The sequence below is a fragment of the Magallana gigas genome, chromosome 5, assembly GCF_963853765.1.
Source record: "Magallana gigas chromosome 5, xbMagGiga1.1, whole genome shotgun sequence".
In the NCBI taxonomy this organism is placed as follows: domain Eukaryota; kingdom Metazoa; phylum Mollusca; class Bivalvia; order Ostreida; family Ostreidae; genus Magallana; species Magallana gigas.
Window position 1 is genome coordinate 54,996,355 of NC_088857.1, and position 58,080 is coordinate 55,054,434.

Genomic DNA, 58,080 nt, shown 5'->3' on the forward strand with positions numbered 1-58,080 from the left:
ATGTTCCTGTTATGTACTTATAAAGACAAAAGTATAGATGTGGATATATGCTTAAAGGTTTGATGATATGTTGGGAGTTTGTATGTCCCTATTTTATTTATTTTTACGTATTAATGCTCACTGTCACTTATTTTGTGTGATACCGTGTTTCATCAAGTATTGGGACCGCTGGTAGTAAATTGATATTCAGTTATCTAAATTTTTGGCTTCTCTAATCATATCTAGGATTAATCCTACTCTTATATGTATTATTCATATTTGAATACAGACCAAAAGTTTATCAATTCAACATTGATCAGATCCAAATCAGAATCATTAATTACAAATGTTATTTTAACTCGGCTTAAAATAAAGAACATGTATTATAAAAAAAAAACCTAAAAGACCAAATGTCTTACTTTTATTATACCAATCACAAGACATTTTGGTAATAAAAGAACACAACACGGACACAAGAAAATGTATGAATAAATGTTTGAAAATATATATATATATATAGATATATATATATATATATATATATATATATATATATATATATATATATATATATATATATATATATATACACAAACTATAAAAATGTTAGCTACCATTGTAGGAAAATTACTTAACCCGTGTAAGCGGTTCATTTGATGACATAGATATCAACCTTGTCAATTTCTGTATGAATTGCAATAATTTTTTAATTGATTTATTACTATAAAAAAAAGAAGAGTTTAAATACCCAGTGGAAGTAAGTTTAAGGATAAATAGTTAACAACTTAAAGCTATAGCAGACGTCACCCTTTGAAACTGACATGACTTTGTAAAAATACTATAGATGAGATTTTGTATACTGCGCTGTGTGAAAAAATGCCCCAATAATGAACTACACATATACTATTTCAAAACTCAACTTCAATTCTATTGGCTGTTTACCAAGACAATTTTGATAGGGGTACGGGTGTTTAAAACTTCAACCAATCGCCGTTATCCGATATAAGGAAGTTGTAATATCCCCAAAAAAAACCTTCTTATAGTAGTAAATATCAATTATAATTTCTTATTATGCAATAATTTTATCATTTAAAAAACATTTATTAGTTTGTGAAACGCACTGGTCCCCGTAAATTAATTGTTTACCTTCCGAATACCCCAAAACCAGGTAAGTTTACCAATCAACGAGCTGAATGTTCTACTTTACATAAATGTAAACTGCCTTATGAATGAATACCAGAAGATCAGATGGGGTCATATTTTTCCCATTTAAATCTATTGAATAATATACATTTACCTCACTTTACTCTCAAAAGTTAAATGTATACCAATGGTGCCTCGGTTATTAAAAAACGGGAGACTTTAACTATGAGTGTTTAAAATAAACTATTAACGTCACAAAAGTCAGGGTATTCCCGGCTAATAACGAGGATGTTTAGGTGAGAGGCGAACAACCTCACTGACGACCCAGATCCTCAACTCACGGATATTTCCTCATTGGAAACACTGGATTCTCGGACATAGAAAGCAATGATCAGGTACATACTATCCCACACTACGGGTTGTTCTGTACTTTACTTTCACTTTCTCTTTAAATCGGGTATCCGTCGGAACACGAATTGGGTTTTGATTAGTTATCTTTTGATGTTGAGTTATTAAGCGAGATTCGCTTGCTCTTTGTCTGCTGCATAAACTCGAGCGATGTTTGACGTTGATATTTTGAATATAATTTAGTATTCGCTCATTGTTACTGTATTATAACTATGTAACTGGCTTTATCGGTATGAAACATAGCATGTACAATTATTTCCCCAATCAAACGGCTTTGTAGATACAACTCACGTGTATGGGTTGTTTCTTCATGTTACTAAATAGAATCTTTTATTTAACCGACAGGTAAAGAATTCCATTATATATATCCGTATGCTAATGGATTAAAGTTAAATCTGAGAGTATCTTACTAAACATTGCATCAAAAATGTCGATCACATCGGAACAGTTGATTGTCGAAGGAAAAAATGTGCCCCTTCACGCCCTCAACATGTCCGTCAGATCAAAGCTTGGAACTTACCTAGACCCTGAGGGCCTTTTAATGGGAGACTACCTCAACAATTACCAGGGACTGGCCCAAGTTATCCATTTTACTTCCGAAGACATCAAAAAGTTCCAGAGTCAGAACAAACCGACTCAGGAGATGCTCTATCAATGGGGAACGAGACCAGCACTTTCTCCAACGGTCGACAATCTCATCAAACATTTGCAGACGATAGGGAGATTTGACGTCATAACAGAATGCGCCAATTTGATAAGTGAGAATCACTTTACAAATCTTGAGTAAATTATTTAACACTAGATGTTATCCCGCGATAGCGCGGAATGAACACTTTACACATTTGAATGATACAATACTTTAAAATATGTAGAGCCATATTTGTTTGTTCATTTGGTATAATTATACTGTGTCTATTTTTTTCTTAATTTCTTTTTTTAAACATATTTTTTAAAACTGAATTTAAAAACAGACAGAACTTAGAGGAGCAGGCAGGGATGAAAAATATAAACTTAAATGGATGATGTATACATGCACGTGTTTTGCAAACTTTTTATTTTTAATTACAAACCAGTGAGCCGGTATTTAGTGCGTCAGATTCCGCAATTTTGTTCTTATTTCAAATTTAACCATATTTTCTATCACTGTTCCAAATAAGATTTTCGGGCTTGTTTATAAAAAATGAAAGTAGGTTTTTAATTTATTTCTTAATAAATATTCATCATGTAAAATTCAATTATAGCTTACGGACATCATATCACACGTGCTGAAATACCAAAATTAAAAGCAGATACTCTGGTGCAGGCGTTTCGTAGTTTATTTGCCAAATGTCTTAAGGAGGCCGATTTGGGTGTTTTGCGGAAAATCTACAATAGCAAAATTCTTCATTTTTTAACTATATGTAATTTAAACAAACTCTAGTTTATCTGCGAAGTTTCAAGAAAACGACCGCCTGGTTCTCTTTAGGGGCCATCTCAAAACACAGATACTTTTACTATATCGTCATTTTCCGCAGTTCGATGCAGATTTAAAAAAAATACGTCAATAGGTTTTTTATCAAACTGTAATATGTGATTAGTAATATAATTTTCTACCTTAAATATAAAATATTAAATTTTACAGTCTGGTTTTCAGTGGGGGCCATCTTAAAATATTAAAATGGACCAATTTTTGTCCTTTATTTGGAGCATTAAAAATTTAGATTGGAATGATGGATTCATTAAAAAATGAGAACATCATTATTCTGTGTATAGATTTTGAACATCGTACGATTTTTACTTTTTCTTTTATGTTATTTCTTATAAGGCATTCTTACACAGCTTCATCTTTATCATACCGGCATAAAAGCACAATGACAACGCTCACCTACATGTAGCGTGCATTAGAAAAATCGTTTAAAATATAAAATTTTCCTCATAAATCCAATATTTTTATCCGTATTTTGTTTATTGTGTTTAATTTAATCAATGATATCGAAAAAAAAATCATGAAAATTATAAAAACACCGTATATACTACAAGAATGCGCATAAACTTGCGCAATAGTACTAAAGTCGGCCTCCATAAAGGGGAAAGAAAGTCAAACAAATATTTTATTTATATTAATAAGGTAGTTTAATTTATCACATGTTGTCATGCTGTTTTCAAAATATGCAAGTTTGAAGTAAGAGAAATCGTGTTTACTGGAGGCTGACATGATGTAGAACTGAAAAAAAAAATATTTATCTTGACGTCACACTATCTATTCCGGTTTCGTTTACATATACAATGTACAGCTGCCATATCGGCGGGAAATTTAAAATAAGCGATTGACTTTTTTATTCATTCATTGTTCCGAGGGTTCTAAATGAAAATAAATACGATTTACATTTATAGTAGATGATAATTAATTGATTTATTATACGACATATTTTCAGTTTCCTTCCTCTTTAATTTATAAGTATAAATATATATCGTTTGTATTAACTAAATCACTAGTATCAAAATCATTTTTATCTTTATTCAAGTGTGTCTATAATTGTTTGCATAAACACATATCCTGACAATGTGGTCGTTATAACTTCCAGAGAAAGATGTGGATCGGTATAAGCAATGCCACAAAGACATTACGGGCTCAAAAGATATGATTCAGGACCCAAGTGGTGAGTTGAGAAACAATGGACCTCCTGTCATTACGTTGGTTTAGATAGCGTTAATAGATTCCAATGCATAGATAGGTGTATATCTACGGAACTTATATGTCAACCTCTATAAAATGTAGGAATAGATATCTACGTCATACTGATTGATTAGAATCAATGATATCACAATTGGTATGTAACAAAAAGATAAAATCTTTAGACAAAGAAAACATGCAAATTCAAAGTATTCAACCAACCCGTTAAAAAGGGTTCTTAGGAAATCAAAATTAAAATGATATGAATCCGTGCTTTTTTTTATGTTTTGAGATGTTTACAGTTTCTCAAGGACCAAACCGACCGTCCTGTGACTATATTCCCGAGAGTAACAAGTTAGGTTTAGTCACCATTGATGACGTCAAAGAGAAAGGTAAAAGGCATTTATTTCTATATCCTGCTTGATTCGATATTTAACAATGTCCTTCCTTTTCATACCAACGAATTCTCTTTAACACTTTTACGTATTTATATACTCAGAATCGGTCTTTCTAATAAGGTAGAAACATTCCAAGTTTAAAATAGTTAAGGTTGAATTACACAGATATACAAAGCTGAAAGCCATGTAAGACATCTTGTTTGTTTATGTTCTTTTACTGCTTCCGTTTATTACGTCCTAACTTTGTTTTACTCTTAAAACAAATACAAACTTTAAACAATTAGAAAAAAGGTTGTTCGTGTTTAAGCTTTTATTTCCGAGAACATATTTATCAATATAATATTGGGCGAATTCTTATAAAGGGGCGGGGTAAATCACGCGTTACATTTTTAAGTTTAATACTGTTAAAAAAAATTGTATTGCATAATGATATGATTAATAAGCATAAACGTTTAACTGCGTACTTTAAATTTAAGATACTAACCCAAAAGTATTTCAAAAATTCAACTTACGACATGCCACTCATTTATAAAACAATATATTTTTGATGCATCAAATTAAACACATAAAGAAATTGGACAACACATGAGGTGCTTAAGCATGCGCAGATCTAGAGAGGGTTAGGGGGTCTGGGTACTCATACTCTAAGAAAAAATAAAAGATTCCTCATGAACTGTCATATTGTTAAAGGATACCACCTTGTTGTATAATCTGATACTATGTATTGATATCTGTTTAAGTAACAAGGGACAGTTTCGGATAAAATACCCGTCAATATTTTTGTAAAATTTAGAGTTGCTACTTGAAGGCTTATAAATGTTGCTAAAATTCTTGAAATGGTCTTTACTTGTTATTGTTAGTTAGAGTGATGTCTCTTGTTGACATTGATATGCAAAATGTAGGTACTCAATCTTAAGTACATGAGAATCAGAAGTTAAATGTGAAACTAGCGGCTATGACTGCTGTGTTGACTTTACACACTGATATTGCAAGTTACAGACGGGAAGTAAAAAAAAAACACGAATAGCAGGTGAATGGAACACAGTAAACTATACACCAGTAAGTTCTTGACTTGTGGTGTTGCAGCATACACACGGTACGGAATTAGATGGGGATGTCTAAGAAACTAAAAAATCATGAATAATGGGTGAAATATGAAATGATCGTAATCTCAGATAAAGATTATGTAGAAAATTATGCTCGTTCTGACAAGTAATTTTCCTCAAAAATTGGTGGTTGGCCTTGCAAGGAGTAAATTAAAGGTATTTGTGCGGAATGGGAACTGAGGGAACTCTACAGAATACAGAGTTCCAAAGACACACCTCACCAGTGAATTGTATTTTTAAAAAACTGTCCCCTGCCACCTTAATGCATGTTGCCTTTACTTCAATTTCCAGAGTTAAATTTGTCATCGTGTATTTTTGAAATAACTACGTAGATTTACTGGATTTTTAGGTGACACGCTCTATTATGACGCCTTTGTGATATACAACCCTGTGGGGAAGGACTTGGAGTTCGTGAAGGAGCTCTCGGGGAAAATGGAGGCCCCGCCTTACAATCTGAAATTCTGCATTCCCTGGAGAGACGATCTTCCGGGACCCTCTCGTTATGAAGTCTCTGCCCACATGATTGCTACACGGTATGAGACGATTATAAAGACTCTTATCAATTTATTAAAATTTGACTTGTCAATAGCATGTATGGGTTGTTCTTTCAGGTGTCGAAGAACACTGGTTATCTTGTCTCCAGACTTTTTAAAAAGTGCTGCAGCCGATTTTCAGCTCAAATTTGCCCACTGTTTGTCACCAGGTAAATTACCAGTAGAACTTCCGCCGATCTTGGAAACAATTTTAAAGAAAAAAAACGTCGTCCGCTTTTTTTAAAATTGCTTCAATTTTTCAACAGGTGCAAGGAGTAAAAAAGTGGTCCCCGTATTTTCCGCTCCGTGTAAAATGCCGGATATTCTTCGAGCATTATCTTTCGTTGATTTCACAAACCCCGGATTAAGAGACTGGAACTGGCCCCGCCTTAACGCTGTTTTACAGTGCCCCCTTAATCCCGATCCCCGGGATTATATGAGTGAGGCAGAACTGGAGGAATTAAAACTGAACGCTGGGGTGATTACAACGAGAATGTGGTACTCCACTGGTGTCCTAACAATGAACTTCCCTGAAGAATCCGAGGACAACACTCCATAGAACAGTGAAGGGTGGCTAGTTCCATTGTAACGTTATTGCATACCATGCTGATATACAACTCTATCTATTGCAATCTATTCAAACATAAACATATTCTAGTAACAATGTTTCAAATAAAAACAAATAAAAAAAATGTTTATGTTCTGGCATGATTTTATACCACTCGCAGTGTCTGCGCCATTTGCCTTAACAGGGACGTTTTCATTTAACTTTGACCTTTCTGATTAGTTAATCTGCCTTTATTTATGCAGATTTATCATAAAGGTCTTCCCGACCATATTCATCTATAGTTTTTTTTATATTAAGAACAAAGGTTGTGACTGTGCATAATATATATAAGTTTTATTATAATATCATCACTCTCACTTCTCGCATACTCATATTTTCATCCCATATTGAAATACTTATAGTAATAAAGAGTAAGGTAGTTGATTGAGATAATTATGAAACAGAATATCTTAATTAGCAGTAAAACTCCAATCCATGCAAAAAGAGAAATACTAAAGTGATGTATTATTGTACTATTGTCACATCTAAAACTGCCAGAAGATTAATACAATCATTCTATGAAGACCATGCTTTTTCGAATTCCTCAATTTCGGATTTTGAATACAAATATATTTTCAATCTTGTGTCTTTGATTTGAATAGTGTAAGAGTCCTATAAATATCGGCATCCTTATTTATTTTAAACATAAAAATATATATATTTTGTTTTGTATATACATGTAAGATTACCAAGTTTGAATTTGTGAGTTCCCCGTTAAGGGGATGAACACTAAATAGTACATTACAAACCTCAACACTAACATCGTTGTGGTATTTCTCATATTTAAGTATATTAAGTGCATTCTATTGAGGTTGTATCTTCTTGCATGTTTCAAAAACATGTTGTATAGTTTCAGAAATATTAGTGCAAAAAGTACAACAATCAGAGGAGTAATTTTAATTTTCTTAAGTTATTATTCCACAGGAATATTTCTATGGAAAAATCTTTATTGTAATCAGTTAACAGTCGACTTATTGAAAGTTCTAAAACAAATATTTTTGAAAATATCCTGTACATAAAGATCATTTGGCAAAGTATCACATAGCTCAGCATTCTATTTGTTGATAGCTGTGAGTGCACACTCATTGGAGGTTAACCTTTGTTCATGTTTTGTAACCTTTTTGTAAAAAGAATTAGACTCATATTAAAATTAAAACCAGTATTTTGATATGCACACATTACACTATTATATGACTTTGGATGAAAAATTTGCAAATGGAATCTTTCACGAAAATATATTCTTGAAAATATGTTTCCAATTTCATTCAAAAACTCTTCATTAATTTAAACCCCTTTCACATACCAATCTTTAAAAAATACAAATGTACATATGATTTTCATGTTCAGGTTGTATCGCACAGAAATATGAACAATATTTTTGGCGTTTAAAGCTGAACATCGCTCGTAAAAAGGCACCATCACACAAAAATTCTTTTTTCTAAATAATGCATTGACCAGTTATTTTGATGTAAGTACTCTCCTGGTTTGAAAAAAGTGCGTAAATCTTGATAATTTCATCGCGACCGAGTAACACGGCGAGGCAAGATGTACGTCCACACCGGTGAGACCTCTATAGCGAAATACTTTGAACTGTTAAGAGTTATATGGCTTATATAGGGGTTGTAGGGAGAGCGCTGCTGAAAGAGAAATATGGCGGACAATGCCTATTTACGAGCGGTGTTCAGCTTTAATGAGCTTTTAATAATTTTCTTAGTAATCCAAGAATTAAAAACATCTTGCCAAAAAAAAAATGATTTCTTTGAACAACCATGTCTGATGGAAAATCATCACAGAAATCGATCAGTATTTTTTTTTTTTTTTTTTTTTTTTGCAAAATCGTTACCATATTTTGATAAAAATAAAAGTCCATACATGATTTGTAGCCTTGAGTTAATTTCTTTATCCATGAGCATTTAAGAGAAATGTGAAAGATTACTTTTTTGTCGTTGTAAATGCTTGAAGTTTTAATGTGATGATTTTTTAGGAGAGTTATGTAGCTGCAGCTACCGTTCTGAAAAAAAATTAGACCTGAAGTTACAGAACTGCAGCTAGGAGTTATCTATACTACTATATTAAAATAATAGACTCGAATTCTTGGGCTTTAATACAGAAAAATCAGAAGACTACTGTCTTTTGTTATATATGTTTTAAACATCATTGGTACTTGAAGATTACCAATTTCTTTTTCATTTTTTCTCAATCAAGCTTCGCTAATTAATAATCAACGAAAATTCCTTTAAAAATACGGAAATCATCTGGATTTTTTGGATTTTACAATCCTGCGCATGTGGATTACATTCACACTTAATCAGGCTCTTTAGTTTTTGTTTCCACATATCACATTTGCATGGATAAACTCAGAAACGATTTTACAAATACGTGTAAATTTTAATTGAAAATATGTCATATATTCTGTTCATCAGAGGAAACACAGAAGATAATTCTAACTCAGTGCATTTAATAATAAAAAGTCCCGAGAGTTCCGAATGTCAACGAAGCGTTTAAAAAAAGTTGGTAATAAGTGTTGAATTCTTCAATAACATGAATTTATTTTTAGATGAAAGGTATTTACAGCCTCAAAATAGTTTGTTATGGATAATTTGACATTTGACTGTTATTTTTAATGCAGCTTCATTAATTGTCTCCAAAATCGTTTTGGTGCGATTCTACAATTTTTTGCTACATTACCAGTATATGGGAGGCATTTTAACTGTGGTAAAGGCCTGTTTATTAAAGGTGGTTAATTTATGTGGATGACTAAAACCTACACTAATATGTACTTCAACATTTGAATACGTACCAAGAGTACATGTATATATATTTACATCTACCAAGCATAATTTCCTCTATTTCTTACGGAAACTTATAGTTAATTCATAGCTCTATAGAAACAGCCAGACTGAAATCTACACGCCCTATTTATCGATTGGTCGAAATTTACAGCGGCTGAAAGTGACAGGACTGAAATTGAGATGCTTTCTTTGATAGTTCATTCGGGTTATGAAGGTAGCGATCATTGCAGGAAAAATTTACATAACCCGCTAAAACGCGGGTTATGTATTTTTCCTGCAATGTCGCTTCCTACATATCCCGGATGAATCACCAAAGAAGGCATTTTATTGTTTAAATAATCAGTACCTAAAATATACTGTTTTCTTTGGTAACTCATGTGGGTGTGAAGGTAGATATCACTGAAAAAAAAATACATAACCCGCGTAAGAGTTTAACTACATTTCAATCTTTAATGTTTCAATATGAATTACAATCGATTTATTTTATTAAAAAAATACCAAGTGATAATTAATTGAATGATAAGTGATGAGCAACTTCACGGAGAGGTCACCTTGCGATACCGACATATCAGCCAAATCGTTGTACAAATAGGCTGGGTATTTTGTATTCTGCAGTGTGTAAAAAAATTACCTTAATAATGAACAACAAATGAATTCCAATCACACAGACTTTAACTTAAAATTAACTCTCTTGGCTGTGTACCAGGACGATTTTGATAGGGGTACGGGTGTTTAAAACTTTGGCCAATCGCCAATCTCCAATACAAGGAAGTTGGCCCCTGATGTGGAGGTCTTGTGATATCCACCGCACCAACCCTTGTTTATTGTAGTATATATCAATTATATTTTCTTATAAGACAATATTTTTATAATCTTATTAAAAACAATTCATGACATTAGATTTGTGAAACGCATTGCATTTGTCTCCGTAACTATATTTTTGTCTTACGAGTACCCTAAATGAGGTACGTTTACCAAACAAAGAAGTGAATGATTCTTTTTACGTAAATGTAGACGGCCTTATGATTTCCAGAAGATCAATTTGGGTCTAGCTTAAAGCTGCTTGGTCCGATTTTATATCAAATTTTATGCACGCTTTTTAACGATGGCGATGCTTAGTATATGTATAATAATAGACCCGTCAATAAGCCAAATTTCAATGAAGAAAAATACGTACAAAATTTGCTAACAAAACAAACGACATTAAAAGGTACCGCGTTATTTCGCCTCATGTTATATTTCACCCTGACGACGAGACGGGTATGGTTGTATTACGACTTTGACATCGCTTCAAATAAAGGTCGAAATGATCAGACAAATTACAAATATACATGTGTACGTTTTGTTTGCTAATATTTCAAAAGTCTACTTTCTTTACAATCGATGCAAAGCATGCTGGTTGAATAACCCCAATCATTCGGGGGACGAAACCAAGCGGTTTCCTTTTCTAAACATTCCCGTGATGCATTTTGGTTTGTTTTTTTTCGTTTGCCCAAAGAGAAATCATTTTATTTACTTTGAATATTTCTAACTTTGAAAGGAGACTGATTCTGCTGGTGTAAATAGGAGAAAGTCCATAACTTTCTAAGATAAATGATTTGTATGGAAAAAAATTTGATACTGTAATTACATAAAAATCGGACCAAGCAGCTTTAATCCATTGAAATTATAAAATTTTAATTATTTTGCTCTGTGTCCCTTGTAAAATTATCTGGTCATTTTGGGGTATTCCCGGCAAATAACGAGGAAGTTACCAATGAGATGTGGTGATAACAGTGATCAAAATCAAAAGTAAAAAAAAATATAAATCAGGAGCAGAGCAAACACGAACCTCTGAAAAAATGACAGGTAGGATTTGGAGAAAGGATCAAAACATCAGAGACGACCCAGCTCCTTCCGTCACAGATATTTCCTATCGAAAACACTGGACTCTTGAACATAGGGAGCAATGACAAGGTACATCTATCCCACAATATATATGGGTTGTTCTGTACTTTGCTTTCACACATATTGGAATTTTGGCGAGTAATCTTTAGATGTTGAGTTATTTATGCAGGACACGCTTGCTCTCTGTCTGCCGCATAAATTACAAACGCTGTTTGATGTTGATAATTTAAATTCAATTTAGGATTCGCTCATTGTAACTGCATCAATGCTATGTAATAGTCGTTATCGCCATGAAACATGGCATGTTATTATTTACCCCTCTTAAGATGATAGTCAATTACAAGTGCATCCCTATATTTGGATTTTACTTAACGGCTTTGTAAACATAACCAGCTTGTATGGGTGTTTCTTCATGTTACTAAATGGAATCTTTTATTCAACGGACAGGTAGCGGATTTCATATGACCCTGTATAGTACTGATAAATTAAAGATAAGTCGGTGAACATCTGGTTATACATCGCAACAAAAATGTCGATCACATCGGAACAGTTGATCGCCGATGGAAAAAATGTCCCAGTTCACGCCTTAAACATGACTGTCATATCAAAACTTGGAGCTTACCTAGACCCCGAGAAGGCAGACTACGTCAAAGATTACCGGGGACTGGCTGAGGTTATCGGTTTTACCGTCGAAGACACTTTTCACTTCCAGAAACAGGGAAAACCGACTCAGGATATGCTCTATCAATGGGGAACGAGACCAGAACTTTCTCCAACGGTCGACAATCTCATAAAACATTTGCAGACGATAGGGAGATCAGATGACGTTATAACAGAATGCGGCCATTTGATAAGTAAGAATATTAATACAAGTCTTCAAATAGTTGATACAGATGTCATCTGTATTTTGTTGACGAAAAATCGAAAATAAACAAGCATTCTGAGAGTATTGCATAAGCAATACACGTCCCCTACCGGTTTGTAGAAATTTGAGAAAACAATGCACTGTTATGCAGAATATCACTCTTACCGTCTTCGACATATAAAACTGTCTAGCCGATACTTATTTTAATGGGAAGCGACTCCATTTTGTATTAAATTCTAACATCCGGTGATGCTAATACATTCGAGGTGTTTTTCCGAGCTTGCCGGAAAGGCCCGAGAAGTTGCGATTGTTCTGTACCCCGAATCAACAGACCAACCCGATAACGAACCCGGTTGTAATAATACCAAAAAAACCTGTCGATTAAATTTACAACACATTGCTTGACACTATTTTACAGAACTTATTTGTTTGTCAGAAACAATAAAAGGAATGGTCCAAGTAATGCATGATATTATTACTGACTACATACTTTCCTCGTTTATTAAATACACACCGAGCCCGATCACGAACCCGAACATTAAAAAATTGAAATATAAAAAAATAATTTTCTCGAAAATATGTCAACCAGAATATTAATACAAGTCTTCAAATAGTTGATACAGAGGTCATCTGTATTTTGTTGACGAAAAATCGAAAATAAACAAGCATTCTGAGAGTATTGCATAAGCAATACACGTCCCCTGTCGGTTTGTAGAAATTTGAGAAAACAATGCACTGTTATGCAGAATTACCCCGAATCAACAGACCAACCCGATAACGAACCCGGTTGTAATAATACCAAAATACCTGTCGATTAAATTTACAACACATTTATGACACTATTTTACAGAACTTATTTGTTTGTCAGAAACAATAAAAGGAATGGTCCAAGTTATGCACGATATTATTTCTGACTACATACTTTCCTCGTTTATTCAATACACACCGAGCCCGATAACGAACCCGAACATTAAAAATTTGGAATATAAAAAAATAATTTTCTCGAAAATATGTCAACCAGAAGCTACAAAAGTGTAAACTTGATCTGTAGTTTGACATTTTGAAGCTGTTCAGCAAATTTCAATAGCATTAAGAAAAAAGGTGTGAAAACTGAAGTGGGACAGACAGACGGACGGACTGACGGACGCAGAGGAAAGCTATAGTCCCTTCCGGTGAAAACCGGTAGGGGACTAATAATATACTAGATTACTGGTATAAATATCATCCTTATTCTATTCAAGTGTCTCTTTTACTTCCAGAAAAAGACGTGGATCAGTATAAGACATTCCAGGCTCAAAGGATGGGCAATTCTCTAACTTGACCAGCAGTTGACTATTCCAAATTTTCGGAAATAATTAATGCATTCAGACATTATATTACAACTGGTTTGTCTCAGTATGCAGTATGTTTTTGTGATTAAGTATCAGCTCTTAGCATTGACGAAAGTTTGCTATATGTACATGGAGACACAAATATGAAGTTCGAGAAGCTGAGGTACAGTCATAACAGCCACAAAATTTATCACTTTATCACTGAAGAATTCAATAAAACATTGTAATTTGCGAGTTTATATTAATAAATTACATTAAAATACCGCACTGTAGTCGATATTTTGTTATAATACATGGCCAACTTGTTTCAAGTGATCAATGACAAATCAATTTTGATTACTGGACACTTATTTATGATAATATCATAATATTATTTTTTTTTAAGGCAACTTGCAATGCCAAATCTGTTTTAACAGTCACATGGATGTAAGAGTTATGTTCTACATGTATTTTAATATAATATATGCTATAATAAGAATTGTAGGATGATTCTAATTAAATTTAGGGCCGTTGTGATAATGACCCTGTGTTGTGGCATTGATATCATGCTGTAATGACATAATAAAATGATAAATAAAAAATGAATAAAAAACTGAGTTTGTTCAAATTGACATTTTTAATAATTATTTACTTTAATGCAACAATTTAGAGCATCAAAAAAAATTATAATGCTTGAAAAAAGTGAAACCATGAACAATTCAGGTACAAAGCCTCATAGACATCATAAATTGTACACTTATGAAATCTTGCTATTGGCTATAACAACTTACTTGTATTTAAGAAAATAAAGCTGCTAATCGACATTAAATAAAAAAATAACATTCTAAGAATAATAATAACAAACACAACAAACAGATGATGACCGTAAAACAATAATTTAAATGGCCGTAATCTGTGTACAAAATTATGTTAAATGCAATCTATCTTGTTTAAAATCAACTCTTCGTGTTTTAAAGGTTTTATTTGCTTCAAGATGGGAGGGGGGTTATGAAAAGAATCCTTTTAAGCACGTTTCACTAATAATTCGTACTTTCACTTTAACCTACCACGTTCTTGAAAAAATTACGTAAGATTACGGTCATCCTATTATTTTTGTTACGCTCATCATTCTAAAGAACTTTGATGTCATACAAAAGTATTACTTTTGTTCATTTAAATGATATATGATAGCCAATAGAAAGTTTTCATTAGCCGTAGGGCCTGAACCCCTGTCCGAGGGGTCTTAAATTTCACAATTTGTGAAGAAGACTTCAGGGACATCATAACCCTGCATTTCAACTTAGAATTGTTGCCATAAATATAAAATGACCAGTGTGTCGGCATAATATATAAAACCGTTTCAAATCAATTGGTGGAACATTTTATGTATTTAGGACACAATGTGTAGATTCTGAACGATAATTTTTCTTTTCAATGAAGAATTTTGTTGTTATGATTGTATATGCTTGAAATTTTGACGTGATGGATTTTTGGAAGTTATGTAGCTGCAGGTCTGTATCTTCCAGTTTGAAAAACAATTTAAATTGGAATTTGCAGATCTGCAACTAGGAATTTTATCTTTATTCATTTTGTTATTTAATGCTTTCACTAGATTCCAGTTTTGTAAGTTACAATATGAATTACTAAGACAATAAAATGCTTTCTTTGGTGATTTATGCGGTATATGAAGGTGGCAGTATTGACGGAAATTACATAATCCGCGTGAGCAGGTTAGGTAATTATTTTCTGCAACAATTGCTACGCTCATAACCCATATGAATCATCAAAGAAAGAATTTTATTGTTAATATTCACATAAAGTAAAATTTATGTAAAATTAACAAAATTACTGTTAATCTACATGATATCGTTAGCTAAAAGTAACAGCTGTATCGCCTTCTATGAGAATTTGAGTCTGACATTATCATGATTTTTATGTGCAGTTCGATATTTTTCTAACGTTGCTGAATGTTTCGACCAATAAATAAACGGGGCATACATATGTCAGTCCTGTCAGTATTTACAAAGCTATGAACTACAATAAGTTACCGCAAGAAATAGAGGCATACTTAATGGAGGAATATAATTATAATCGATTTATTTTATAACCAAAAAAGAACAAAAATACCAAGTGGAAGTAAATTTACCTTGTCGCATCTATATTTATCAGCTTAAACTTTTTACAAATAGTCTGGTTGATTTGTATTCTGCATTGTATAAAAAAATTAATTCAATAACGAAACAACAAAGAGTTCAGAACACTCATACTTTATTTTCATTCTTAATTCTCTTGGCTGTGTACCAGGACGATTTTGATAGGGGTACGGGTGTTTAAAACTTCAACCAATCGCCGATCTCCATACAAGGAAGTTGGCCCCTGATATGGGGGTCTTTTAAAATCCACAACACCAACCGCTGCTTATAGTCACAGCTTTCTCTTACCCTTAATTACTTAAACCCATAAAATATCATCAAGTTGTATTATCATGAGGCATGTGTTACATGCATATAACATTAATAAAATTAGATTTGCATCCCGTAACTTTTTTGTGTCCTTCCGAGTACCCCAAAACCAGGTCAGATTTCCAATCAACAAATAAATGCTTATATTTTACGTAACTGTAGACTTTCTTGTGTATGAATACCTAAAGATCAAATTGGAAAACCTTTGTGTCATTAACATTTTGTTGAATTGCATAGTTTTAAATAAGTTTGATCTGAAACATCGAATTACAAATTACCCGGTCATTTTCTAGTGATACTGTCAAAAGGTAAATGTATGTCAAGTGTGTCTCGGTTATTTAAAGACGGGAGACTTTAACTATGAGGGTTTAAAATAAATTATTTACGTCACAAAAGCCATGGGTATTCCCGGCAAATAACGAGGAAGTTTAGATAAGGGGCGAACAACCTCACTGACGACCCAGATCCTCCACTCACCGATATTTCCCATCGGAAACACTGTATTCTCGGACATAGGGAGCCATGGGCAGGTACACACTATCCCACACTATGGCTTCTGTACTTTGCTTTCGCTTTCTCTTTGAATCGGGTATTTGTTGGAACATGTATAGGTTTTTTGAAAGTTTTTGTCAGATGTTGAGTTATTTGGGCTAGACACGCTTGCTCTCTTTTTGCAGCATAAACTACAATCGCTGTATGATGTTAACAGTTTGGATTTAATTTAGGATTCGCTTATTGTAACTGCATCATTACTTTGTAAAATGGTGTTATCGCTATGAAACACAACATGTACAATTATTTCCCCCACTTCAAATGATAGTCAAGTGCTTCCTTATTTTTAGATTTTAACTAACGGCTTTGTGGATACAACTCTCGTGTATGGATTGTTTCTTCGTGTTACTGAATGGAATCTTTTATTTAAATGACAGGTAATGAATTTCATAGTACCCTGTTTACTGATGGATTAAATCTGTGAATATCTGACTATACATCGCAATAAAAATGTCGATCACATCGGAACAGTTGATTGTCGAGGGAAAAAATGTCCCTCTTCACGCCCTTAACATGTCCGTCAGATCAAAACTAGGAACTTACCTAGATCCGGAGGGTTTTGTAACGGGAGACTACTCCAACGATTACCAAGGGCTGGCCGAGGTTATCGGTTTCACTTTTCAAGACATTACAAACTTCCAGAGACAGAGTAAACCGACTCAGGAGATGCTCTATCAATGGGGAACGAGACCAGAACTTTCACCAACGGTCGACAATCTCATAAAACATTTGCAGACGATAGGGAGATCAGATGACGTTATAACAGAATGCGCCCATTTGATAAGTAAGAATCACAATTCAAATCTTAAATGAATAGATTATACGTACTGTTTGCAAGTCGTTGACGAACAATATAAAACTAATACTAGATCAATAGTATCATTATCATTCTTGTTTAAGTGTCTTTTATTTGTTTGCATAAACACATGTTTTGACAATGTGATCGTTATGACTTCCAGAGAAAGATGTGGATCGGTATAAGCAATGCCACAAAGACATTACGGGCTCAAAAGATATGATTCAGGACCCAAGTGGTGAGTTGAGAAACAATGGACCTCCTGCAGTACGTTGGTTTAGATAGCGTTAATAGATTCCAAGGCATGGCATACATAGGTGTATATCTATGGAACTTGTATTTTTCCTTAGGATATATGATATAGAGTTTATATTCAAGGATACATGTATGATTAGATGTACATCCAAAGAATACATAGGATTTATTTATCAGGATATGATTCGATATAAATCCTAGAAATGGATAGGATTATATCCAAGGAGAACTTTGGCGCATTTCTAAGGAATAAATGTTTATGTCCAAGAAAACTATAGTTTTAATATTTAGATAAGTCTACATTTAAATCCAGTAATTCGATAAGTCTAGATTTATCTCCAATGATAGGATATTCTGTATACTCAAGGACAGAATGTATAATAATATAATATGTACATGTAAGGTATAGATAGAGGAATGCTCAACGTTCAGATGCTAATACACGTATAAGATACAGTGTGAATATAACTATACAATGATACAATAGATTGTAGCCAAACTAGCATAATTTAATTACAAACCTTATCTTTAATTTGACGAAAAATGTCATTTTCAAAGATTTAATTAAATTTTGAAATGAAATGAATAGTCATCAACGAAAACCTTTATAAAACGTAAAATTAGATACTTACGCCATAAGAGGGATTTATATCGTTAATATTATAACTGCTACATAACATTTGGACAAAATCTTTACGCAAAGAAAATAAATGTATACATCTAAATGAATATACAACCAAAAACGTATTAAAAAAAACAACATAGGAAATCAGGATTGAAATGATAAATTTCTAAATGTTTTGAGATGTTTACAGTTTCTCAAGGACCAAACCGACCGTCCTGTGACTATGTTCCCGAGAGTGACAAGTTAGGTCTAGTCACCATTGATGACGTCAAAGAGAAAGGTAAAAGACATTTCTTTCGATTTTTTCAGCTGAATATTAAAAGCTTCTTGGTCCAATTGGTTTTTTTTCGTACAAATTATCCTAGAAAATTTCACACTTTCACGTATTTAATATATACAGGATGGGTCTAATTTAAAACATGGAAATATTTCAAGTAAATAATTAATGTAAGGGAACTCGTTTGGTTTTGTCACTTTACTGCTTGAGTTGATTCAGTCCATTTTATTTTACCTCGATTACACATACAAACTGTAGACAATTTGAAAAAAATGTACATCTAAGTTTATTTTCTTTATTTGCAAAAACATATGCTTAATGATAATACCCGCTTCGGGACGAAATTTTGTTAGAGGCAAAATCATGCGTTACAATTTTAAGTTAAATGATGTAAAAAAAAAAAAAAACAACAAACAAATACTAGTAAGTTCTTGTATTGCATAAAAATATAATCAACAAGCCAAAACGTTTCACATTGAACGTTAAATTTTAGGTACAATCTAACCATGCAGCTTCAAACAATGATATCAACGCGAAAGTGAAAGTGATTAACGTTTTGTTGTTAGGAAAATTCAACTGACGACACGTCACTCATTTAAACAATGTTATATTATGCATAAAAACAAGCATTCTGAGAGTATTGCATAAGCAATACACGTCCCCTACCGGTTTGTATTATTCTATGAAAGCTTCCGAGCACACAACTATTTCAGAGCTATTGTAAACGAGATGTCATGCTTTAATCCGAGATAAAAGAACAGAGGAAATTAAAACTATATAGTTGATATAGAAATTAAATACAAAATAGGTAAAATAATACTCTTTGCTTCATCTCCTGTGATTTCGCCAAGTCTATTCTGTATTCGCTGGTAAAAATTTGTGAAAACAATGCACTGTTATGCACAATATCATTTCTTACCGTCTTCTGTACCCCGAATTAAACCAAACAGTTAAACAGCACAACCCGAAAACGAACCCGATTGTTATAATACAAAAAAAACCCTGCCGATTAAATTTACAACACAATGCATGTCACTATTTTAAAGAATTTATTTGTTTGTTAGAAATGATAAAAGGAATGGTACAAGTAACGCACGATACCATTACTGACTACATACTAGCCTCGTTTATTCAATACACACCGAACCCGATAACGAACCCGAACATTAAAAAATTGGAATATGAAAAATTAATTTTCTCGAAAATATGTCAATCAGACGCTACAAAAGTGTCAACTTGATCTGTAGTTTGACATTTTGAAGCTGTTCAGCAAGTTTCATATTATTCCTCAATTGCATAAAGAAAAAAAGCGTGGAAAACTGAAGTGGGACAGACAGACGGACGGACGGACAGACAGACGGACTGACGGACGCAGAGGAAAGCTATAGTTCCCTCCGGTGAAACCGGTAGGGGACTAATAAACACATAATGGGGTATTTGACAACAGACAGTGTATATTTATGTCCTCGCACTCATTCTCATAGTAAAATTAAACTTTTACTTATGAATTGTCCTTATACTACCTTGCCGTAAAGCCAAGCAACGTATGGACGGATACTAACTACTAATGTTTGCATGTGCTGAACGGGGGAGGGGGTAAATTTATTAAATTGACACAGTAAAAGGTCCAGAAAATAGGCCTCGGACCACCCCCGGAAAACTAAATTATCCTTTTGACCCCTTGAAAAATTTGCTGGATCCCCGCGTGTGTTTGTTATGTGCTTGTGACATTTATTCTACAATTATTTCGATAACAATGGGTGAACATGTGCATTTATTAATAAAACACCTTTACTGGATTTTTAGGTGACACGCTCTATTACGACGCTTTTGTGATATACAACCCTGTGGGGAAGGACTTGGAGTTCGTGAAGGAGCTCGCGGGGAAAATGGAGGCCCCGCCTTACAATCTGAAATTCTGCATCCCCTGGAGAGACGATCTGCCTGGAGGCTCTCGTTACGAAGTCTCTGCCCACATGATTGCTACACGGTATGAGATGTTTGGTTTTCTACAGACGTAATAAGTATGAAGATTAGAGAGACTCTATATGATTTCTTTCGTTTGAGGAACGAATTAGACAGAAATCAATTTCTACTCGGTATAATAATGAATTAATTATCCGGATATATAAGGTTTTCATTCGAATACCTGTTTGTGTCACCTGGTTCTGAAGAACCGGTTTATTAGCAAGGCTATATAAAGAATTGCTCAGGTGTTAAATACCAGTTTAGGACGACACGTACAGCGGAAAGTTTAAATTTTCAGATTAATCATGTGATCCAACTTTATGCCATAATTATGTATGTGTACATTTAATATGCCAAATATTAAAAAGCTGCAGCGTGTCGTTGCTAATTCCACACAATGTGTTGTTATTTACTATATAGTATCATAGTATTCAGATTTCATTTGGAAAGTACTGAATGGATTTAAAGGAGAAATATCAATTCAAAATTTTCCTAGACAATGGCGTGAATGGTTTGTTCTTTCAGGTGTCGAAGAACACTGGTTATCTTGTCTCCAGACTTTTTAAAAAGTGCTGCGGCCGATTTTCAGCTCAAATTTGCCCACTGTTTGTCACCAGGTAAAATATCTTTAGAACCTTCCATTCATCTTGGAAACAGTTTTAGAGAAAGGAAAAAATATCTTGGTTTCTTTTAATTTTTATTTTTTCGACAGGTGCAAGGAGTAAAAAAGTGGTCCCCGTATTTTCCGCTCCGTGTAAAATGCCGGATATTCTTCGAGCAGTGTCTTTCGTTGATTTCACGAACCCTGGATTAAGAGACTGGAACTGGCCCCGCCTTAACGCTGTATTACGATGCCCCCTAAATCCCGACCCTCGGGATTACATGAGTGAGGCCGAACTTGAAGAATTAAAACTAAACGCTGGGGTGATTACAACGAGAATGTGGTACTCCACTGGTGTCCTAACAATGAACTTCCCTGAAGAATCCGAGGACAACACTCCATACAACGGCTGAGGGTGGCTAGTAGTTCTCGTGAAATGTATGGAGTAATGCAACACATTAATCCCATTGTAACGTTATTGAATACCGAGTTGATATATCAACTTTGTATATTGCAACCTGATCAAACCTATTTTGTTAGGTTCTCCAAAAGACATATTATTTGTAACAATGTTTCAGAAAGAAAACATTCGTAATTAAATTACGTCATCGTGAATTAACAATTTTTCAATTTTTAACTTCTTTAAAACTATATGGCCATTTGTTACCATTATTGGAATCTCAAGGGTAGAAGGAATGTAGATTGTGTAATTTAATAATTTACCACTCGTAGGCCTCATGGGCAGGGACATATATGCATAATGACCAAATGTTCAAAAATCTCATATGGAGAAATGGTGTACATTTTACTAATTTGCATAGCGGCCATATTGTTATCACAATGGCGATTTTCATTACAATAGAATATATAGAAAGGAATGAGAAAAATCACAAATTATAAAAAAGAAGTATTTCGGAAATATTTTCTCCTCATTTGGTTCTGTCATTTACATCATCCGGGATTGGAATGTGCTTGTTTTGTTTACATTAGATATTGAGATGGCGGTTCCTTTTGAATCTGAAATATCGAAGCGGGGCGTTGTAGGAAAAAAGTGTGTTTTAGTGATGAAAGGCGTCATGAAGGGATTTTGGAATTATTTTTAAAATACTTGCCATTCATAGGTAAAGTAGTTCCTCATATATTTACAAAGTTTACATTGCAAACTAGTTGTGTCAGAAATGTTGACTCAAATTAAAAAAGTCTTGTCGGTTCCTTTTTACTTCCAATTTAGCATTTTCAAGACTTTCTCAGTAAGCCATCGGACTTGCAACTAGGCATTTATATAGTCTTTATATTGAATCATTAGGCATATTGCATATTTTTGATTAAGAATTATCGTTATAAATTGAATGAAAGTTTTCATTTTATAATTTTATTCTGTTTCAAGCTGATATTTTTAGCTGTTTATCTATTTATTTACTCATTTTAGTCGGTAAAGTCATATTTTTAGATTATCTATGGTTGGATAGAGAGGTATTCAAGGTGAATTTTAAGTGTGAATCACTGATTGTGGTGACAAAAACATAAACAGATAATCTATGCATTGCCTAAACACATGTTCTCATTCAAAAAATGAAAGTTTTGATGTAATCAAACAAATTTCATACATAAAAGGTATGTAATTTTCATTCGTAAGGGAGACAATTTGAAGACATAAATATTAATGAGAACAGTGTCACGTGGCATTTAGCTCATGAATAAAGTGTACGTGATTTCTCCATATGTTCTCTTCACCAACACATTTTGGAAAAATACTAAATGCATGGTTAATATGTCCATGAAACTACTAAACTTGTGAAATCCATGACTCCTGGGGGCCAGGGGTTCAGGACCTAGGGTGTGGCCAATTGACTAATCCACACTTTATAAAAGTTATGTTCCTTGGACGCTCTCTTTGGGGGAAACGGGTAGATTTCTCACAGTAACCTTTTAGTTTAAAGGTTTATAACTTTATCATTTAACATTAAAAATCCGTTTCCGTTCCGTATTTTGATTGCCCCAAGATTTTAAGATACCAAAAGATTTCATCACAGGACGCCCAAAAACTTGGGGAAAAGTTGGTTTTTCCCTTTTGACCTTTCGGTTGACCAGCAAAGGTAAACAACTTTTGCAAAGTGTGGATTGGACTTTGTGGCCACATATTGAAAATGTATTAAATCTTAGAAAATCTTCTTTCCTTCTACAATGTTTATTTGAGAAAAATTAAATGCCTGGTTATAATGTCCATGAAGTCTTCTACTTAAATTATGAAATTCAGAGCTCCAGGGTCGGGGTTCAGACGAAAGGGCAATGGTGGGTTCCTAATAGATCGAATAGTGAGTATATAGTCCCAACATCTTCAAAGTCTTGTCATTTACGAGGTTTTGTAGAATGGTTCATGAACACGGTTATTGGGTCGTTTAGATTTCTTTTATGAAATTCAAAATTACCGTTCATAGCTGTTTATAAAATATTTGTTGCAAATACTCAATAAGAAAAAAAACCTATGGTTTAATGACATACTGAAATATGTTCAAATAAAAATAAAATAGGTTTTATAATTTGTTGTTGCGTTTATTGTTTATATATCAAGTCTTGGTAAAGGTATCAAGAAGAGTCTGGCGTGTTATTATCCTTAAGATTTGAAAAATAGGAGGAAAAGGCTATTAAAATCTTTTTGAATAATATAATTTATAGAAAAGAAAGAAAGGCGATTTTTTGTAAGGAAAATGAAATGTAAATAAACCCTTCGGTTTTCAATCTGAAACCATACAGTCACACTCAAATTAAAGTGAATTTCCGTATTTTGTTCTGCGGGTAAAACTTGTCTATTTGAAAACGCCAATTATACCCTTTCTGTGCGTCCTGTAACCGATTCTTTCCCGTCACAAATGACTTCGTTGGCCTCAGAAAATACAGGCTGTAGCTTGATTTACGGAGATTTCAGGGTTGTTTTAGATACAACTTACATGTATGGCAAAGCAGTCTTGTGGAACACGTAAAATTAAAATTTATTTATTCAAAATTTAGGCATTGAATATTTATTTTTGGATGTCATCTGTCAAACTTCTCTTCAAGACAGAAAATTATGCATTTAGGGCTACGTATATTTTTTCCAGACAACTGTACAAGTTTGCCATTATCAATTCTAAATAATAAATATACTCAAACAGAATTGACATTTTATTTAAACTAATAGCAGTATTACATTTTGAGATGAATACACAAATAAGCCTAATAAATTTCTCAAATATTGAGAGCTCATTACACATCTAACATTAAGTAATGTCAAATGTTTAATTCCGTTAACATACAATATCAAGGTAACCGGTAAAAATTTAAAAAAAGTAGTATAAAATCTAACTTGAACACAGAAAAACAGCTAAGTATTTGCTATTTCTATAATTGGCTTATGAATTTTTCCCCAAAAGATTCCGCAGGACTACTGCCTTAAAGCCTCCCCTGAAAAGTTTGTTATCCACTTTGTATTTCTCGCACGCTCTCGCTGAGATTGGTTTCCATTTGTCAGAGGGTTGGAAGGAGGAGTAAAATCTCTACAGAAACAATATTAATGATTAGTACTCAATCATTACCTTTTTAAAATCATTTATATATATATATATATATATATATATATATATATATATATATATATATATATATATATATTATATATATATATATATATATATATATATATATATATATATATATATATATATATATATATATATAATCCTTATGATGACTTAATCACAATAATTGAACATGTGCATTAACTGAAATTGGAGCACATGACTCAATGGTCATAGGCGTTAGACTGTAACCCAAAGGTCGCTGGTTCAAACCCCAAAGTGATGTTGAGTATTGTGCACGATTTTTCTCAGTCCACCCCAATGAAATTGGATCCCGGTTTACGCTGGGAGTTTACCTACGATGGGCTGGTACCCCATCCAGGGCGAACTCTCATCCGCTTAGCGCCACAGAAACCGGGGATAAGCACCGGCCTTATGCGCCTTCATGGCTGGGAGAAGGATTTAATTTTTAACATTAAAATAATAACTATATTCATGTGATTAATTTAATTTATTCTTAATTCAGTGGATTCTGATGTTAACTATGTTGCAATTAATCAAAATGTTGTTTATTTATGTTTTGCAAAACAAATCAAATTGAATAAATGGTTGATTTTAAAAGATGTTCTTTGTTTTTCACTCCCAAGGTTGCTTTATATTAAAGCACTTTAAGAATAAATCAATCTGTTTTCATATGGCACTGTAAACTTGTATGTCTGATGGTAGCAATGCCTTTTAAGTGTTCGGCGTGACGAAAGTGTCCGATCAGATATAATTGTAACATGCCCTTTTAAAATCCTAGATTTAACAATAAGGTTTTATATGTAGTGTCAAAAATGTCCAAATGCACGATTCTAATCTGAACTTCAGTGACTTGCTGTAACCTATGAAAGGCTAACCAGCGTAGGGCATAAATCATGCATGCCAATTTATTAATATTGCTACCACTGATATAATGCGCATCAATAGTAACTTTCTGTATTACTACAGTATTTCCCCGAAAGTTTTAGCACTACATATGTATATGACAATTTGAATAAATCCCTGATATTTCTCTGGTAAAAGAGTTTTGCAAGCGATAAGGGTTTATAAACAAATTTTATGATGTGGTAGAACAGATTTATTTCTATTTATTTCATATGTATATAATTATTCGTTTTTGGATTTTTCTATTTTCGTTTAGTGTAATTTATTCTTAAACATTATTCAGTTGAAGTTTAATTTTATTGCGCGCGAATGATTCTTTAATTTCATTGGTTCATATTATTATCCAATAGATGTCTCTATTAGTATAAGTAACCGTTCAAACTAAGTAAAATTGGGCAGTATTTCATATTCAACGACGTCGGACAATCCAGTGTTTATCAGCTGCATCTTGTTGTATGATAATATCATATTTACTTATGTATTTCCTTACTGCCATGATACTAGGGCATATTATTTTAATTGCAAGGTTTATACTTTATCGTATTTTTGCAGGTAAACTTGCCATAGTAATTACGTACATACAAGATTGTATTTTGTCTAATGTATTTTTTCTTTGTTTATAGCTCGATGCTTTCACATGGCGCTGCGAGAAAACACCATCAAGCACTGACCACCGTAGGAACTTATTTTTCCAAATATGCAGCTAAGTTTCTTTTCTGAATAACGTAAAAACAACGTGTTAATATAAAAAGTCGGAGTTAATCGTTTTTACCTGGATCCACGTGTTTCCTGGGGATTTTCTCACAGCGTGTAAAGCACAGACAGGTATAGGAATAAGAGGAAGAGCTGCGACTAGCCATCCAATGGCTCTGGCATACAACGGGTATGTGTAATCACCGACCATTGGTGGACGATATGTATATATGGTGGATATAAGCAGCAACTGAAAGATAGAGAGAACAATTCTTTCATCGCAGAGCGATTGAATGATGATTGCGCCATTGCCAAGGTGCCGCTTTTACAACCATCTTAAGTGTAGCTTTTAGAAAAATTCTTATATGCAATAATTATAATACGCTATTGCTTATAAATCATACAAACAATTTTTAGTAATTTCAGCTGACATGTGAACTATATTCCTTTTAAAGGGGCATGATCACGATTTTGGTCCAAAATTATTTTTCCAATTTTAATATTTACAATGCCTTAGAAAGGCATTTTTAATAGGCAACCGAAATTTGAGTGTCATTTGTGGAGTTATAAGCAAGTTACAGAGCTTATAATTCTTCGCTACTTAAACAAAGCGTTTGTTTACATCTTGAACGTTGAAGTATAAATTTCAGTTTTAAACCTAAAATGAATGTGTTAAACGTTAGAACTGTTTATCCATGCTTAAAATAAATAAAAAGATAGACAAATAAGCTGGACATTTTTTTACTGGTATATTGAACCTATGTAAACAAAAACAGGGCAGGAGCCTTGTTTACATGACAAAGAATTGTGAACCCTTTTTTTTGCTAATAACTCTTCGAATGACTCTCAAATTTTATTTGACCATTAAAAATGCATCTCTAAAGCATTGTAAATAATAAACACATAAAAATAGAATTTGACCAAAATCGTGATCGTGCCCCGTTAAAACTAATGCATGCATAACTGCACCTTAGATGGTTGCAAAAATGCCACCTTGGCATAATATTTTGCACAGAGTTACTTTTTGGGAGTTGATTTTAATCAACTCTCCTATGCACTTACTCGGGCAAAGCGAAAGTGACAGTTCTTGAAAATAATCGATAAATTATTATGTATTCTGAAGTATTGTTTTAAAAAAAAATTATCTATTAATACCATGCAAATAATAAAATTTTAAATTGTACTAACAGTTTAGATATTTTTTAAAGTCGTATGTATTCCTACGCTAGAGTTCAATGTAGTCTCGTTCAACCAGACACTTGGCTGTCTCCGTTAATATCCGACAAAACAGAGTCTCCCTTGCTTGTCGGAGATAAACGGAGACAGCCGTGCGTTTGGTTGAACAAGATGTCACAGGGCTACAATTGAGTATAATTTAGTATTTAGTAATTCATTTATTTACTCATTCATTCATCCATACATTTCATTATTAACTCATTCATAGTTTACTCGTGTTTGACTGGTATTCGTGTTCTGTCACGTGATTGTGTTATTTTGGGTTGTGATTTACCAAATACGGTAATTACTACTGTATGTCTATATTTGGTAGTGGAAAAACAGGTTTTCATGGGTGTGTATGGTCAGTGCGCAAGTGTGAGTGATAACACTTAATTTATAATGCTTTGCACCATGATTTTAGAACATAACTCGTTTGCCAGCAGACAGAGACAGTTTTACAACTGGTCTGATTTAATAGTTTGAGATTGTCACTAGTTTCAAACTATTACTATTAAGTTTTACTGAAGGCGAATTTGGTGAGAAATACTTTCTTTAATTGTTTTTATCTTAAAATTAAAATATCTAAATATTATAAAAATGTATGCGTCAATTGTATGAGTGTTTTCATTTCAGGTCACCTTCTTATCATCATTATTATTCACGAATGCCATAATAAAGTAATGTTGGAAACTGGACCATCCTTTTATTTATTTATTTTGTACGAGGAATAACGACCCCGTGACAAATGGCGCCCAACGTATCCAACGTATCCAACGTATCCAACAACGAATATTCCAACGTAAATTCCAACTTCTGTCCCAGCATATAGGCCTTAGTTGTGGAAAACACTGGGAGTTTCATCTGGCACGTGCGTACGACAAAGTCGACTCGGGTGACCGAATTCCAAATATAAAACCGTCTTCCGGAAAACAGAAATACCGGTATATATATTCATGTGAGCGCTCAACTATTTGATTTTGTGTGAAATACATCACTGTGTTTCCTGTTATTTCTACTTCATGTATTGAATATTCTGGCCAGGCCATTGGAATTCCGGAAGATAGCGACCGTATATACAGGATCCGTGCGGGATTGACTGTTATCGGGTCAAAATCTAGGACGGCGAGGAAAGTCGAACACTCAGTTTCGCTTGAGTGACTTCAGTGAACTTATTGTGACCGACTGCGAGTGATATAATTTTACACTGAATATATTTTATGTGTTTATTCTCATTTCTATCATTGTACTGTTTATCATTTCTTTCATTTCTCATGTTGCTATTGTACCAGTCATCATTTCATGTGTGATAGAGCTTGCGTGTTTAGTTAGTGAGTTTGAGTAACCTCGCGTAAACTAAATAACTTTTACTTAAATTTCAGGGCCATTGACAGCTGACAGATCCAGACGAAGACAATCAGATTTGTTACTAACCCTTTACTGCACTTACTTGAGCATATAAAGCACTAATTGTTTACAGAATGTGAGAATCTTGCAGAAAATCGGTGAAATTCATTTTGAATTTTGGTTTCAAGTTTGAGTTGATTTTTCAGTCGGTTTACTAGTTCTGAAGTGTTTGTACTGAACTCAAATTCTTTGTCATCTGTTTTTTTTTGTTCTTATTACAACTATCATTATCATTCATTTGCATGATTTTATACTTATCATATAGCTTAGATTAATTAATAACTGTAGTGATTAGTTAGTGCAGTAGTGAGTAGACTAGTTTGCATTAAGTGTTGCTTAAAAGTATCTAGAGTGTCGGTCGAAAACAATAGAGCAATTTAAGTATTTACTCTAGTGCCGATTTATTTTCAGCTTTAAATTCATCAGTTTGCAGTTTGTTTTTGTCAGATTTTGAATTGTTGATATGGCAGAAGGAGGTGAAAACCTAACAGGTGTTGATCAAGAAGCGGGAGCGAAGCCAAAGAAGGGGCGTGGCCGAGGATTGTCAAAAACAAATACATCTTTGGTAGACCCAGGTATAAAGCAACCCGGATATAAGGTAATAAGTAACCAAGAATATGACGATCTTATGGCATTGAAAGCTAGCACTCCTATCATAGGAAATGCTGGACCATTCAATTTCCCTGGTTCGAATGCATCATTACTGCAAAGTAATTTTGATGTAACACCTAAATTACCTATATTCAGTGGTAGTCTTGAACCAAACAAGAGTGAAATTAGCTACGATGTTTGGAGTTTTGAAGTGAAATGTTTACAGAATTCGCATGCTATTCCTGAGGCTTTATTGCTTCAGACTATCAGAAATTCTTTAAGGGGTGAAGCAAGGTCAATGTTGGTATCCCTTGGGGAATCAACTACGGTAGATAAGGTCTTAGCTAAACTTGAAGGTTTTTACGGCTTGGTCAGTAGCAGTGAAACTTTAATGCAGGGCTTTTATAATGATTGTCAAAAGGACACAGAGTCTATTGTTCAATATGGTTCAAGATTAGAGTCAACGTTGTGTAAAGCTATCAAACAAGGTCATATCAGTGATGCTGCAAAAGAATCTATCTTGTGTAGTAAATTTTGGACAGGTCTTAAAAGCAAACCTTTGAGAAGTGCAACTAGGTATCTTTTTGATTCTGTGAAAGATTTTCAGAGTTTACTTAAAGAAATCAGAAAGATTGAACAGGAGGAACTATGCAGCAGTAAGGCCAGCGAAAAGTCGACAGCTCATCAGAACCTTGGTACAGCAAGAGTAGAGAAAGAGTCTACAACTAACGAGGAGTTACTCAAGACACTACAAAGTATTGAAAAAAGGTTAGAGAAAGTAGAACTAATGCATAATCAAAGTAATGAATTATCTCCTCCAAACACTCAGTTTTATGGCAGAGGACGAGCATTTCGGAGGGGGCATTCGTACAACAGAGGAAACAATAGAGGTAGGTATTTCAAGAAACCATTTGAAGACAAAATCAGGAGTGACCCAAAAGAGTAGTCTCTTCCACTGCAGGGCAAATGGAAGAGAAAAGTAAGTGCCCTACAACTTTAGAACAGAGAATGGTTGGTCCATCAAATACAAGTACTGTTAATTTTTGTGGAAAAGAGGTCATTGGTCTCATAGATAGTGGATCTATGGTCACTACGGTATCAGAAGAGTTTTATAATTCTCTGACTAACAAGCCTGAATTACATAACATTTCAGAATTTCAGCTGAATGTGTACGGCGCAAATGGCAGTGAGTTACCATTTCTTGGTTATATTGAGGCTTCTGTTAAGCTACCATTTCTCCAAGAACCACTTTTTGTCCCAGTTCTAGTGACAAAGACTTCAGACTACAGTTCTAAGATCCCTGTCATTGTGGGTACCAATGTAATTCGATATTGTAAAGAATTTTCAGATATGTCCGACAGTGCTTGGAAAAGTGCAATTGAAAATTTGAATTTGAACTGTTGTTTACCTGTAAAAACTACGAACAGATTTCCTATTAAGTTAGAACCTAATGAAGTTAAGTACATTAGAGGTATTGTTCGTAATGTAGATTCCTCTGTAGAGTCAGTGTTACCAGAACAGTCTGAAAATGGGCAACAAGGAGTGATAGTTTGTCCAGGGCTATTATCCATGAAGAATGCAGGTAGAAACAAAAGGGTCAACGTTAAGGTATGTAACATATCGGCAAGTGTTATCAAGATTCTGCCGAAAACAAATTTGTGTCAGGTAAGTCAGGTTAGAGTAATGGATACTTGGAATCCGGAAACACCAACTACTGACAAGACGAAAGATCACAAACCATTAACAGATTTAGGAGTGAAGGTAAATACAGATAATCTTTCTACAGAGCAGTGTAAGGAGGTATATGGTGTTTTAGAGAAATGGCGTGGGTTGTTTTCTACATCCCCGACCGATCTCGGGCGGACGGATGTGGTGAAACACGAGATACACTTAACGACAGATGTACCCTTCAGAGAACCATACAGGCGAATTCCCCCGGGAATGATTGAAGAGGTAAGACAAAATTTACGTGAGATGTTAGAGGCTGGCGCTATTAGAAAGTCCAGTAGTCCATATTGCTCCAATTTTGTTTTGTGCCGGAAGGCGGATGGGTCCTTAAGGTTTTGTATCGATTTGCGTAAGTTAAATAACAGGACAATCAAGGACGCCTACACTTTACCTAGGATTGAGGACACGCTAGACAGGTTAGACGGGGCTACTTATTTCAGTAAGTTAGACTTAAAGTCAGGCTACTGGCAGGTGGAGATCCGAGAGGAGGACAAGAAAAAGACGGCGTTCACGGTAGGTCCACTAGGGTTCTTTGAATGTAACAGGATGCCGTTTGGTCTGACCAACGCTCCTGCAACATTCCAAAGACTTATGGAAACTTGCATGGGGGACATGAATCTCAAAGAGTGTTTACTTTTTCTTGATGATATCCTTATATTTTCCAGTACATTCACGGAACATCTTGAGAGGTTACAGTCTGTTTTTCAGAGATTGCATGACTATAAGTTGAAATTAAATCCAAAGAAATGCGAATTTTTTAAAAGTCAAGTTCGGTACTTAGGTCATGTAGTGTCTGAAAGGGGGATTATGACTGATCCTGATAAAACATCTGCTTTAAAGAATTGGCCGATTCCGTGTAATGTGAAGTCATTAAGATCTTTCTTAGGTTTCACAGGATATTATCGCAGATTCATCAAGGACTATGCCAGAATAGTCAAGCCCTTGAATGACCTACTGATTGGACAACCAACACACAAAGCAGCAAAGAAAAACGCAAGGAAGAGAAAGAAGACAGAGTGGAAATGGGGTGAGTTAGAACAGGATTCTTTTGATTTGATCATACAGAAACTTACAAATCCTCCTATTCTTGCTTATGCCAATTTTACCCAACCATTTGTCTTGAACGTAGATGCGAGTTCAGATGGTTTGGGGGCTGTTCTATATCAAGTACATGATGGTATTGGGCGAGTTATTGCTTATGCAAGTAGGGGTTTAAGACAACCAGAGAAACATTACCCAGCTCATAAACTGGAGTTTTTATGTTTGAAATGGGCTGTAGTAGACAAATTCCACGATTATTTGTATAGTAATCACTTTGAGGTAAGGACTGATAATAATCCTCTAACCTATGTTACTACAACAGCCAAGCTGGATGCTACTTCTCATCGTTGGTTGGCATCATTGTCAGCTTACGATTTTAAGATTACATATCGATCAGGTAAGCTCAATAGAGATGCAGATGGGTTATCAAGAAATCCACCACAACAAGAACTGTTTTCGGATGTGGTTAAAGCTATTTCTCTAGCTGCATTGGTAAAGGTTAACCCTCTAGCGGAGAGTTGTGTAATTGGAAAGTCAATGAAGCTGAAGTCAGAAGAAGTCGATGAAACACCGCAGAAGCTTAGCAACATCGATTGGCGAGAGGAACAAGGTAAGGATAAAGTTATTAGTAGAGTCAAGGATCTGTTAAACGGTGGGGTCAAACCATCTGGTAATAATCTGCAAAAGGAATCAGAACCAGTCAGGTTACTTTTAAGGGAATGGAGACAACTGGTGGCTGAGAGAGGAATCTTGGTAAGAAAGGCGGTGATTGCAGGAGAGGAAGTTCGTCAGCTAGTTCTTCCTGGTAAGTATAGGAGTAGTGTACTCATAGGACTGCATGATGACATGGGTCATCAAGGGCGAGATCGAACCTACTGGTTAGTTCAACAGCGATTCTTCTGGCCCAATATGTATGCAGATGTGGTTGACAAGGTAGAAAAGTGTGAGAGGTGTGTAAGAAGCAAGACAAGAGATATACCAAAAACTGGATTGGTGTCCATTCATACAACAAGACCTCTGGAACTTGTTTGTATTGATTTTCTTACTCTGGAGAAGTCAAAAGGTGGGTATGAAAATATACTTGTAATAACAGACCACTTTACGAGATACGCAATGGCTGTTCCGACCAGGAATCAACTGGCATCAACAACAGCAAAGGTACTGTATGAGCAATTTATCTGCCACTATAGTTTCCCAGAGCGTATACATTCCGACCAAGGGAGAAACTTTGAGAGTAGTGTTATTAGGGAGCTCTGCAAGATTGCCGGAGTAAAGAAGAGTAGAACGACGCCGTATCACCCAATGGGTAACGGTCAGGTAGAAAGATTTAATCAGACGCTTCTCAAAATGATGGGGACACTCGACGATGAGCAGAAGACAGATTGGAAAACTTACGTTTTACCATTAGTTCACGCTTATAACGCGACGAAGCACGAGACTACAGGCTTTTCCCCGCACTACCTTATGTTTGGTTGGAATCCACGATTAGCCATCGATGCCTATCTTGGATTAGAGGATTCACAAGAAAAGGTAAGAAGTAGAGAAAACTATGCCCAGAAGTTAAAGAAACGATTACACTACGCTTACAAGATGGCAAGGGGTAACATCGGAAGGAACTCGAACAGGTATAAAAAGAATTATGATCACGGTGTTAGGTTTGAGAAACTAGATATTGGTGATCGAGTGTTAGTAAAAATGTTAGTGTTTTCAGGCAAAGCCAAACTCTCAGATAAGTGGGAGAGAGACCCGTATGTTGTTGTAGAACAGCCTGTTTCAAACATTCCAGTTTATAGAGTCAAAAATGAGGTGTCTGGGAAAATAAGAACGTTACATAGAAATCTTTTATTGCCTTTTATGTGCATAACTGAATCTTCTAGTTCAAATATAGAGTCAACTGAGAAGATGCCAAGACCAGAGCAAAAAGAATCAACAGAGAAATCAGATATTTCAGAATCAGAATCCAGTGATGAAGGAACTATCATTAGAAAAAGGAAAGGTAAAACTAAACGAAATTTGAGTATTTCAGAAAGAAAATCAACGGCAGATTCATATGATAGTTCTCGGCAGTACTCCACAATGGGATCATCTCATTCAACTGGTCGGTCATCTATCACAAGGAATTCAACAACAACGTTTGAATCGCCAACACCGGAAATAACGGAACCAAGGAGGTCTGAAAGGGTTAGAAAACCCCCAGAAAGGTATGGTACCTGGGTATCTCCCCAACAAACTCAGGTCTGGTATGTATGACAAGGAGAGAATGTCACAGGTAGATTAGTGGAATTCTGCAGACAGAATAGTGAAATTCTGCAGACAGAATCGCATATTGTGTTGTATTTTAATTACATATTTTCCTGAATATTTGTTTTTAATTTTGTAGTATAAGTAGAATGTGGTATGATTATTTTAGTGTTGATAAGATGATTTAGTTAGATTGTGTCGATAGAATATGTCATAGACGGTAGAACATGATATTATTCTAATATGAATGATATATATTTTAAATATTTAGTAACAGTGTTAAGTTATATGATTTGGAGAGGTTATTATTCTTTTCAGTATTCTCCCTTAAGAAATGTCAGGAGACATTTTATTTAAGTGGGGGAGAATGTCACAGGGCTACAATTGAGTATAATTTAGTATTTAGTAATTCATTTATTTACTCATTCATTCATCCATACATTTCATTATTAACTCATTCATAGTTTACTCGTGTTTGACTGGTATTCGTGTTCTGTCACGTGATTGTGTTATTTTGGGTTGTGATTTACCAAATACGGTAATTACTACTGTATGTCTATATTTGGTAGTGGAAAAACAGGTTTTCATGGGTGTGTATGGTCAGTGCGCAAGTGTGAGTGATAACACTTAATTTATAATGCTTTGCACCATGATTTTAGAACATAACTCGTTTGCCAGCAGACAGAGACAGTTTTACAACTGGTCTGATTTAATAGTTTGAGATTGTCACTAGTTTCAAACTATTACTATTAAGTTTTACTGAAGGCGAATTTGGTGAGAAATACTTTCTTTAATTGTTTTTATCTTAAAATTAAAATATCTAAATATTATAAAAATGTATGCGTCAATTGTATGAGTGTTTTCATTTCAGGTCACCTTCTTATCATCATTATTATTCACGAATGCCATAATAAAGTAATGTTGGAAACTGGACCATCCTTTTATTTATTTATTTTGTACGAGGAATAACGACCCCGTGACAAGACAAGAGTTCAATCTTGCCTGGATCCATACATTTCGATTACTGATACTACTTGCCATGCAAAATCACATGTCCTTGATTTTGAATAAATGATAATCGATAAAATCAACTCCCGTCAGTACGTCAGTAATTTGATTTTACGTATGTATTTTGAAATCTACTACATTCATTGTTCAGAAAAACTCGACAAAGCTGATTGTCCTTGGGGCTTTTGTTGATATATATATTTACTGAATCTTTTTTTTTTGGAAATTATAATTTTTTTTTATCCAAAATTGCATATTTTTGCCTATTTGATTTGTAAATTTCTTATCCATCATACTATCTATCATTATCAGGTAATATTGTGCCGATTTGAGAAATTATTGCAAGGTGTAGCGAGTCACCTTAATTTTATATGTTTATATGAAATTCAACAATCATATATTGTTATTATAAGATAAGTGTGATTCGAATTACTATTTTTCTCTAAAAGCTCTCACCGTTAAGATCACAGGTGTGACAATACACCACATGATCCTCATATAAACAGGTACTCCTCTCCCCAGCATCATTTCTATATCACGTGACAAATTGTCAGCCCCTGTAAGATAAAAAATCCCATGTACTTGTGTGACATTTGATAAAATTTCTCACATCTATATATCAAATAAAAATGAATACATGCAACGACTTGTTTTATACCATAAATCCATCCGAACACGATGCATTCCAGCAAAGCGAAGACGGGGAGACTGAAGGCAGCGATGTACCAGTCTAAAAGTTGGAATATATAGAGTCCACACTGGAAAAAGTACAATAGGAATGGGTTAAACTCATGCATATTGCGTATGTAGTACAGTGATATTTATTTCATGTTAATTTCTGTTTACATTTTTACAGACTCTTACTTCTGTACACAGTATCAATCCAGTGAGAACGAAAAATGAGCAAGTTAGAAAAGCAAGGAGTGCCTTGCGTCTGCGCATGCTCGGTACAATATCGCTGACTGCCGTCATACATGCTTCCACTGTCGCAAACTAAAAAATAAAAAAAAACAAATGGCGACAAAATGACAATATCTCATTCACAAAAGATGGCTATAGTTAATACAAAATAACGACAATCATAGTATCACACACACCTGAGTCGAAAGAAGTGAATATTCAAGAATAAATTCCGGTATTGCCATAATTTCTTAATATACGATGTATCTAGTTCTCTAAATGTATTTAAATTGGCAAATATATGTAATGATCTAAACATGAGCATTATAGTTGTATATTTCATTTTATCTGCAAAATCAAGGCATTTAATAATTAAAAACGTCCCAGCATACACTCTGATTGCCGTACAGTCAGAGCTTCCAGGGCCTTCCCGGCAGGCTCGGAAGAACACCTCAAGTGTATTAACATTATCGGATGTTAGAATTTTATACAAAATGGAGTCGCTTCCCATTAAAATAAGTGTGTCGGTTAGGCAGTCTTGTGTAATAGCGAGCGAAGCGAGCTCTAAGAACCAGTGTGCGCGGGAAAAAGAACGAGCTAAACCTACAGTTCATCAAACAAAATTTTTTGTCTACGTCCCATAATGCTCTCTAATGTTTTCACCCGTGGTGCTATGCCAAAAATGGCCGACTTTTAACTCGTAATTTACAGTGACTTAAAGTTTGAAGACACGTTTTGAGTACCGCATATGCTTTGGCGAGACTCAAAAGATTTGTTACATGCTTCCATACCTCCGTAATGAGTCGAGAAACGTAAACAAAGACGAACAAAGTCATGGATGACGTCACAGTGCACTCGCGCTATATTTCCCGCGATAAATTTAGAGGTGGATCAAACATCTGTAATGCGTGTACTAGCTATTTTAGTACAGACTGCGATACCTGCCTCATTGACGTATGATTTGTTTTTAATTTTTTTTAATATAGAGATTTTATGTATATATATTAGTAAGAGCCATACTTTACTGTCATATCGATCCATTTTTAAGCTAATTGTGCATGAATGAGTAGGGAGGAAATAAACAATAAGACATTTTGAAATAAATCAAAAAGGAATAAAATAAAAAAATAAACAGTTAAAAAAATTATGTAGATATGGGATATAGTCAGACCATTAAATTTAAAAGTGGGAAATTACACACCTACAAACAGGTACCGGGCTCTCTCTCTCTCTCTCTCTCTCTCTCTCTCTCTCTCTCTCTCTCTCTCTCTCTCTCTCTCTCTCTCTCTCTCTCTCTCTCTCTCTCTGGGAAGTGGGTTGCGCTGTATGTATCATAACCATTAAAATTAGTACCTTTGGCATACTTATTGTAGAGCAATATAATCTCTCAAAAATTCTTTGACGTTCGTTGATACCTAAATAAAATTATAAGTTGACAATGATGCAAGGTATGTGTATAATTCTTGCTGCGCTCGCCAGAACGGTAGCACCGTAAAACATATTATTCATGTTTCTTAAGAACATGTTGAAGTACAACCAAGTCCGTGCTGCACGTTTTACTAACTAGTTTATTCCCGGAAGTCGCATTGTACAGGTTACAAAAATGTAAATAAATGAAAACCTGATAAAAACGGAATTTACAAATATTATTACACCTTGTATGTCGCTTCTGTGGTATATTTTAAGGTACATATCATTGACTTTAATAAAGTCAAACTCACATGTTATCTGAACAGATCGTAAAATTTGCTGTATTTATATCAAGTTAAATATAAAAAAAGGAGAGTTGTCATGGACGCCTATGTAATACGTTCGCAGAGTTTTTCCGAACTCTGCCGGAAAGGCCCGGGAAGTTGCGATTGAATGCCGTAACCTGATTTTCTTTCCCGATGATATAGAACACATTACCTGACTATCTAACCCGACCGTAAAAAGCATGACGAAGAACACTACCGCCCACATATTCGGGAATGGTAATTGGGACAGCGCCTCAGGGTACACCAGGTAAGCCAGACCCGGACCTACAGGTAAATCATCAACAGCTAAAGATACAATCGTCAACAGCTAATATAACCGGTTTAATTCTTTCACTGCTAGCAATCAAATTCATACAGGCTTTCCAGTATTTCTTGGTATAATGATAAAACATGTTCTATAGTCCACACATCCATTCGTTTGATTTATGTTAATTACAAAAGTTAAAAGAGTATAGTGCATACTCCTACACAACAAATCACAGATCTATACAATTTCGATGAATTACAACAAATAACCGATATTTAGGGTTTATCTTTTAAGCAAAATAAAAAGTTTTAGTGTCTGCAACAAAGGGCAATTCACAGTTTTCTTCAAGAATCCAAGCCCTCAACAGAACTTAGTGGGACGAATGTGAATCCGAGGCCATCTATCTTGTACTTAGTATTAATACATTATAAATGACTAATACGTATATTATGTTCGTTCATGATTTAAAGAAATATGTCAATTAACAATAATGTAAAGAAATAAGTTCGATGAACAATATGCACTATTAATGTATTTATCGTTAAGGTTTCAAAAATCGCTTGGGTTCTTAGCCTTCTTAAACTCCTCCAATCAGACATTTGCATTTTGATCTAAAGCCTTCGATATATAGTTGAGTTACCCGCTTGCACCACTTCATCAACTGGTTTTCCCGCTTGGTGAGCCATAAATCCGACGATAGTAAAGATGGCAAACCCCCCAAATATACTGGTGCCCTCGCTAATAAACGTCAGAGTCACGGCGTCCCTGTGGGGTGAATCCTTTAGGTAAATTGACATAGCAAAAGGTTAAAACGTTCAATAAATAATAGGTATCTGTCTGTAGTTACCTGTAACAATTGTTACGGAATTTATTGTAACTAGCCATGGTAATGAGGGGACCCCATCCCGGCCCTAGTGAGTAAAACACCTGCAGTCCAGCTTCTAACCACACCTGTAAAAAGGTACAACACCGTTATTAATTAATAATCTTCTATAAACAAGACTAATAATAAAAAGCATGTATGATTTCAACTAGTAGTTTTGTTTTTTTTTATTTAATGCAGAATTTGTAATTATTGATATTCACTATCTCAACTAGTATTTTTGTTTTTATTTAATGCAGTATTTGTAATTATTGATATTCTCCAAACAAAATATCAGTCTACAGATTGAAAAAAATATAACGTTTTTGTAGTTCATCGCAATAACTAACGTATAGAGTTATTTTTAGACATTTGGAATCGCTCGGTAGTTTTCCACTACCTGTACGTTGGCAAGTTTATTGAAGTCCGGGCGGATGTAGAACAGGATACCATCTACTGCTCCCGGAAGTGTCAGGCCCTTGATGAGGATCACCGCCAGAAGTAGGTAAGGCAGGGTGGCGGTCACATACACAACCTGTCAACACACACATGACGGTGTAGACAGCGCATCACAAAGTGAGTGGCGTTTATTGCTCGACAGATGTACGATAATGTGTATTTACACAGCTTTCTGTAATTTTGGCGTCGGCAATATTTTCTGAATATCTATCTTATTAGTCACGCCAAAATGTTAATCAAACTTCACCTCTGTCTGAATGTTATTACGTTTGAAAAGACGTGTTATTTCAGGTTGAAATTCGGAAATGCTGCGGAATCCCGTGCCATATCAATATTTCCTACAGTTCAATATCACTGAATTTCTGGTAATTTATCATTAAGTACTTATCTCAGAAAAAATATCACACAGAATATAACTCATCAGTAATGATTTAACAAAATTAACTCGATAGAAGCATTATGCCAGCATACCTTTCCGAGAGATTTAACTCCCTTTATAAGACAGAGAAACACCACCAGCCAGGCGCCGAGGAAACAGAGGGTGAGCTGCCAGTTCAGACCTCCCACCTCATCCAGACCCCGGGATATTGTCAGCACTCGGTGGCTGCAACAAAGAAACCAAATAGTGTAAAATAGTAAAGATAAAAAATAAAAAAAGATTTCAAATAAGGGTTGTTTTTTTTTCAAAACTCAAAGGTACATTTTTACATCTTTTTTTCAGCAGCAAAGAATTAAGTACATGTATTACTGATATATTTAGTCTTATCATTGGTTATCCTTATATCTTAAGAATGCTCGTGTGCTAACGCCTGTTCATAACTACATGCATAGGTACATTCTAAGGCCTTGTTAAAGTACTTTAGGGAGCGTTTGTAACGTACAACCAGAACTCCTCCTGACTCGTGGTGCTGTTTGATGAAGCCTTAATGACAGCTGATACGGTCGCATTCTGATCTTGTAAGATCGTAGACGACGCGTTGAATAAATCGTAACCAGTGTCGTTGTCGATCCGCTGGGTCATGATTGACGATCTGTGGAAACATCTCGGTGTGTTCCAGTCATTGTCGCATCCCGTCCACGGAAGCGGCGAGATGAAAGAGCTGCCCAGGTAGTAAAGTGTCCAGGTGTTGATGATGTTGTAGTACAAGGTAACGACAAAGAGGACATTGAACATACCGACCCCGATACCTACAGAGATATGACCCGTGATGGCTACAGTACCTTCAACCGAGCTTTATCTGCTTACATTCAGCAGAATATAGTTTCCGTAGGATAAAATACTGGTACCCACGTATAAAACAAACAATTTTTAACAGAAATACCTGTACCACGAAATATTTATATACAACTTGCAATTATCAGTCGTATAAAAGTGTCAAGCATAAAAGATAACTGTAAACTCAAAGGGTCATTGGCATGAATGAGATATACAATTTTTGTATTGACTCAGTGTACCACAATGATGAAGACTATTTTTGATGATTTATACCTTTAAATATAGGACTAGCCTCCCAGACATGAAAGCAGCCCCTCCCTGTGAACTGTCCCAGCGACACCTCCATAAAGTACAATGGTAGACCGGCAGCCAACAGGAAGAAGAGGAAGGGGATCAGGAAGGCTCCTACATATATAAAACAAAAAGGGGATCAGGAAGCATCATATAAATATAAAACAGGAAGGGGATCCAGAGGGCTGCAAAACAGGAAGAGAATCAGGAAGGTTCCTACAAATACAAAACCGGAAGGGGATCAGGAAGGCCTCTAAAAATATAAAACAAAAACGGAATCAGGAAGGCTCCTAAAAATATAAAACAGGAAGGGGATCGGGAAGACTCCTAAAAATATATAACAAAAAGGGGATCAGGGAGGCTCATACAAATATAAAACAGGAAGGGGATCGGGAAGTCTTCTACAAATATTAAACAGAAAGAGGGGGTTAAAATACGAATGCTTTTAAAGAAAAATAATTATAGTACAGAAAAGATTATTTTTTAAAAGCAATTCTTTAATATTTGCAAATTTTTATTTTCAATCGGAAGTGTTGTGCCATTCTGTGATTCTAATCATTGCTTATTGTTTTAACTTGTCTCGAAAATCTTTAGAATTACCAGTTTAAAAGAGTGTAATCTTTAAAGTGTATCAAGATTGACATTATTTATAACAATTGATGATATGCATTAACAATTAGCTATATATATTTTTAATAACCCTTAGATTAGATTTGCAGTGTAGTTGTACGGTTAACCTGAAGGATTGCGTTTTTTTCGGATTTATCTACTTAAAATTACGATGATTTTATTCGTTTGATTTATACTGGTATAACATAGAAAAAAACCACTGTGTGTCAATCAATAAAAACGTTGTTTGAATTTTAAACTTTTAAAAGGGATTTACTGCTTTTTTATTGGAGCAATTCGATTTACTCTTTAACCAGTGATCGTTAAGTGTTAGAGCGAGGTGCAACTGTGTCGCAAACTTGCAGCAAAAAAAATGATATTGCTGAACAATAAATTGTCAATCTAATTTAGATTATAGAGTTCTTTATAAAAAAAAATTAATCATTGCAAAAAAGAGTCAACAAGAAAAATAAAGCGTTTAAGATATCATTAGCTCCGCCTTCTCAGAAGGCTTTATATTTTTAGATGCATCGTTTTCTCGGCAAAGACAATGCAACAGGGGATTTTATTATAAGTTTTATGTTAGCACTAACTGCATAAGCTATGATCGGCGGTTGTATACTACAAGAATTCTCGGCGAACACTTACCCCCTCCATTTCTCATACACAAGTATGGAAATCGCCATATGTTACCCAGCCCCACACAGTAGCCGATCATGGACAGCATGTAGTCCAGCTTGGCGCTCCATCGTCCCCTCTCTACTTCCGGTTGGTCGCTTTCAATGTCGTCCGACGATTGGTCGTCTGACAACGGTTCCTCCACGGCGCACTCAGCGTACATCTCCATCTGGATAAATAATTGTTAGACTCAATGTCATTGAGATTATATATATAGGAGATAGACAGGTTTAGACCAGTTTCAGAAATCATTTTCTCCTTGTGTGCCATAATTTAGTTTCTGAAACAGAATAACTACAAGGGGTAGATAAACTTTGAACATGCTTCTTTTTCAACAGTGTATCTATGAGTACGCATGAATTTGTTGACCTGTTTTTCGAATTAATGTTCTATATTTAGTAAATATTTAGATATTGTTACGTATTCAAGAGCACAAAAAACGTGCTTTCAAAGGAAAATAAGGTCGTAAAAGTCGTGCTTTTGGGGGGAATATTTGTTCTTATTGGTCAGACTGATGATAAACATACTATTGTCTTTTACTAATTAACAATTTTTAATTGTCAATGAGTCCATAGTCATGGACTCATTGAGAATTAAAAATTGTTATTTAGTAAAAGACACTATTATACCAAGCTGCAAAGATGAGGGACAATAATAAAACAATGTAGTTATGATATCTACATGTAAAAAGGAATAGTCTCAAGTTACATGTACAAGGCACCTCACTACATCAAGACATACTTCTTAAGGCCCTACCCGACAAAGTTTTAATTTATCAACCTGTTTGTATCGAATCTGCTTGGGCCTTTTGTTCATATATACTGATCTAAATTTTAAAAATCAAACTGTTACCAAAAAATGAATATTTTTCAACTATAATTTGACTTGCTTACTTCCTTCACTCATCATGCTTTATCATAATCAAGTAATTTTCTGCTGACTTGAGAAACTATTTCAATGTGGAGTGAACCACCTTAAACAAATTGGCATTAATTTGAGAAGTACTAGATGATAACCCGCGCAAGCGCTGGCATTAACACTTATCAAATGAATGACATACTGCTATAATGTTGAATCATTTCTTTTAAAGTCTGAATAGTCGTGTCTGAATTGTTTCAGTTTTGTTTTCTTAATCTATTCTCTATAGTTGAAATAAATAAAAAAGCTGCATAGCTGGATATTTAGAAAAGGAATGTAAAATTCAAATTGAATTGGATGATATATACACGAACACGGCTTTATTTTTTATTTATTTATTTTTTTGCAGCTTAATGGAAAATGATTACAATGATTTTTTTTTAAACAGTGAGTTAGTATTTAGGACGTCCTTTGTCTAAATAATTTGTTGTTTAAATCAAATTTTACTAAAATCTTTATCCCTGTTCCAAATGTGAAGGTCGGATAAAAGACTGTTTTGAAAAAAAAAAAATCGGGAGAGTGTATGCCCCCCCCCCCCCCTCCAATTTAACTTCCCCGTTTGATAACACAATATGTTCCTTGTTTACAAATTAATGTATAAAGTTAACTACTAATCCGTCGTGGTATTAAATGTATGAAATTTGAAGGGGAAAACGCTAGTGTATGCATATAAGCTTGCATATTTTGCACAAAAGTTGTTATATCCAAAACATATCTCGCCTACACTTTCCATCATTGTGTAAATTAGTCAAAGCGCGTTCCTGGGCATCTCGTCTGGAAAATAAATTCTTTCGATCAAAACTAAAAACGCATCAAATTTTCCATTTTATTGCGTGGACCCTGAGGTCCACGCAGAAAATATATAAGCGAGGTTAAACCGGATGCTATGGGGAAAATTCAGCCTGCGCATGAGCTAGCCTGGTTCCTGTGCGTAATGGGTAGCTCCGGGAACCAGGCTAGCACAGCTTTATCTGAATCGGGATTGGGATTCCATGCCGTATGTACATATAAGTTCAAAGGCGCTGTAATTGTAAAGTTGTTTGTCGGTAAACATTACAGAAACAAAGTATTCCTTTTAAAGAAATGATCGGCATGTGATATAAACTGTCAGTATTATGAAATAATGTAATGTTATGCCGAAACTACAACATGCATCAACTAGCATAGTTTTCAATGTTTTGTTGTTTTCCGAATACACATGTAGCTTAACTTTACTTTTATAGAAGGTGAGAACTTCCTGATCAAAATTATTTAAGCATTTAACAAGTATGATTGAATAATAATGTGACCGTATATAATAGATGAATGAATAATTATGTCACTGTATAAAAGTTTAAATCTCAAGAAAAATGCATCAAAATATGAAAATGATTTACACAAAGCTGTCACTGCATAATTAACAAAGTACATGTAGTGCCAAGCGTAATTAGTGCACAAATAGTAGAATTCGCCGAATGCCTGATACTATACATGCAATCTTCATTAATATAGAACATAATTATTTAGGAAGTATGAGCCCTTTAAATTCTGAGATTAAAAGTCAACTTTATATATACATAACACAAAGTACAAATTTAGTGGTTAAAAAGCAGGGTGCTAGAGTCGGTGGAATCTGTGATAATTTTAAGGCTTTCACGTTTTCGTTGGAAACACATGCAAATGGTCCACGTATTGCAGTCCTTTTTTAAAGGACAGCAACTTGTTTATTAACTTTTTTGTATTAACCAAAGATGTCCCATCCAAAATGTGAATATCTCTCCGTGATACATGATGAACCCGTCCTACACTTTTCGCCATGACGTTAATTAGTCAAACCGCGTTCTTGGTTACCCCGTTCTGGAAAGTTCTATACATTCTTTCGCTGCCTTCTGTTTATCAAACTAAAATCGCTTAGGCCATACCAAGTTTTTTCTATGCTTAGCGTCCGCTTAGCGTCCGCGGACGGATTGGTTCTGAGATGTAGAAATTAAAAAAAACCACAATTTTTGTTCATGAAATTAGATCGCACTTTTGAATGTCGGGCTGAGGATCGCATTTTTAAATCCAGATCAGAAATCAAATATAACAACATTCATAATGGAAATCATATAGTAGGTATTTGTTATTTTTGTTACAAAGTGAAGAAAATATTTCAAAATATATAACAAATTTTATTTTGTTGAACTTTTAAAGTTGTGTTTTTTTCTTTTCTTTGGTTTTTTTTCCTGATAGAAAGATAGCTTTTTGAGTTTTGGGTGGACGTTAAACAAAGACGTAAGTTCCTAATAAATATATTCACTGTTTACGTAATCATTTAGTATAATTTCATTGCAAGCATATGTTTTGATGCAAACTACCCCTGACTTGGATCCGCCACCACCTTACTCCCATATTTGCTATTTCGAGCTGGTTTATCGAAAATGAAAGTAGGTTTTTGATTAATTTTACATTAATTACTTATCAGGGATATTTCAACTATAGCACGTGTTGAAATACCAGAGGTGTAAGCAATTGCGCTGGTGCGGGCATTTTTTAGCTTATTGGCAAAAAGTCTTAATTTAAAAGTATAGATTTTATCTAAGTATATAAAGATACATTGAAAAGGATTGAACAGCTTGCACTATGCCAATATATCTTCTCTCCTGATATATAAAATGTTCTCGCCTAACATTTAAAAGGACTATGTGCGGTTTTATGCATTTTTTGCCCCCAAAATCAAAGTTTTAGAAAGAGCTTTAAAAATAAGGTGAAAGATAGTTAAAATCATATTGGAAATAAAGGTGTTAAAGGTTATCACCAAAGTGACGTCATAATGTAGAAATGACGTCATGAAGATTGCATTATTTTGATAAATTGATGTTTTGTAGCGAAATATGGGTGTTTTCCGATGGTTTTTCGACTGGGAAACATCGAGCGCAGGCTTGCTCAAGTTCCATATTTTAGTATGATGTGTATAACAATCTGAGGAAAAACATATGTTAAAATCGCACTTGAGCAGACCTGCGCTCTATACTTCCGAATGCATAATATAGAGTAAAAATGAGAATATTTTCATTTGATTGCAAATTTGCGGGAATTTGGCCATTTAGGTGACGTCATAGATACACAGCGAATGAGCAATGATGACTAAAATCATTTTTAAAGTTATAGGCATCCTCTATACAATGATTTGTGAAGATTTTATTTTTATACGATACTTTTTAAAAATTGGTTAAAATCGGGGGCAGATATTCGACGATACCGCACATAGTCCTTTGAATTAGCAATAAATTAACCATTAATATTTACAGTGGGAGCAGATTGCGAAAAGATCTGCAGCAATTTTACATTTCGTTGTTTATCCAGAACTAATGAGTAATCAACAAATGAAAAAAGACAAAGTGATTTCAGAATTAATTTCAATTTTCAAAACAAATCTTCTGATCAATGAGGCGTGCGAACATATTGTACAAAAATGACCAGGATAGTATGATGCCGTTTACACATATTCTAAGGGACATCGATTACTGTTCATCAGATATTGGGAAAACTAATGTTTTGTATACATATCGAATGTCTGGAAATCTGATTTGGTTTTTTAATTTTTTGTATTATTCAAACTTTTAAAAATATACTAGTTCAAGATGATATCATAACATATTTTCAGACAGCAGTATATATACGTCAGATATTCACTTCAAAAGAGACGTAGAACTAGTTAATTCATTGCTAATACAGGGGTTTATGCGTGCAGATAATAATACATTGTACATACGTATTCTGATCTTGCAGATGGCATTATTTACCAGCAACAAAATCTACATTGCTGTGTATGTACATGTATTTTGATTTGAACATTTTTTATTGTATATATATAAATAATACTAGTACTTTAATTTCAAAATGAACAAATATTAATTTGACATTATCTTACACCATTCATTCATTTCATTTATAAATTAAGAATATTATAATACTTTCATATCCAATTAATTGTAATATCCTCCAGGGTACGCAGAAATTTGCTCAGCATGAATAAATGAATAACCCTGGAACCTTAACAAATCAATAGATCGATGACAATATGTCCCTACATCGTATTGCATGAATGCGGTAATATTTGACCTAAGTTCTAGATGCAATTTTTCTCATAACATCGGCCTTGTATTTGTGATAACGGAGAACTTCCATCAAAGTTTGAAATATACCGTCATCAATGAATGTTTTGTGTTTTTATCAAGCTGCATTCGTGAAAAACTTATTGCAAGTCATACAAACCCATCAAATGGTATTGGATATAGAGTCATACAAACCCATCAAATGGTATTGGATATAGAGTCATACAAACCCATCAAATGGTATTGGATATAGAGTCATACAAACCCATCAAATGGTATTGGATATAGAGTCATACAAACCCATCAAATGGTATTGGATATAGAGTCATACAAACCCATCAAATGGTATTGGATATAGAGTCATACAAACCCATCAAATGGTATTGGATATAGAGTCATACAAACCCATCAAATGGTATTGGATATAGAGTCATACAAACCCATCAAATGGTATTGGATATAGATTCAAATTATTTTTTCTTACATTTTGGTCTGTACTCTAAATACCACGAATGAATGAAAAATATCATGAGGTGCAAAAAAACAGTGTTTACAAATGTCCAAATTCTGGGTCAAGTTAGGAAGAGCAGAAATATTTAAATAAATCGAGCTAATAATTATAAATAATAATTAATAATTATTAAATCAAATAATAAATAATAATTATTCTAAACTACCATAGAGCCTCTCAGGTTTTATTGGATTTTATTTGGAATGATTTCTTCTTCCTTAAAAACAGTACATGTATGTATGATACAAGAGAAGTGGACGCGAAGCGTGATTGGCACGTTGGTAGCAACGATGCGAAACGAAATCGAAACGAAACCAATCGAAACGAAACGAAACCAACCGAAACGAAACCAAAAATCGAAACGAAACGAAATGGAATTTTAACAAAACTAATATCAATTTTGACTACATAAAAGTGAAAATAAATTCATTGAAATAAACTGTAAACGTATTAAAAACTTTTTAATCCTTTGTCTGTGTATTCTATTTTGCGTCTTTGGCGGAAAACGGCGTCCGCAAAATCAAGTACATTGCCAAATGTAAAATATATAAGTAGATAAAAACGTAAATTCAGAAATGCGCTAAATCAAATCCATGCTAACTTGTTGAAAAACTATATTCCGCCAAATATTTTACACCCTAAATATAGTGCGTTTACAGTATTACAGACATTCCAACAACACGATTTTTTTATATTGATATGAAATATTGTAAAAATGAATCAAATACAATGTGCGTGCGTGTGATAGAGAGAAGAGGGGATTATGTTTGATTTAAGGTAATATACCGGTAAAAAACCTCTTTATATTGCACGTTAATTTTGTGAATTTGTGAAAACAATGCACTGTTATGCAGAATATCATTTCTTATCGTCTTCTGTACCCCCGAATCAACAGACCAACCCGATAACGAACCCGATTGTAATAATACAAAAAACCCTGTCGACTAAATTTACAACACAATGCTTGACACTATTTTACAGAACTTATTTGTTTGTTAGAAACAACAAAAGGATTCAAGTTATGTACGATATTATTACTACACTAGACTTTGACCCGTGCGTGCACGGGTTGACATTGCATATCGGACACTTACGGATAGGTACATCGACACAGTTTATTATTGAAATTTGCATAACAAAGCTATAAGCCTACAATAATGGTATTAATTTCACTACACTTTCCTTAGTTTGGTAAATCTAACTGTGTCTCGGGAAAGGCACTCCCCACAGTTAGAATGCATCCGTTATACCCGTAATGTAGCAGAAAATTGCAGAATCGCTCCGGAACGATTATGGAGAAAGTTAATGAAGTTGCCTTGAAAATAACACTCAAATTCATCACAACAAACCTTTTTCAGACTGCAAATACCTTTTATCTAAAAATTTTAATCCACAGAATGGAAGAATTCAACACCTTTTCACCAACGTACACGTATTCTTTTTGTAAAACTGGGTCCGTAGGACATTATTCATTTTTACGATAAAACATAATTATTCTATCTTCACTCTAACAAATATAATGTAACTTTTTCGCATGTAATCAAATATGTTTTCTCATCACGAAGACAAAAGTAATTAAGTAGTTACATGTACTTGAAATGTATATACATGTATATGAACAGAATATATAGCAAAAGTCCAATGAAAATTTACCAGTATATGTATTAACATTTCTGAGTTTACTCATGCAGATGTGATATTGTGGAAACGTAAACTAAAGATCCCGTTAGCGTGAATGTATTGCGCAAGCGCAAGATTGTAAAATCCGAAAAATCCAAGTGATTTCCGGGAATTTTTGAGGAATTTTCGTTGATTATTAATTAGCGAAGCTTAACTGAGAAAAAATAAAAACAAATTGGTAATCTGCAAGTACCAATTATGTTTAAAATATATAAAACAAAAGACAGTATTCTTCCGATTTCTCAGTATTAAAGACAAAAAATTCGAGTCTATTATTTTAATATAGTAGTATAGATACTTTCCTCGTTTATTTAATTCACACCCAACCCGATAACGAACCCGAACATTAAAAAATGGAATATAAAAAATTAATTGTCTCGAAAATATGTCAACCAGACGCTACAAAAGTGTAAACTCGATCTGTTGTTTGACATTTTGAAGCTGTTCAGCAAATTTTCTATTATTCCTCAAACGCATAAAGAAAAAAAGTGTGGAAAACTGAATTAGGACAGACGGACGGACTGACTGACGGATGGACGCAGAGGAAAGCTATAGTCCCCTCCGGTGAAACTGGTAGAGGACTAATAAATACCCTATACATAATAAAACATTAGGAATTACCCAAAGTATGAGGCAATTATGTCAACTACCGTCAATACATCAGCCTTTTGTCGCATATCTAGGGCAGTAGATGCAAAGTCAAGGGTGCTGAGGTGATGATTGTGTCATGTTGTAAATTTCGAATTTACCGGGTGGCAGTAAATACAAAATTTACAACATGACAACTTTGTCATGTTGTAAATTTTGTATTAACTACCGCACGGTAAATTCAAAATTTACAACATGACAATTGACCGATCGGGAGACAAATAATTTTACCGATGAGTTAACACATTTCATCTGATGTGACAGTTTTTAATAAATCCAAGATGGCGGCGATGGGTACCTTGTGTATTATTAGGTATTGGGTATTTATTTTCATTATGACTAAAAATTATAACGCCAGATGCTTTTAATCAGAGCCTGGGATTTAAACGTTTATTTAATATCATTAAATATTATACAGAATGCGACTATTTCAAAACGTGTACATATATGTTATCAAGTCGTCAAAATGTACCTAAAATTAACATCATCCTTCTCTTATGGTACTATGATGTCGACAAAAACTGTATTTCTTGAAGGGGTGGTTCTTTTTTTTTTAATTACAACGGAGGGAATACAAATTCGTTTTATCGTGTGGTTATGAGAGGAACATATCACAGAAGTTGTACATGTCAAGTTGTAAAACATCAGATATGTATCGAGTAAAGGGTCCCCCGGAAGTGATAATGTTGACCTTCTGCTTTATTTATTTCCTGAAGTTTGAAAATTTACATGCATATTGATATTGTTGACTCTTATTCTTTTGTGAGTAAGGTTTTGGATTTTCATGCCATTTATAATTGTAAAAAAAAATGATGCTGTCGTGCCTCATCCTCTAGCCTGTTTCTCTCGATTACTTTTCCCGCGCACTTGCGCGAATTCACTCGTATGTGAGTTGTGTATAATTATGTAAATAGAAGATATCCATTTCTCCTAACTTTTTATGATCTTTGTACTCCGTTAAAACCAGTTAATGATTTGTCACATTTGTCTTAACATTTTCTTCTCTGCAGATCATCATAATGACAAAATTTGGCTCTTGCTTTCAGCATAGCAATTATGGCTGAAAAAATGAAGTTTTGACCTAGAATCTTTTAAAATACACAAAAAACCCAACAAGAATGATACAGAGGCAGGCTTTCGGGACACATCGGTGTGAGGAATGGCATTAACCGATTTCTGGAGCCGCCCCTGTTATCCCTAAGTTTGTAAATATTTATCAATTTATGTGCGGCGACCTAATTATTAAAAAACGACTCAATTTTTCATTAATTACAACATATTATTCACCTTTTTCAAATGTTTGCAAATTACAGTGCGGAAAGTGGTGTCCATTTATATATGTCATGCTATCATAGATAGAATGGATCAATATCGCTACTTGTTTGTTACAATACATACGGAACAACTACATGTAGTTACTTCCTTTGAAGTGAGGGTTTTAGTGAACAAAGGGGTTGTACATTTCTTGTTGTTGTTTTCTTGTTTTCATTTGTGAGAGCATTTTACATTATTTCAGAAGTTATTAATGACTGTCACTCTTGAAACCTTTTTTCATATGACTGTACATATAAGAATAAACTTCAAATTAAAAAACCTTTTCACATTGCACAAAAAACAAAGTACAGCTGCCACTTAATATTGTGGAAGTTGACTTTAACTAATACACAGACAGATAGAGCCATGGATATTTAGACGGACAGCCAAACAGACAGACAAACAACAAAGATCGGTAGTTCTTGTCTTTCTGATAGGAAATGCTCTGAATTCCCAGCCTATTCTGTTTCGAATTCAATTCCACTTTTTAAATAGTCCCCTTAAACAAATAGGTTGAAAACTCAAAACTGTTGTAAATATAACCAGGCTGCTACTCTAGAGGAGGAGACTTACAGAAGGTGAAGGACCCTTGGAAAATTTCGATGTGCGTACAATCTATGATTATTAGACTTTTACAAGCTTTTTTTACAGGCACAGGGCGCAACAGAACGATTATACGTCAGATAGTGAAATGTGTGTGTGTGGAGAGAGAGAGAGAGAGAGAGAGAGAGAGAGAGAGAGAGAGAGAGAGAGAGAGAGAGAGAGAGAGAGAGAGAGAGAGAGAGAGAGAGAGAGAGCAGTTTTTTTACATTCTTGTTAAAATAATACATGAATAGATTAAAATATAATAAAGGGCTGGGATTTTTTTAATTGTACAAAGTCATTTATTTAGATTTAAAAAAATATCCATTTATATCTTTTGTAACTTCTAAGCGCGGTGTAAGCATGTCCATAACTTATTACTGATTATTCAATTGCTCTAAATGATTGATAATCGAAAATGCTGTTAAAACATTGCCTCGACAATACGGTCTTTTGGTCATTGGGCAATAACCCATAATACATAATATGTACTTGGATACAAATTATTACTCTTTCTGTGATCTGTTAGAATAAAAAAAAAATTTTTGTTGTGTATTATTTTTTGGGGATGAATTACTATCCTGTTTTAAAAGAAAAAAAACCCAAAATCGGTAGATATTAGTTAAAGCATAATAACACACAAAAAATACATCTCAAGTAGGGAAGACGGGGGACAAAATAAATTCACTACCGTAACCATCTTACCCCCTTTTGGCCGGTAGTCATTTCACAAATCCCGGCTGTTCGGTCCGCTAAAATCGGAATGAAACACTTAGCTAGGTTTCTATTGACCTACATCCGATTTTACCTCCGCTCCACGTGGGAGATAGAGACACACAGCGAGAGGCGGAGATACAGAGAACATCCCCGACACGTCAGGCGGATGTATTTATAGAGGTCGTAAAGGGGGCATGGTCCCCATTCTTTCAAAACTTGTTTTTTTCCGCTTTTAAGGAGTTTGGCACCTGAAATACTAGTAATGTCAATCATCCAAAAACATCTTGAATATAAAGATGGGGACCTAAAATATTCATTTTTTTAAATTTGTTACCCATGTCACATGCCATTTTTTGGAAATATGGGGTCCCAAACAGGAATGATTATTTTCCTGAAATAACTGCATGGAGATTGAAGTAATCAAACAAATATTTATAGCTTGGACTATTCTTTAGTTAAGATTTCAATAAAGTATGAAGTTGAACACATGTAGGGACTATAAAGTAATATTCAAGTCAAAGTTTTAAAAACCTTGCTTTACTGATGACTTTAAATGTCTGTTACATAATGAATACAACAGCAAGTGTAAAGATTGTTACACAATTTTGGACTCATCAAATTATAACGCAAATTAAAAAATTATAGTGCTGTCATCGTTCAAAAACTTTGCATACAAATAGATATACATTTAACGTCTCATATAAAAGTAAAAAAGGTAGGGGTCACATCTCAAAAAATGGAGAGATGACATGCAATAAACTAATTTTAGGCAAAAATTGGAGTTAACTTTTTCTTGACTTCTGTGAAATACAAGCTAAATATGCCAAAATATATCGATAGAAATATCAAAGTATTGTTCAAAAATGATTTTCAGAACAACATGAATATATAGTAATACACAAACTATCTGGAAGTTTATTTGGCGCTGAAAATTAGGAGGCTAAAATAACAGTACTGTAAAACTATTGAGGAATGAAAATTGTTCATTTTCTTCTTGAAAACCTTCCGCCACAAAATATAATCCCTGACTAGACTCTGTAAAAATATAATTTTCTTTTAACAATTTTATTCAATATGGTTTATTTGGCATTGTTAAATATAGATACACAAATAAAATCAATACGATGCAAAATCTTTAGATAAGAGGTGACATAAAATAGTTTCCCCAAAAGAGAGGAGCGAACCTCTTTAATGTTTGGAATGCTTCAGTAATAGTTAACCAAAATTTAAGTTAGTGAGTTTTAAGTGAGATACGATGAGATACAATTCTTTGTTTTGTAACAAAGTTTTTCTTTACACTTTTAAAGTTGAATGACAATTTCAGGTTTATACCTATGTGATAGGATTATATTTAGCATGGTCATATGTCAAGAACATGTTCGTCTATAGCTTAATCAAAACGTAACGATAAATATGATTGGTTGTATTTGTTTAAGTATCATTCGGAAAGTGTCAGTGTTATTCATAATGATGTGGGGAAAAGCTAGTTCGAGTTATAAATACATATATTCGTTCTGATTGGTTAAGAGAAACACACCCCCAGAGCGCAGTGTATATAAAGTCAGCATTTGGCTTAGTCCGGCAGTTGGCGTGGAGTCTTCTCTAAGGTTCGAGTCAACTCACTTCCCCGGGTAGATGGGTGGGTCCCAGTCTCCGTTTCTCGTCTCGTTCATTGCCTCGCTTAGTGTTTTGTTTATTGTCCCGTAAATTTCCATTGTGCAGCATGCTAGGTGTTTAGTCCGTGCTAAGTGGGTTGGCATTAGGTTTGGGTAACTTGGACTTTCAGTTAACTTTAAGGCAGGCTTACATTTACGTTGTAACTTGGTAAGGATGGTGATAACGGGAAGTTTGTATAACTGTATATATGTGTATATAACATTTGCACATTAATAAATCTATGGATCCATAACAAGTGTTTTTATTTACATCTATCTGGAACTTGAATTGAGTTGGTATGATTTTGAATTACTCGTAAATATTTGACAGAGTGATTGAGCGTTGATATAAATTTCTAGAACATTTTCATTATTACGGAGTCTTGGATGTTGACTAAGAAAACAGACGGATTTGAGACTGACTTAACTTAAGCGACTAGAGACTTAAGAATATCATGGAACTCTTGGTATAAATAAAAGCTATAACCACTATACGATTACATTGGTGCCGTGACGATAGAATAACCACTATACGATTACACCTAAAATGAATGAATGATAACTTATGTTCAAAATGAATTAGCAGATAGAGAAACAAGTATTCCTTTTAAAGGACCGATATCGGCATGTAATTAATAAATCACTGGACAGCTCTCTAAATGTAACGCGAAAGCATTACGATACATGTAATAAACACGTTTTAATGATTTCCGAAATAGCAAGGCGCAAATAAACTCTACTCTTAGTAGGCGAAATATACTTCCGGTTAATATTCTGAGACGTGTAAAGAAAAACAGGCTTTTTTAAAAACATCATGTAAGTGTGTATATGATTTAAATTACTATCAAGGCAAACACGTTAAAATACTGTTATTTTTAGTAATTAACATGTAAATAAGATTTACATTTAGCTGCCACTGTATAGTAAATAAAATAGTGCAAGGTGCAATGCGTGCGCATATAGTTAAATTTGCCGGATGCCTCATAATCAGCTTTGAAGAGGAGCTTTCACCGGTATATTGGTATACTGAGCCAATGTATACAATAATATGGCACGAGCCTTGTTTGCAAAACAAAGAATTTTTAAAGAAAATTTCAGGGGAGTGGTGCTATCGTGATTTTATGATATTATGATAAAACGAAGCTTTATTTGTAGGTGTTCCTTATAAGAATAAATATAAAAGGAAAAGTAAAAAGTGTACGGCTTTGAAATTTTTACACACAAAATAATGCTATCCTCAGAGTTATTTTTCATAATTTTGAATGAATTTATTGTACCAATCTACACTTGTAATACTGGCAATGTATAGCAAATTATGGTGCATATTCATTCATATTATGAGATGCCCCCACTAAAAACCAGACGGTAGAATTTACTTTTTTAACATATATGGTAGACAATGATATTACTAATCACATATTACAATTTGAGGATATAACATAACATTTTGGAGAGTTATTGATAACAGCATACAATTCCTGACAATGAACATCTATTATTCTTTTCTTTATAATTGGAAAATGTTTTTGGAACACAAGGTATTCTTGGTGTTCCCATAATTCACCATGACCAATACTATACAATTCTGATCTAATAAATGCTGCCCAATTGGAGCATGACCTTTTAGCTTTACAGTCTATGGTAAGATTTACATAACAGGATTTTCATATACAGTTTGTGGTTCCAAGTAGTTTAAACCAGTACTTTATCATTCTAATAATTCTCACACACCTTAATGGGAGACATCCCAATTCAATATAAACCATAGCATTATTACAATTTGCTTTCACTCTTAATAAACGCTTACAAAACTTCATAAAAACTTTGTCAATATCATTTGCCTTGTGTGATCCCCAGCCTTCACAACCATAACATAAAATGCTTTTTACGACAAAGAGCACACGGCGGGTGTGACCGGTCAGCAAAAGATGCTCACTTCTCCATGGCACCTGATCCTACATCTATCTATTTGAAGGTCCGTATTGTTTTGCTTTGAATTTGTATTTCGTTTTATGGATTTTTTAGATGGTTGACGGTTTGCTATTGTCATATTTTCTTTCTTTAATCTTTTTTGTAGAATACTTCAAATGAAGTCAAATAAAATTGATCTATATTGGTTACCTACAAGTATCTGGTAATTTTTAAAATTTATTTTTTTTTTCGCGCACGTGCCTGTGTATGACAATGTGATAAAACAACGATTATTTATCGCATTTTCGTGAAGAATTTTTTCTGTAATATTCCCAAAACATACCGTATCCTTTGTATCCCGCGAATATCGTTTTCTGAGGTGTTGTTTGTTTTTTTCTGAACTGAACTGTTTGATGAAAATTTAATTTTTGTTTTTCAGTTAAAATGTCCCCAAAAGGTCACATTTTAATACCAATGTAATATCACCATCCGCCATAATATAGAGTCCGTAATAATCACACTCAATAATCCCATTGATAAGATTAAGAACTTCTTATCTCCTTGAAGGATGACCAACAGTTAACGATAATCTGGTGGTCAAGCGGTTATTATGAAATATCCTTAAAAACTGAAGCGTCATTACACAAGAATAACAACCCATGTTCATCCAAGAGGAGAGACGGAAATCAATTGGACGATTGTCTTTAGGAAAATTATTGTATCCAGTGCACGTCTTGTTCATGAACTTGAATTACTAAAGTGTACACATATAAATAAAGGAAACTTTTTAATGAATTCAAATTTGAAATTTCACGGATTTTATTTCGCACCGTAAACTACAATAATTAGTTTGATATGTTTGGGCTTTGCTTTGGTCACCTGTTTGCAAATTCACAACAGCAAGCAAGTCTAGTATGACATTCACAATTGTATTACGTATTTTATTGCATACTATAATTCAGGTTTAGGTCTATGCGTGTAGGAAAGTTTTTATCCTAGCACTAGGATTTCAAAATAATTATATATGCCCCATTATTTACTGTAACGTTTTAAATTTTTGCACTTGGTACTTGTAATAAACGTTTCATATTTCCTTTGATGCAAAAAAGATATATGAATAATAGTATCCTATTATATAACAGAAATTACAATTTTGTCCTACATGTACGTGAATTAGAATCACAGGCAACATCTTTGTCGTCTTTTGTACATACCTATTCAATGCAGACTAAATAATACTTCAGAGTTAATTTGATGAAAATGAACTCTTTTATGTAGTCACTTAATTTGCTTTCTTTTTGTTTTGATGTAAACACTATTTTAACAAAAATCAGCATCCCCGCTTACAGGAAATAGTTCACAGTAAACAATTGAACTGTGCATGTGCAGATCCAGATTTTTTTTTTCGGGGGAGGAGGGGTCAGGGG

General features: G+C 34.1%; 4 protein-coding genes and 1 non-coding gene across 9 annotated transcripts; 4 read left to right on the plus strand and 1 right to left on the minus strand.

Annotated features, from left to right (window-relative positions):
- Positions 1–1,017: 1,017 nt before the first annotated feature.
- LOC136275257 (myeloid differentiation primary response protein MyD88-like) lies at positions 1,018–6,923 on the plus strand. Of its 2 annotated transcripts, XM_066083657.1 has the most exons (8): positions 1,018–1,147; positions 1,384–1,517; positions 1,876–2,288; positions 4,095–4,169; positions 4,486–4,575; positions 6,037–6,220; positions 6,299–6,390; positions 6,487–6,923. In XM_066083657.1, exons 3-8 carry the CDS (start codon positions 1,958–1,960, stop codon positions 6,777–6,779), a joined length of 1,065 nt encoding a protein of 354 aa, XP_065939729.1. In that variant the 5' UTR covers positions 1,018–1,147; positions 1,384–1,517; positions 1,876–1,957; the 3' UTR covers positions 6,780–6,923. The 2 variants fall into 2 exon arrangements, with proteins under 2 accessions (XP_065939729.1, XP_065939730.1); XM_066083658.1 differs by lacking the exon at positions 1,018–1,147 and having other exon boundaries at positions 1,208–1,517; positions 1,979–2,288.
- A 4,456-nt stretch (positions 6,924–11,379) lies between these two features.
- On the plus strand, positions 11,380–14,035 carry LOC105342671 (uncharacterized). Its single transcript, XR_002201204.3, has 3 exons — positions 11,380–11,575; positions 11,954–12,360; positions 13,631–14,035. It is a non-coding gene; the product is annotated as an uncharacterized protein (transcript).
- Positions 14,036–16,507: 2,472 nt separating this feature from the next.
- Positions 16,508–23,599, plus strand: Myd88 (myeloid differentiation primary response 88). Of its 2 annotated transcripts, none has more exons than XM_066083661.1 (7): positions 16,508–16,673; positions 16,986–17,479; positions 17,655–17,729; positions 18,562–18,651; positions 20,455–20,638; positions 21,142–21,233; positions 21,329–23,599. In XM_066083661.1, exons 2-7 carry the CDS (start codon positions 17,146–17,148, stop codon positions 21,628–21,630), a joined length of 1,077 nt encoding a protein of 358 aa, XP_065939733.1. In that variant the 5' UTR covers positions 16,508–16,673; positions 16,986–17,145; the 3' UTR covers positions 21,631–23,599. The 2 variants fall into 2 exon arrangements, with proteins under 2 accessions (XP_065939733.1, XP_065939734.1); XM_066083662.1 differs by having other exon boundaries at positions 16,511–16,673; positions 17,073–17,479.
- A 767-nt stretch (positions 23,600–24,366) lies between these two features.
- Positions 24,367–53,232, minus strand: LOC105342669 (sodium- and chloride-dependent glycine transporter 2). The gene is made up of 14 exons (XM_011449677.4): positions 53,076–53,232; positions 42,612–42,810; positions 41,337–41,468; positions 40,729–41,035; positions 40,319–40,451; positions 39,789–39,923; positions 39,374–39,477; positions 39,167–39,291; positions 38,431–38,543; positions 36,487–36,615; positions 36,281–36,380; positions 36,079–36,179; positions 26,471–26,641; positions 24,367–24,750 (listed from the first exon to the last, which is right to left on the minus strand). Exons 1-14 carry the CDS (start codon positions 53,094–53,096, stop codon positions 24,607–24,609), a joined length of 1,914 nt encoding a protein of 637 aa, XP_011447979.3. The 5' UTR covers positions 53,097–53,232; the 3' UTR covers positions 24,367–24,606.
- Positions 27,761–35,547, plus strand: LOC117692026 (retrovirus-related Pol polyprotein from transposon 297). 3 transcript variants are annotated; one of them, XR_010713793.1, is made up of 3 exons: positions 27,761–32,359; positions 34,262–35,388; positions 35,486–35,547. XR_010713793.1 is itself a non-coding variant. In XM_066083660.1 (3 exons), exons 2-3 carry the CDS (start codon positions 30,571–30,573, stop codon positions 34,621–34,623), a joined length of 2,151 nt encoding a protein of 716 aa, XP_065939732.1. In that variant the 5' UTR covers positions 27,761–28,145; positions 28,243–30,570; the 3' UTR covers positions 34,624–35,547. The 3 variants fall into 3 exon arrangements, 2 of the variants coding, with proteins under 2 accessions (XP_065939732.1, XP_065939731.1); XM_066083660.1 differs by having other exon boundaries at positions 27,761–28,145; positions 28,243–32,359; positions 34,262–35,547; XM_066083659.1 differs by having other exon boundaries at positions 34,262–35,547.
- Positions 53,233–58,080: the final 4,848 nt, after the last annotated feature.

Coding starts and splice junctions, on each gene's coding strand:
- LOC136275257 (XM_066083657.1), top strand. CDS start 1,958: ATGTCGATCACATCGGAACAGTTGATTGTCGAAGGAAAAAATGTGCCC. Junction 4,170..4,485: donor TATGATTCAGGACCCAAGTG/GTGAGTTGAGAA, acceptor AGATGTTTACAG/TTTCTCAAGGACCAAACCGA. Junction 6,391..6,486: donor TGCCCACTGTTTGTCACCAG/GTAAATTACCAG, acceptor ATTTTTCAACAG/GTGCAAGGAGTAAAAAAGTG.
- Myd88 (XM_066083661.1), top strand. CDS start 17,146: ATGTCGATCACATCGGAACAGTTGATTGTCGAGGGAAAAAATGTCCCT. Junction 20,639..21,141: donor GCCCACATGATTGCTACACG/GTATGAGATGTT, acceptor TTGTTCTTTCAG/GTGTCGAAGAACACTGGTTA. Junction 21,234..21,328: donor TGCCCACTGTTTGTCACCAG/GTAAAATATCTT, acceptor TTTTTTCGACAG/GTGCAAGGAGTAAAAAAGTG.
- LOC117692026 (XM_066083659.1), top strand. CDS start 30,571: ATGGAAGAGAAAAGTAAGTGCCCTACAACTTTAGAACAGAGAATGGTT. Junction 32,360..34,261: donor GAAGACAGAGTGGAAATGGG/GTGAGTTAGAAC, acceptor GTTCAAATATAG/AGTCAACTGAGAAGATGCCA.
- LOC105342669 (XM_011449677.4), bottom strand. CDS start 53,096: ATGACTACCGGCCAAAAGGGG. Junction 39,924..40,318: donor GAGTTAAATCTCTCGGAAAG/GTATGCTGGCAT, acceptor GTGTGTTGACAG/GTTGTGTATGTGACCGCCAC. Junction 39,478..39,788: donor ATAAACTTGCCAACGTACAG/GTAGTGGAAAAC, acceptor ACCTTTTTACAG/GTGTGGTTAGAAGCTGGACT.